Below are 72089 nucleotides of genomic sequence, written 5' to 3'. Positions count from 1 at the left end.
CAATTGTTTTCTGTTTTGAAAACAGAAAACCATTCATACGCTTAAATGAACTTTTCTGCCGACACTAAAAGGAGTAATGCAGGGCTTGGTCCCTGAATTTCCTTTAACTTCTAAAATGGCCTAAAATTTTGAAAACTTCGATTTAATCCTCAAATTTTGCCAAATTACTTAATTAAATTTTTTTTTCTCTAAATTTTATTCCGGGTTGTTACAATTCTCCCCCTCTACAAGAAATTTCGTCCTCGAAATTTACCTTATGAGAATAGTTGAGGAAACTGAGCCTCCATTGACTCCAATGTCTCCCAAGTAGCTTCTGAGGGGCCTCGATTACTCCACTGAACTTTGACCATTGGAATTCGCCTATTCCGAAGAACTCTTTCATCTTTTTCTAAAATCTGAATGGGCTCCTCCTCATATGACAAATCAGGTCTTAGCTCTACTTCTTCAACCTGAATAATGTGACCTGGATCTGGACGGTATCTCCTCAACATTGATACATGAAAAACATCATGAATACGACTTAACTCAGAAGGCAACTCAAGCTGATATGCAACAGGTCCTACCCTCTTCAAGATACGAAATGGTCCAATAATCTTGGACTTAATTTACCCTTACGCCCGAATCTCAATACTTTCTTCCAGGGTGAAACTTTCAAAAGACCCGATCTCCCACTTCAAACTGTATATCCTTCCTTCTTTGATCTGCATAAGATTTCTGCCTATCAAATGCCTCTTTCAGACGGTCACGGATTAATCTGACTGTGTCCTCCATCTCTCGCACTAACTCAGGTCCCAACGTTTTCCTATCACGCAACTCAGTCCAACAGATCGGAGTGCGACATTTACGCCCATAGAGTGCTTCATAGGGTGCCATACGAATACTGGTCTGATAACTGTTATTGTAAGCAAATTCAGCCAACGGCAAAAAGTTCTCCCAACTACCATGAAAATCGATTACGCAACCCCGCAACATATCCTCCAGAATCTGAATTACTCTCTCAGATTGACCATCAGTTTGTGGATGAAAGGATGTACTATAATCCAATCTTGTTCCCAAAGCCGTATGTAACGCCTTCCAAAATCTCGAAGTAAATCTCGATCTCGATCAGAAATAATAGAAAATGGAATACCATGCAATCTGACAATCTCTGAAATATACAATCTTGCCAGCTTATCCAAAGTATAATTTACTCGCACAGAATGAAGTGAGCTGACTTTGTAAGTCTGTCAACAATCACCCAAACTGAATTTTTTTTCAAAGGAGTCATAGGCAAGCCAGTAACAAAATCCATAGTAATACGCTCCCATTTCCATTCAGGAATCTTGATAGGCTGTAACAAACCTGATGGATGTTGATGTTCTGCCTTAACTTGCTGACAAGTCAACACCTAGCCACAAAGTCAGATATGTCTTTCTTCATACCAGTCCAATAATACCTCTCTCTCAAATTCCGGTACATCTTATCTCCTCCGGGGTGCATAGCATATGGACTACTGTGAGCCTCAGTAAGGATAGTCTGCCTCAATTCAGCGTCATCAGGCACACAATATCTACCTTTAAAGCATAAAACTTCATCCTGATCAATTGTGTAATCTGTGTTGTCCCCTGCTCTACTTGCTCAAAGATGGAAAGCAAGGAGCTATCAAGGGGCTGCTTAGCTTTGATCTCATCAACCAAGGTCGGCTTAACTTGCAATTCTGCTAACAAAGTGCCATCGTCATATAAATTCATCTTGGCCATTAAAGACCTCAACTCCGATACCGTCTTTCGACTCAAAGCATCTGCTACAATGTTAGCTTTACCAGGGTGGTAATCAATCACGCATCATAATCCTTTAGAAGCTCTAACCAGCGACGCTGTCTCAAATTAAGTTCCTTCTGGGTCAGAAGATACTTTAAGCTCTTATGATCTGTGAAAATGTAACACTTCTCTCCATAAAGATAGTGTCTCCATATCTTCAAGGCAAAAATTACTGCTGCCAACTCTAAATCGTGAGTAGGATAATTACACTCATGCGGTCGCAGCTGACGGATGCATAAGCCACCACCTTACTTTCCTGCATTAAAACACAACCAAGTCCTGAATGTGAAGCATCACTATACACTGTAAAATCCTTCCCGGACTGTGGTTGAATCAACACCGGTGCTTGAGTCAAACCGCCTTTAATTTCTCAAAGCTCTCCTGTTGTGCCTCGCCCCAGTCAAACGACACATTCTTCCTTAACAACTTTGTCAAAGGAGAAGCAATGATCGAAAAGCCCTCAACAAAACGTCGATAATAACCAGCCAAGCCCAAGAAACTGCGGATTTCAGATACGTTCTTAGGTCGTTTCCAATTCATAATAGCCTCTATCTTGCTGGGATCAACCTGAACACCTCGCGCAGAAATAATATGCCCCAGAAATGACACTTCTTGAAGCCAAAACTCACACTTGCTTAGTTTGGCATATAGACGATGCTCTCTCAAAGTCCGCAGAACGATCTTCAAATGCTCGTCATGCTCTGCCTCCGTACGAGAATAGATCAGAATATCGTCAATGAAGACACCACAAAATTGATCCAAATATGGTCGGAACACCCGATTCATCAAATCCATAAAAGCTGCAGGAGCGTTCGTCAAACCAAAAGGCATCACTAAAAATTCATAATGACCATATCTAGTGCGAATGGCCGTTTTTGCAACATCAGATCCTTTAACTTTCAATTGATAATACCCCGAACGAAGATCAATCTTAGAGAATACAGTAGCTCCTCGCAATTGATCAAATAAGTCATCAATCCTGGGTAATGGGTATTTATTCTTGACCGTCATCTTGTTCAATTTCCGATAGTCAATACATAATCTTAGCGACCCATCCTTCTTTTTCACGAATAGAACTGGAGCTCCCCATGGTGAAGTACTATGTCGGATAAATCCTCGATCGAATAATTCTTGCAATTGGACTTTCAACTCCTTAAGTTCCTTTGGAGCCATACGATAAGGTGCCATAGAAATAGGTGAAGATCCTGGATAAGTCTCAATCTCGAACTCTACCTCTCTATCGGAGGTAACCCAGGCAACTCCTCCGGAAAAACATCAGGAAACTCGCTAACTGTACGAATCTCCTCGATCGTGGACAATGCACCTTTGGTGTTCAAAATACAAGCAATGAAGGTCTCATATCCCTTTCGGATCATACGATCAATTTCCATCGCTGAAACTATATTGGAGAGATAGCCACGCCGTTCCCCAATTAAACAACAGTCCGACCATCTGAAGTCTTCAGAGTAGCCCGCTTGTATTCGCAATCCAGCTTTACCTTGTGTATATTCAACCAATCCATTCCAAGAATTAGATCAAACTCCTCTAGAGGAAGCTCCATAAGATCAGCGAGAAAAATTTCTCCCTGAACCTCGAGAGGGCAACGCCGAAATACTTTATTCACTATACTGCTTGTCCTACTGGACTCGTAACTGTAACAGTATTTTCAGTGTTCTCTATCGGAATCTGAAGATTTCGAGATACTGAGCTCGATACATAGGAATGAGTGGAGCCATTGTCCAGTAATGCAAAGTATGGGATAGAATAAATAGTAAATGTACCTGCAATAACCTCAGGCTCATCTCTGTCATCACGACGTCTAGTTGCATAAACCAAAGCTGGCTGTCTAGCCTCAGAAGCTGTTGGCCCTCTATTTTGCTGAGGTCGGGCTCTACTGTCTGTCCTGGACGCTGATCCTCGAGTCTTTCCTTGACTACGATCTCTAATTGGGGTCTGTACTGTAGTCTGCGAACGCACAGGAGTTTGGGTAGTGGTCTGCTCAAACGAAACTAACTGAGGACAATCTCTCCGATAATGACCACTAGATCCACACTGATAGCAAAGACCCATCTTCTTACGACACTCTCCTGAGTGTTGTTTACCACAATACTCACAAAGGGGCCCATTATAATACGACGAAGAACCGCCTCGACTGACAGCTAAAGGTGAGGATGCTGCAGGCCTGAAACGTGTATTGCTTCTCTGAGGAGCTGAAGTACGAGTCCTCTTTCCGGACTGTGCTGATGACTCCATCGGGCCTGAAAATTTCTTAGATCGATCTTGATCAACACGCTCTCTACCAGAAGCTAAAATCTCCACCTCTTCCGCATCTTTGGCTCTGCCCACCAGCACATCAAATATCATGATGGGTTACAACTTGCCTACGCAGCTCGTATCTGAGTCAAGGGCAAATTACGACATCGATCTCTCTCCGTAGGTACCATACTGAATCCATACTTCAGCAATTTCAGGAACTCGATCTCATATTCAGAAACAGTCATGTTCCCTGAACCAGGTCTTGAAACTGTTGTCGTCTCTGAGCTAAGTAGCGCTCTCCCAGAAAACGGCTCCGAAAGCGATCCTTAAAGAAATTCCAGGTCAAACGATCGGTAGGAACACTACTGGTCACTGACCACCAAGTGTAGGCATTGCCATCTAACATCGCCACAGCACCTGATATCTCTTAATTGAGTCCAAACCCAACTGATCCATGCGTCTCTGTATCCTGGAGCCAATCCTCAGCTTCAGTAGGAGCTCCACCTATCTGTCCCCCAAAAGTTCTAACTCCATTGGCAATCAAAGTCTGCGAAATAGGAACCTCAGATACAACACCAGTAGCTCTGACTGCTCCTGTATTAACTGCAGAAATTGTCTACCAAATTCATCCAAGTAACTCGGTAGACTCTAACTCAATATCGGTCGCTCCTATTATCGGTGTAGTCATGCCAATACCAGCGGCAGGAGGCAGATCGTGGGGTCGTAGGAGCATGATCACCTATCGGAGGTGGGGGATCTACCCGTATCTCATCGATCGGATCTGCGAATCTAGCCACTCGACCTCGTCCACGGCTAGTTCGACGACGTCTAGCACTCATTTTGATGGATCTCAAGTTTACTACAGAAGATAAAACTTAGGGTTAGATAAGCACTTGGAGTCTCAAACATAGTTAAATCTTAATAACTTTGTGACATGGCCTTAGTAATCGTTTTGTAAAATATTTCAAAACCGATTTTCAATGTGGACTCATACACAGTCGAGGGTTAAAAACCAAACCTGTCTCTGATACCAATAAATTAACCCCTAGACCCGGCCTATGCGTTTCGACTAAGTCTAGTGGATCACATTATTATTAAAGACATTTTTCGAAACCGTATTCCTCAATATAAAATCACATTATAAAAACATGAAATTATAAACAATTTATACTATCAAAATCCAACTTGTAAATATAGTACAATAAATAATAATTATTAAAACATGTCTTCAAATTCAAATCACAATAAACGAGCAGTAGTAGCAAAAGTGTTATCATTATAAAATCCGATATTTTAAAATAAGGTCCATGTCACCAAAATAAAGTAAACTTGACAGATAAAAAACATTACAATCTGATTTACTTCAAGAGATATGTTGATCCTCCAAGTGCTCGAACCAAGGTATCTACCCAACAGTATCTGAAAGGGGAAAACATTTTCAAAAGGTGAGCTAGGCTCAGTGGTCCCAACATTTCCATAAAATCACAATAGGTACAAATCATATTCAGTAATCTCACAAATTCGTAAAAGAGTTTAACTTTTTGAAAATCATAGTTTAAACCCTTTTCTGGTACACATCAGTAGTTCCCAAAATTATTTTTCCATAGCTTACTTTATGCACATAGCAAAAAGAAAGCCGACTTAAGGATAGGCTCTGAAGCTTGTATCCTTAAGCCCAAGTCAATAAGTCCATATAGCTTACCCTAAGCACACAGCAAAGGAAAGTCGACCTAATGAAACATTTGGGGCCCTCAAGAGTCACATTAGGCCCAGTTAGCTTGATCAGAGCTATTCCATCGTATTTCAATCCAAAATTCAATTGCACCGTGACATAAACTCCATAAATCCAAAAACATGGTAATCATATACCATTTCAAAACAAAAATTAGTAGCAGCCATATTCCATAAATTGTCATTAAATTGGTGCATCATAAAACAATAGCCAATGAATTCGGTGTACCACGTATTAAAACCAATAAAACAGTTCAATACAAGTAGGGAACACACCTCGACAATAGATTCAAATAACAAATCTACTGATTGCTGGTTTCACCACGCTCTGCTACAGTTTTCGAACGGGTAAATACTGGCACACGTGGTTAACTGATCTAGAAGAGCTGGGTCGAGTGTCGAACGATCCGGAGAGTCTCTTGTACCTTCAAACAATAATATTTATCAGTCTCAAATCCTATTTAATTGTTCAAAGCTAAACTTCTTAAGTATACGCATTTTTTGGGTTTGACTATCAATTTGAGGTATTTCGAGTCTGAATTGGCCAAACGGATTACGGAATCGGGAAGGGCGTCGAAAAAACATAAGTATGACTTTTCGAAAATTCAAATCTTGGTCAAAGTCAAAGTCAACCACTTTGACCGTAGATTTGGAGACCTTCGGATTCGAATTTGACAAAACGGACCACGGAAACGGATTCGGCACGTCGAAAACTATCAGGATAGGTATACTCGGAAAAGATTAACGGTTTAATGCTCGGTCAAAGCCATTTTAAGTTTTGGTCAAAGAAAGTCAACGGTCGGTCAACGGTCGGGTCGGGTCAACGGTCGGGTCGGGTCGGGTCAACGGTCGGGTCGGGTCGGGTCAAAGGTCGGGTCGGGTCGGACCGGTCAAACCGATTAGACCGGTCAAACCGGTTCGAACGGTTGAAACCGGTCAAAACGGTCAGAAACCGGTTTGAAAACGGTTAAACCGGTTTCCAGCAGCCACTCGCCCTGCGGCGGCGCGTGTGGCGGTGAGGCGTCCTCCGGGGCCCTAAAAATCCCGGAAAAATTTCTAAAAATTATTTTGAGCGATTTCAAGATACTTACAACGATCGGTTCAAATTTTTGAACGGCGGAGAGCTCGATTTCAAATCGGCCGAATCTTTGACTGCACCACCTCCTCACGCGCCGCCGTCTACGGCGGACAAGGTTGACACCGGTGAACTCGGAACGGCACAAGGAACACGATGGTGCGGGAGGTGTCGTAAACGGAGCAACGATCAGCGGTGAATTTAAGATTTCCTCGGCGATAGAGCTAACAAAACCGTCGCTACTTTGACTGGAATTCCCGACGTTTGGCCGCGTTTCGCTTCAATTAATTTGAAGGGTTTGTTCCTCGCTGATGTGAACACAACGGTGGTTTCAAAACAACGATCGGAATTCGGACGGAGTCGGAATCGGCTTTGAAGTAGAGTGCTGAGGAGAAATTTCACAATTGTTTTCTGTTTTGAAAACAGAAAACCATTCATACGCTTAATGAACTTTTCTGCCGACACTAAAGGAGTAATGCAGGGCTTGGTCCCTGAATTTCCTTTAACTTCTAAAATGGCCTAAAATTTTGAAAACTTTCGATTTAATCCTCAAATTTTGCCAAATTACTTAATTAAATTTTTTTTTCTCTAAATTTTATTCCGGGTTGTTACAAAACGTGTGTTTTTCCTCCAAAATATCCAGTAATGTACCATGTGAGAGAGTATGAGAGGCTTCTTTCAAAATCTGTTTATTGACCCACTTTTGTACTGAGTTTTCAATTATTAAAAGATTAAAATAAATATGGGATTATGAGGGAGTTTTTTTATTATATGGTTGAATTGGCTGCAGAAGAAAAATGTTTTTCTAAAGTTGGATCTAGTTTAAAGAATCCAATGCTTAAGATTTCTGTTAATATTTACAAATGTTTTTATTTATTAAATATTAGTTTAAGTGGAGAGATTCACTTACATACACAATGTAGTTTTACCTGTTTCTTAAAATAAATAAATAAATAAGTTTTACCCGTTGTATTTTGTCATAACGGTTTTGAGTTGACTTGTGCTTGATGGGAATTTGAAATCTTGGGTAAAGATAAGGGCCGTCTTCATTTTTTTTGGTAATGAAGACATTCGAAAACAATCAGCCTAAACCCGAGGTTATCTGCAGCTAACGTTGCATGGACAGCCATTGAAGCAACCTGAAACGTTCTTCCTTCAAAATCGTCGTGCCGGATCAGTTTGGTTATTTGATTGGCAAGCCAATTTGCCGTTCGATGCATCTGTGAAACACGAATTATCCAATTCCTTGCTAACAACCTCTAGTTGCACAAAAAATCCGAATATCCGATTTTGAGCAAAAAATATCCGAAACCGGATTTGGGAAAAACCGGTTTTTTTTAAACCGGATCGGATATTTTAAAACCGGATAGTATAACCGGTTTGGGAAAAAATTGTACGACCGGATTTTTTACCGGATTAAAAACCAGTTTGAAAAAAATCGGATAAAAAATTGGTTTTTTATCCGGAAAAAATCCGGTCTGGGGTTAAAAATCCGGTCTGAGATTTAAAAAATGGATGACCGGATTTTTTACCGGATTAAAAACCAATTTTTTAAAAAAACCGGTTTTTTTCAAACCGAAACCGGTTACATCGGTTACATCATCCGGCCCTCCAAACCGGTTATGATCCGAACCGGTTTTGACTTAGTAAAAAACGGATCGGTTTTATCCGATCCGGATCGGATTAAATCCGGCTATGTGCATCTCTACTAACAACTCGTAAATGTTGCAAAGAGTGATGAGAAAAACCCCTTCAAATCCTTCCGCTTTAAACAGCTTGTAAACCTCTCCATATCAATCTCAAGATAATCCCCTAGCCCCAATACTCCAAGCATGTCTCAAACCATCAAGCACCCCCCAAATCTCCACCTCCAAGACTGAGCATATGCCCACCGCTCGAGCAAAACCAAGAATCCACTCACCTCTATTATTCTGAACCACCCTCCACATGCTGTATACCCCAACATTTCCCGAGCACATCCGTATTAACCTTCAAAAACGTTCGGTGATGGCTCCCAAGAAACAACCTCATACACCTCGCCTGCAACAAATTCCCCCGATAAAAGCTAGTTGCAATAACACGAACCTTCAGCCTGCATACGTTTGCTCTGCTCAAGAATGGAATAAAGTCTCAATCTAGAATTATCAAACATTTTTAAAATGAGATTAAAACATTTAAAGTCGGATAATTTTAAGAATATTTTGTTATTAAAAATATTGATGTTTTCATTTGCGAATCGGAAATCGAGTTTGGGATTCATTACACATGAGGAAAGATTATTCTCACATCGTCTAGAATTGGTATCTAATCAATCATCCTTATTTTAAAGTATTTTGAGTTTGACGTCTTATTTAATTAATGATCCATAATGTATGCAAAATTAAAGAAATGATATCAATTTGTTAAGACTAATAATACCCACAAGCACAAGCGAAAGTTTTCTTATTAATCTCAACAAACACATTGCTTTAATTATTTAAAATCATGATGTGTGAATTGGAAAGGAGGTTGATTGTTTTTCAGAATTACCAAGTATTAGAGGAAGATACATTACTAAACTTAAAATAAAATAGAGTAAAGTACACAAATGGTCCCCTGACTATAGGGTATTACTTTATTAAGTCCCTTGACTATTGAAAGTTACAAAATGATCCTTCGACTATAGAATGTTGCCTTATTAAGTCCTCGACTATTAAAAGTTACAAAATGGTCATCCGACTATTCATTATGTTCCAACGTCATCATTTTATGTTAAAAATTAGTGATTGTCTAAGATGAAAGTTAGCATGACTGATATATGATAGTCGTTTGAGATTTGGGATCAGATTTTATCATATCACAGTTAGCAAGTTATCGTTCAGCTCATAATACGGTCAATTTTTAACGAAATGGGACGAGTTTGGAACGTAATAAATAGTCGGGTGACCATTTTGTAACTTTTAATAGTCGAGGGACTGAATAAAGCAACACTATATAGTTAGATGACCATTTTGTAACTTTTAATAGTCAAGGGATTTAATGAAGCAGTTCCCTATAATCGAGGGGCCATTTGTGTACTTTACCTAATAAAATAACCTGGCTTTATTTTAAAAATGAATTATGCGGTCAAACAACTAATTAATGGACCTAATTATACAAAGTGAGTCAATTAAGGCTTTACCTAATTAAAGGAGCAAATTATGAATTTTAAAGAACTTAAAGAATAAACCTAAAATGTAGGCTCCAACATTAACCTAACAAGTTTTAGCAATTTATTGAATCGAATAATTAATTTGGAACCCCAACCAATGGCAAGGGCCATTTTAAAAAAATCTAAATTTAAGGACTAAAGTGAAATTAAAACTAAGGCGAAGGCTCTATTATGAAAACTTAACCAATTTTAGAAATTTTATTAAATTGAATAATTAAATTGGAACCTCGAGCATGGTTTTCAGAACCGGACCGGTTAGCGAACCAGCCATGCTACCGGTTCACTGGTTCAACCGGTTGAACCGGTCCGACCGGTCGGAAGAACCTGACGACGTCATAATTATTTAAAAAATTAAATAAAAATATCAAAAATATTGAATAAAAAATAATTTTTTATATCACAAGTCATATTCAAAGCAAATCATAACATATATAAGTTAAAAATCATAAAATCAAGTGAAACAAAATAATTCAAATTAACTACAACATAATATTTAAGGTAAAACATATTAAATAATAAATATAATTATATAACTAAAATTAAAAAAAAATTTGGGGCTAAAAAAATCATAATAAAATGATATTGTTTGGTTTATTTTTTTTTAAAACAATCCCACATGGCTAAGAAACATAGAAGAGCATCCCAACTAACTTCTATAAATAATAGAGGTAATTTGGCATTCAAAATCATGGAGCCTTTTGGTGAGCATTGAGTGAACTATTCTTTCACTTTAATCAAGCTCGAATTTTAGGCTTCAATCGAGCTTCTAAATTTTTTTAGTTCAAGCCTTTTCGAGTTCGAGTTGAACTTGATAATTTTTAGCTCGTGAGTTTGAATCGAGTTGAGCTTACTTTTAAAGTTTTCAAGTTCGAGTCGAGCTCAGCAATACTCGAGTTTGACTTGGCTCGTTTAACAAGCAACGTCATTTGGTTTAAATTTTAAAAAAAAATTGACGGTTTTTTTCGGTTTTCAGCCGGTCCGGTTCAGCGGTTCCGGCCGGTTCACTAGTAGCGGTTCAACCGGTGTAAATTGAACCGGACTAGGCAGCGATTCCCGGTTGAACTGGCCGGTCCGGTTTTCAAAACAATGACCTCGAGCAAAAAATGTCAAGGACTAAATTAAAATTTTACCTAAATTAAAGGACTAAGACGAAATTAAAACCTAAAGTGAAGGCCATAATATAAAAAAGTAACCAATTTTAAAATTTTTATTGAATCAAATAATTAAATTGAAACCTCGAACAAAAAATAGAAGCCCAAATAAAAAATTCACCCAGATTAAAGGACTAAGGTAATATTAACCTAGAGTGAAGGCTCTAATATTAGAACGTAACAAATTTTAGAAATTTTATTGAATCAAATAATTAAATTGTAACCTCGAGTAAAAAGGCAAGGACCAAATTAAAAATTCACTTAAATTAAAGGGCTAAGGTGAAGTTAAACCTAAAGTGAAGGCTCTAATATTAAAACCTAACAAAGTTTAGAAATTTCATTGAATCGAATAATTAAATTGGAACCCCAAGAAAAAGCGGGGACCAAATTAAAAATTCACCTAAATTTAGCTAAGTTTAGGGACTAGATTAAAAGAAACATAAACCTAATGGTTCAATAAAAAGTCTAAATAATTAATTCTAGGACTAAATCATAAAGTAATAGAGGCAGTAGGGATTAAACATGCAATAAATCCATACTATTAATAAACAATGACTAAAATTAGTATTTTTGAAATCAGTAGAAAAAATTGAAATGTCCATGTAAGATAATAGCAATATAAGCAGAGACTAAAATTAAATATGGATAAAATGAAGTGCTCAAAGTAAAAAAGAAAGAAAGTTTGATTTGGTGGCAAAAGTATAAAAGTTACAAACATAAGGACCCCTCGCACAATTAATCCATAAGCTAAACGCATGAAACCCCTACACCTAAATGGCAACGTTTGGGGTCGTGCATATAAGACAAAATTTAGCAACAACAAAAAAATGGCTACATCATTTTTAATAGCAGCAGCCATTGTCACTGGCCATCACCAATGATGGCCTGAGTAACCCTCTTTTAAACTTCTTTTTGAACTCCCAACTCGGGATTCAGAGCGTTACAGTGTTGATGGACCGAGTGCTGAAGCTTCAGCAACTGTAGAGTTTCTTCCATAAGGTGATGGAGCTAAAGATCGACTTCCATTACTGTTTCTTGGATCAATTCCCTCATCAAACATGTATCGTTTTGGATACCTCGAAACTGATGCTTCATCGACTTTGCTCATCAATGAAACTGTAACACCTATAGTCTGTATACGTCTCAAAATACAAGCTAAAGATGTCACATAAACTTCACGAATATTCACTGAACATAAATGCTTAAATTTTTATTTCTTTTTAAAACATTTATATTCCAACTTTAAAATTATTTTATTGACCATATGAAATCATAAATTAATATTTTAATAAAAAAACAATTTGGTTTTAGTCAGCGATTAGACAATTTAGTGTTGTTTCACAAACTATATAAATACTGCCAAAACACTACTATAAAATCATTTTAGACATGATAAATTATTCATTCATAAATATGAATATAGCTAGTCTAGTCAAAATAAAATGATCCTAATTTACTATTACAGACCATTTAAAGTAAAACTGATAAAGCATACTGATAACATAAATATATATGTCACTACTAGTCAAAAGTAATATCGAAGATGTCTTGCTAATAGTAATAGTATAGATTATCTCCAAAAGATACTCGGGAGGCTCCTCACAACACGTCCTACTCTTTATCTGAACCTACGCATGAAAATCATCACGCGCTAAGTATAACTTAGTGAGGTAGTAATAACTCAAGGTGAGAATAAACATATAAAATGTCATTTGCAAATTAAATCATTTAAAAATAAATCAAATAAAATCTCAAAACATTTCAAACCAATTTATTCACTTTATCTCTTCATCATAAACCTGAAAAGAATCATCTTATGATTTTATCAAAAATCATAATAATCAATATCAAATAGAATAATCATATAACATTTCTTTCCAGTCATACACTTTTCAGAACTTTCACAGTCGTTTTCATAGCCCAAAGTATATTTAAAGAATGCAAGGTACGTGAGTCAAACGAGTATACGCAATAAGCACTTCGGTGCTATCATCAAAATCAGACTATGCACTCCAAGTGCAATCATATCATCTGCACCAACGGTGCTATACACAATACACACGGATATACCATATCAAAATCATATTCACTCCACCTCATAGCATGCTAATTATATATAATGGGCTTTTAAATCATATCATAATCATTTTTAAATCATCGCCATAAAACATAAACTTGGGCAGTTCATACCTTCAATTATTCATAAAACTTGATAAAAAAATATTATGGAAACAATTCATAATTAAAAATCATAAATCATACTTTAAAATAATATGAGGTTGAATTATTGCAAGTCGTCCTCAATCAGAATAATTAAATAAATAAACTGCACTCACCGCAAATAATTTAGCAAGGGGTTATAAACGTTTGCTTAAGCATTGAATTACAGTGGTTTTAAGCTTTGCATTCTGATATCTTTTCCGAAACGTTCACCGCAAATGGTTTGGTGCAGGTGAAAAAGCGTGATGTTGATTTAGCAAAAGCCATGGAAGGTGAAGATGGAGTTGCAGGTGCAGTAAATGCTTTTTATAAACGTTCCCCTGTCAAAAATTTAAAGGACAGACCCAAACCCAAACTCGAATCCGATCTGACTCAAACTCAATCGGGATTACTTTTGATAAGGCATTATTTTGGTCATGAATAATTTTTCAAGCTTCATGTATTAATTGTTATTATTTAATTTCTTGTTGGATTTTAATTTTTCAAACTTGTGATATGTACTGATCATGGCGGTCTCCCTTCAATTTTGGCTTTAAAGGGGAGGAAATATTAATAAAGGAAAACTTTTGACTTATTTATTTCATGAGTTATGTCTATATCTATCTATAATTTATCTATTCATATTTATAATTTGTAATCTATATAAAAATATGGGTTGACAAATTTTTTAATCAATCAGAATATTTTTTTTTTATTTTTAACATATTACTAATTTGACATTTAAAAACGTTAAAGATAATTCTTTAGGTAAATAATCTATATCAAAAATTTATTGAAGATTTTAATGATAATTAAATGTGTGTAAGTGAATAAAATTCTTAGGGAAAACACATGAATAAAACTCTTACAACATTACATTTAAAGTGTTGTTGTTATATAGAAGTTAAAAGCAAGGGCAAATGTTTGATCAAGTTGAATCGATTGAAAAAGTTAGTTATTTTATTTTAATAATTTTTTTTAGACAAGTTGAGTATATTTATTCAATTTTATGTGTACATTTAATTGTAATTGTTTATAATATTATAGTGCTGATAGGTTCTAATTTAAATGGATCCTTTTTCATACTTTTTCACACATTTAAGTAGTATTTATAATATTATTTAATAGATCAAACACAATTTAAAATTTTATAATATATGTATAATGCTATTTTTTTTTTAAAAAAAAAGAGATTTTAAGAATAAAAATATTGATGGGAGTATAAAAGAATCAAGTGATTGGAAGAAAGAATTTGTAGAGATTTACAACCGGTTGATCAAATAGAATAAATTAAAAATTTGAGGGACTAAATTATAAAAAGAGAAAATTTGTTGTCAAAAAAATTAAGTTACACATATATTCTACGACAGTTGAGGAACATGTGATTCAAATTTAGTTAAACATGAACTTAAAATAAAAAAAGGAATTAAAGAAAACAAAAAAATCAGAGACTAAATCACAAAACAATCAAATTACTAAAGATAAAATATGGCATAGTTTAATTATCGGTTTTTTATTATTTAAAGTTTTAAAATTTAAAGTTGATTATAACTTGATATCCAAAGCACTAATTTGAGGTTATTTGAATAACTAAAACAACTCAAATAACTCGACTCGAGTAATTCAAAATTAATTTTTTTTGGGTCAAAAAAGTTTTGCTCATTGCTGGTTAAAATTAAGATTAGGACTATAAATAGAATTCATATGTAACGATTCAGATTTTTGATTCAATGTTCGAGTGCTGAGCCGAGTCTTCAGAATTATTTTAATTTGTGTGCTTGGGGTTATTGGACTATGTTTGTGCTCAATTTGGGTATAGTTTGGACCCAGTTAGATTTAGAAAGAAAAGTTTTTATTTAAGAAATGGCCTGGAATATAAATTAACCATTGAAGAAAACTAAGAAAGTTTACCCTTGATGACTCCTCTGTACATAGGCTTGGTAGAGGTAATTAATGGTTGTCATGGGAGGCCATCAACCCCTTTGTTTCTTCTTCTTCGTTCCTCTTCAGTCTTTTTTGCCTATTTCACTTATTTTGCTACCGAAAAACTAAAGAAAATATCTTCCGAAAGAACTATTTTCTTAGGAAAAATATCTTTTCAGATTTTGTAGGGTTTTGGATGAAGGATAGACTAAGGGAATTTTTAATCTTGTTTCTATATCAATGCCTATTTTTCTCCTTCCAAGTTTAATTCATGATTTTTAACTCTCTTTGATACCCGATCATGAGTGGTGCAGGGTAAGTGATCATATATATGTCTCATGCTACATGAGTGGTGTAGGCTACGTAAACCCAACACCATACTGTTCTATTGTCTAATGCTTAATGGACCACATATGATCCTACTACTTTATGGTGTTGTGTGAAGTTTATATTAGTAGTGATCCATGATATATTGTTATCATGAGACATATGTTGAGATGATTCATGTTTGTTGTTACCCATATTTCTATGCCTATACTTGTATCGTATGTTTGTATTATGAATCATATAAACTATCATAGTATAATTGTGTGCCACTGACCATGTCAAGCTCAACGTTGAAATGTTTCTTTTTGCATGTGAAAAGATTTGATAGCATCTGATGAGGTTCATTAGAGAGGTATTCTAGGACCGAACCGTTTTCAGAGTACGGTGCCTTATTATTTTATTTTTTTGAAAAAGGAGTGTGCCTCATTAAAAACTCCTTCTAATCTTACATAATAGGAAAAGAGTGCCCAAATAAATTAACCATTAGAAATATCGTTTTGTACATGCTGTGAAATAATACCAAGACAAACAGAGTCAAAGAAAAGAGAATTACCATGTCTTAGAGCCCACGTGAAAAGTGTATGGGCAACTTTATTACAATACCTTATTTCTTATGTGTTCATAGGACCTTATATGTTTTGTTAATGGTATGTAACTATATTATTTTGATGTACCTTGTTTTAAACTATAGAGCTTTGTAACTTTTTTATAACTTAACTATACTTATTTTATTTGCTACAATGAGATGATTACATTTTAAAGGTTTTTACTCATAAGATTTTTAGGAAAAAAATGATTGATCATTTCGGTGATTTTGTGTGCACCTGGATTCTCCAAATCTAGTTGATCAAGTTTAAGGTGTTGCGTCATAAATTCAATATATATTTTTAATCACATGTCATATAAAGAAAATAATTGAGAGAAAAAGGAATGAAGATTGTTAGCGTAAGGAGAAAGTATCCATGTATACTATAATGACATTTACATAACAGAGAATTATAATTATAACTTTATAAAAAGTATTACTTTATAATGATAAGTTTTCTTAGTTGTTATTATAATTTTATAACTGTTTAGATGATTTACAACTCCAAAGTAATTCGACTACCTAAAATAACCCCCACCCGGTCTGGAAGATATATACAAGTTAATGACATCATATTTGAAAATTTGAGCTAAAATGAGAATAAATTAAAATATTTAATTTCTTTGACACATCTGATTTGACTTGTTGAAATCACATAAAAGTGATATGAAATCATAAAATTATTATGTTACGCTTATGTTGAAAATAATTTTCAGAATTAAAATTGGATAAAATAAGACAGTTATACATATCACTATAACCTTAAATTTGAACGGACTTTTGATCTTCACCGGTATCGTTGTAACTATAGTGATGCAACTTCTTTGATCTCGAATAAACCCTACGTTACGTGTACAACATAAACCACGTGAATACAATCATTGGAAATAAAAAACATGAATATTTTCAATCATGTCTTATGCTATATAATTTCATGGTTGGAGGGGCTCATTCAATAACTATTAATCAACAATGAATTAAGAGTTTGGGTTTGGGGTCATAGAGATATTGATTTGGTGGGTGGAGTAAATATTAAGCTTAGTTATTTTCCTTCTTTCTTATTAGCCGACGAAGGAACCACCTCTAATCCTTCACTTTCCTCCTTGGTTTTTTAGGGCACAAGGTGCATCTAAACCCAAAAGATCTTTAGAGTTTAGGCGTAAACCGTAGTCGCACACTTTTTATATGTGAGGCACACCAATTGTACTATATGATATAAATCAAACTAATATTTTGACAACACACAAATGCTTTATAAGACAAACATAACTACACAAATTTGAATTTCTTATAAAGAATAACGATTATTTAATATTTAAAACCATTATTTTATTTATTTTTAAATGATATAAATTAATTTTATTATCAATTTAAAATCGTCATATAACTCTAAATTATTATAAAAATTAACTTTTATTTTTAATAAAAATTAATAAATAAAAATTATTAAATTTAATATTTTACTATTTTAAAATTAATTTTATATATTATGAACTAAATTAATTAAAGGAACATAAAAGTATTATATAAAAACAATAAACTTTTCAATAAAAGCATGTAAACATGAAAGAAGCTATGAGCTTGTTATGATAAATAAATATTAGAGGGGTGTCACACCCTAATTTAAGGGCTAAAATTTTCTTGATTTTATATCAGGGATTAAATTGGAATTTCGATTAATATTGGGGACCAAAATAAAATTTTAATTAAATTTGGGTCCAAATTAGAAGATAACAAAACATGAAGGATCTATGGCATAATTATTCCATTTTTTTAAGTTGGGTTTAAAACACTCCAAAATCAACAACCTTCCCCACTTGGAAATTTGCATTCTCTCTCCAAACCTTCCCTTTTAGGATTTTCTCTGTAACAACCATCTCCCGTATACCTTTCCGTACACAAGATACATATGTCACAGTACTTTTAAAATATTTTCTAAATTTGAAAACCCGTAAAATTTTGTTTACAGATTTCTTAAAACATAAAATTTGTTTTATCTATGGCAAAACATTAATTGGAGTCTATTACGAGGTTCTACTTAAATACAATTTAGAGCATTTTTCGTACTTTAATTACATGCCAACTAAGTTTTTCAAAATAAACTGGATTCTCCTATTATTACTGACGAGTTAACCTTAATTGATTATAGCTTTTGATACTGCTGCGCTCCTTACTTGGCTAATCACTGCCTTCACCTACACGTGAAATCAACACAAGTTAAATAATTACTTAGTGAGACAGAATATTGTAAAGAAACATTAATGTATACATAAGTATATCATGATTATTTGGTTTCGAAATAAGTCGTGTCATCCATAAGGATTAGATAAGTTCCTATTATCTGACCCATATTTCTTTCATACTATCACTATGACATTCTTAGTATGTTCATCATACCTTTCTTTCTGTACATTTTCCATTATTCTTTAGTAATTATTCATTATTTCCATTTATGGCATCCTTTCATGCTTTTATTGCACCGTTATGCATTTCATTTATGGCATCCTTTCATACCTTTAATGCACCGTTATGCATTTCATTTATGGTATCCTTTCATGACTTTAATGCACCGTTATGCATTTCATTTATGGCATCCTTTCATGCCTTTAATGCACTGTTATGCATTTCATTTATGGCATCATTTCATGCCTTTAATGCGCCGTTATACATTTCATTTATGACATCCTTTCATGCCTTTAATGCACCGTTATGCATTTCATTTATGACATCCTTTCTTGCCTTTAATGCACTATTATGCATTTCATTTATGTAATAAAAACATATTGAATACCATAAAACATTCATTAAATTAAAACATTCTAATTTGAATTGTTGTGAATCTTTTTCATCTCAAATAAATACAATAAATGTACTCACCTGACAATCCTTGCTAATAAAATGTAATGATGTCTTGGTACTCAACAACTTTATCTTTACCCTTATTCTTGCTAGATTCAGGAACTTGGTTATGATCTATACAAGCATCCATTAAAGACACATACCATACCAAATGTTAGTATATGCCCTAACACTTATACTTTAATAATACTAAAAAGTATTATTATATCAATTTATATAACAATTTCAACTACCTTATAATTCCAGGCTCAATAGTATCGGTACCCTTCCATGGTATCGATACTTCTATACTATGGTACCGATACTCCCTTTCAGTATCGATACCATTTTGGCATTCTGTAATCCATGGTATCGATACTTTCCTTTTAGTATTGATATCCCATCAGTGTCGATACTAATTGCATCAGTACCGATATTGTTCATCATATTTCTACCTATTTAAACCTGTAATATCGGTAATGTTCTTCCAGTACTAATACTCCTACCCAGATTTACCATTTTTCAGCCCGATTGTTACTAAAGTTTCCCTTAAATCTCTTACTTTTACCTCCAATAGTACTATTAAACTCTTCTTTACTTAACCCAACTAACTTTCCTTCATTTAGCTTCTTATAACATCTAAAATCTCCAAAGAACATCTCAAACTAAGAATCATGCCACTTTTTCTAACATGCTTTTAATCATATCCAATGCTTCTAATATCTTATTCACTCATTTGACAAGTCAAATATACTAATAAACCTTAATAAAAACTAATATATCAACATATCATTCAAAAACTCATTTCCCTAAATCTCAAATAAAACTTCTACCTCTTAATTTTAATCTTCTTTAACCCATCCTTAGGCTTACATATCACTTAATGTTACAATAATAAACCAGAATCGGAAGGAAGAACTAGCTAAAGGAAATTTACCTTTTCTATGGAGGAGAGCACAACCCACGGGAGGAAGAAGAAGAGAAGTAAGTAACTTAGCTAATCTTTTACTTTCCCCTTTTTCTTAAATCCCTATTCTTTTAAAAATAAGTTTTAATTTCATTTTCATCCAAAGGACCAAAATACCCTTTCAATTATCCTTTTACTTAAATTATTCCTTATACTTTAACATTTATTAAATTAAACCCTCAAATTTTTAAATTCTTTCAAAATAGTCATGACCTACCATTTGGGGTATTACAATTCTCTCCCTTAAGAAAATTCATCCTCGAATTTAAAGAAGTACCTAAAACAAAGAGTGTGGAAATGGCTTCCTCATGTCCTCATCTTTTACCCAAGTAGCTTCTTCTACCTTATGATTATGCCAGAGCACTTTAACTAATGAAATACTTTTGTTGCGTAATTCCTTGTTTTCCTTAGCCAAGATCCGTACTGGCTCCTCCACATAAGTTAAATCTGGTCGGATTTCTATCTCTTCAGGCTTGATGATATGAAATGGATCTGATATGTACCTTCTAAGCATCGATACGTGGAAAACATTATGGGTCTTGTCCATATCCAGATGAAACGCTAATTGATAAGCTACGAGTCCAACCCTTTTCAAGATCTCATAAGGTCCAATGAATCTCATACTCAACTTTCCTTTTTGCCCAAATCGTAATACTTTCTTCCAAGGCAACACTTTCAGAAACACCTTATCTCCCATTCGAAATTCAATTTCTTTTCTTTTCGAATCGACATAAGACTTTTGTCGATCAGAGCCTATCTTTAGATTACCCTAAATAATTTTCACTTTCTCCTCCAATTCTTTAATCAACTATGGGCCAACTAGGTCTCGACCTTTTAGTTTAAACCAATTTAATGGTGTTCGATACTTTCTCCCATACAAAACTTCATACGGGGCCATCCTAATACTCGATTGGTAACTGTTGTTATACACAAATTCTGCTAAAGGAAAATTTCTTTCCCATGATCCTTTAAACTCAATCACACATGCCCTTAGCATATATTCTACTATATGGATAGCTCGTTCTGACTGCCCATCTGTCTACAGATGAAAAGTTGTGCTGAAGTTCAATTGAGTACCCAATGACTCATGTAACGACTTCCAAAATCTTGAAGTAAACCTTGGGTCTCGATCAGACACTATTGATATCGGCGCTCAATGCAGTTTGACTATCTCTTTTATATACAACTCCGTATACTTATCCATCTAGTAATCTACTCGAACTGGAATAAAATGAGCTGTCTTGGTCAATAGATCAACAATTACCAATATGGAGTCTTTTTTACCTGGTGACAAAGGTAGCCCCGAAACAACATCCATTGTAACTCATTTCCATTCAGGAATGGATATCGGTTGTAACAATCCAGATGGAACTTGATGTTCAGCTTTCACCTACTAACATGTCAAACATTTTACCACAAACTCTGATACAACTCTTTTCATTCCAGGCCACCAATAACAACTTTTTAAATCCTGATACATCTTATTCCCACTTGGGTGCATCGTTAAAGAACAACAATGTGCCTCGATAAGAATATCTTTCTTTAATTCCCCATTATCGGGAATGTAAAGTCGTCCCCGATAATATAAACATCTATCATCTCTTATTTCGAAATCTGTGGTTTCTTTTTTTTCTATTTGTGCCATCCTCACCAAGCAATTCTCATATTGACCTTGCAGCTCTTTTACCTAATCCAAAAGTATCGAATTTAACTTAAGTTCAGCAAACAAGGCACTATCTTTCTTTAAAGTCGTATGCGCATCCAAAGCCCGTAGAGCAACAAAAGTTTTTCGGCTAAGTGCAGCTACTACCACATTCGCCTTTCGAGGATGATAATCAATAATTAAATCATAATCCTTTAAAAGCTTGATCCATCTTCTTTGCCTCAAGTTCAATTCTTTATGAATCAACAGATACTTTAGACTCTTGTGATTCATAAAAATATGGCACCGCTTACCATACAGATAATGATGCCAGATTTTCAAGGCAAACACAACTGCTGCCAATTCCAAATCGTGGGCCGGGTAATATTTCTTGTAATTATTCAATTGTCTTGAGGCATAAGCCATAACTCTTCTATCTTGCATCAGCACACACCCCAGTTCATTATAGGATGCATCACTGAAAACTACATAATCTTTACCTGACTCCGATTGTACATGCACAGGGGCCTCTGTTACTATTCTCTTGAGTCTTTCAAAACTTTCTTGGCACTTATCTATCTAAACAAATGACACATCCTTTCGTAACAACTTAGTTAGTGGCAACACTAACATTGAAAAATTTTCACGACCCGTCTATAATAATCAACATGCCCCAAGAAACTCTGAACTTCAGAAATATTCTTTGGGGTTTGCCAATCCACTATAGCTTGAATATTCTTAGGATCTACTCTTATGCCCTCTATGGAGACTATATGACCAAGGAAAGAAATCTCAGCTAACCAAAATTCGCACTTGGACAATTTGGCATACAACTTCTTCTCGCAAAGTGTCTAAAGAACCACTTGAAGATGAGCATTATATTCTTCTCTTGACTTGAAATACACCAAAATATCGTCTATAAATACCACCACAAATTGATCCAAATAAGGTTGGAATACTCGGTTCATCAAGTTCATATATGATGCAGGAGCATTAGTCAATCCAAATGGTATCACTATAAAAACATAGTGCCCATACCGAGTCCGAAAAGATATCTTTGAAATATCATCCTCTTTGATCTTTAATTGATGGTACCCGACCTTAGATCTATCTTAGAAAACACCTCCACACCTTTCAGTTGATCCAACAAATCATCAATTCTCGGAAGAGGATACTTGTTCTTTATTGTTACTTTATTTAACTGGTGGTAATCGATGCATAATCGCATAAACCCATCCTTCTTTTTCACAAATAACACATGTGCTAGAGAAACACTAGGTCTTACAAATTCCTTATCGAGTAACTCTTGTAGTTGGGCTTTTAATTCTCTCAATCCAGTAGGAACCATCCGATATAGAGTCATAAAAATAGGTTCGGTGCCCGGGTAAACCTCAATCCTGAATTCTACTTCACGATCTGAGGGTAATCCCGATAAATCTTTGGGAAAAACATCTGGAAATTCCCTAAATATGGGGATATCATTTACTCTAACTTCCTTTATTTGAGTGTCTATCACATTGGCTAGAAAAGCTATACATCTTTTTGACATCATTTTTCTTGTAGTCATGGCTGATATCACATTTGATAGTGATTTTGCTTTTTTGTAAATCACTGTGATTTCCAAACCTTCTGCATCTTTTAGAAACAATCATTTCTTGCGAAAATCGACCCATCCATAATGTGAAGACAACCAATCCATTCCCAAAATAATTTCAAATTCATCGAAGGGCAACTCCATCAAGTTTGCCAGGAACATAATCCTTTGGATCTTTATAGGGCATTTTCTACATAACCGAGTTACTCTCGCACTGTGACCCATAGGTTTTACCTCTATCATCTCACTAACAATTGGTTCTAAAGGAATTCCTCTAGCTCAAACCAACTTTAAACTAATGTATGAGTGTGTAAAACCCGAGTCAACTAAAACAAATACATGCTTATCAAAAAGATGGAAAGTACCTATTATGATTTTGGGGTCATCCCAATCCTCATTGCTCTTAATGTCGTAAATTCTAGCGACTCCCTAAGTCTCTTATCTCTGCATTGAATCAGATTTTCCCCTGGATCTACCTCTTCCTCTGCTTCTATTAGAAGCTTCCACCGATCTTTCAGATTGAGTCAAATTATCCCAGATTTCTTAGGATAGTTTCGGGCAAAGTGATCAAGCTCACCACATAGGAAACAAGCTCCACGATTCAATTTACCATATGTTTGGCATGGAGTCCTTTCTCTCAATGCTCTACCAAAGCTAATAGCAAAAGACTGGGATTGTTTATTTTTCTGTGAAGTTGTCGCAAAACTATATCTATCAGTATATCTAGAACTCGAGTCATTGCCTCTTTTAACATGATGGGGAGTTGAATGTATTCCCACTTTTCCTATTTAAAAACTCTGTTCCACAGCTAAAGTCTCTTCTTGAGCTTTTTCAATAGCCTTGGCTCGGTTTATGACTTCTTGCAAACTTGGCAAGTTCAAAGCCAACATTATCTCTTTTAACTTTGGCCTCAAACCTTTTATAAACCAATCACGCCGTGTTTTATCATTTGGAATCACTTCAATAACAAAACGATTCAACTTGTTGTACTCAGCCTTGAACTCATATATGGCTCAATCACCTTACTTCAAATTAAGGAACTTTAACAGCATTGCTCGTCTGAACTACTCACCCACATACTTGTTCTTGAATTCTTCCAGGAAGAATTGCCATGTTACTTGCTCCGGTGGTGCATACATCATAGTATTTGACCATCATACTCGAGCTGATCCTCTAAGTAAAGATATAACTCCTCTCAATTTTTTTCAGATCCGAGTATTGAAGACTTTTGAGCATTATTATAACATCATTTAGCCATAAGTCAGCCTTCGTAAGACCCTCACCCTCTTCTCCCCGAAACTCTGGAGCTTCCAAGCTCTTCAGCTCTTTTGGAATCAACATCCTCAGTGCTAGAGGAGTAGGTGAGGTTGAAATTGAGTTAGTATGGCGTCAAGAGCTTGTATAAAGTTCCAAACTTAGGCACTGGAATCCCTTGATGTACAGGCGCACTAGCATCTTCAGATGGGATCGGCTGTTCACTATTAGCCTCATAACTTTTGCTATCAGTTCCTTTTCTCATCTCTTGTTCCCTCGCTCTTCGAGAGTTTGAAGATTATGACATCTAGTAAGATATACACAATAATAATAACATTACAATCAGTAAGGAGTTTCATCAATAATACTCTAATGACACCATATCAGTAAAAATCTCAATGGCATGTAATATATTTTCTATTTTCAAATAAAACTAGTTTCGACCTAGAATCGACTAAACATGTATCTTTGATACCAATAAATGTAACACCCATCTCCCGTATACTTTTCCGTACATGACATACATATGTCACATTACTTTTAAAATATTTCCTAAATTTGAAAACCCGTAAAATTTTGTTTACATATTTCTTAAAACATAACATTTTTTATCTACAGTAAAACATTAATTGGAATCTGTTACGAGGTTCTACTTAAATACAATTCAGAGTATTTTTCGTACTTTAATTACATGCCAACTAATTTTTTCAAAATAAACTGGATTATCCTATTGTTACTGACGAGTCAACCTTAATTGATGATAGCTTCTGATACTGTTGCACTCCTTACTTGGCTAATCTTTGCCTTCACCTACAAGTGAAATCAACAAATGTTAAATAGTTATTTAGTGAGACATAATATTGTAAAGAAACATTAATGTATACATAAGTATATCATGATTATTTGGTTTTGAAATAATTTGTGTCATCCATAAGGATTAGATAAGTTCCTATTATCTGACCCATATTTCTTTCATACTATCACTATAACATTCTTAGTATGTTCATCATACCTTTATTTATATACATTTTCCATTATTCTTTAATAATTATTCATTATTTCATTTATGGCATCCTTTCATGCTTTAATGTACCGTTATGCATTTCATTTATGCATCCTTTCATGCCTTTAATGCACCATTATGCATTTCATTTATGGTGTCCTTTCATGCCTTTAATGCACCGTTATGCATTTCATTTATGGCATCTTTTCATGCCTTTAATGCACCGTTATTCATTTCATTTATGTAACAAAAACATATTAGAAACCATAAAACATACATTAAATTAAAACATTCTAATTTGAATAATTATGAATCTTTTTCATCTCAAATAAATACAATAAATGTACTCACCTGACAATCCTTGCTAAAAAAATGTAATGATGTCTGACTACTCAGCAACTTTATCTTTACCCTTGTTCTTGCTAGATTCAGAAACTTGATTATGATCTACACAAGCATCCATTAAAGACACATATCATACCAAATGTTAGTATATTCCCTAACATTTATACTTTAATAATACTAAAAGTACTATTATTTCAATTTCTATAACAATTTAAGCCTATCTTATAATTCCAGGCTCAATAGTATCGGTACCCTTACATTGGTATCGATACTTCTATACTATGGTACCGATACTCCCTTTCAGTATTGATAATATTTTGGCATTTTGTAATCCATGGTACCAATACTTTCCTTTTAGTATCGATACCCCATCAGTATCAATACTAATTGTATCAGAACCAATATTGTTCATCGCATTTCTACCCATTTAAACCTATAGTATTGATATTGTTCTTCCAATACCGATACTCCTACCTAGATTTACCATTTTTCAGCCCGATTTTTACTAAATTTTCCTTAAACCTCTTACTTTTACCACCAACAGTACTATTAAACTCTTCTTTACTTAACCCAACTAACTTTACTTTTTTAGATTCTTATAAAATCTAAAATCTCCAAAGAACATCTCAAACTAAAAAGCATTCCACTTTTTCTAACATGTTTTAATCATATCCAATGCTTGTAATCTCTTATTCACTCCTTTGACAAGTCAAATATACTAATAAACCTCAATAAAAACTAATATATCAACATATCATTCAAAAACCCATTTCCCTTAATCTCAAATAAAACTTCTATTTCTTAGTTTTAATATTCTTTAACCCATCCTTAGGCTTACATATCACTTAAATAGAAAACCATAGTCGGAAGGAAGAACTAGCTAAACAAAATTTACCTTTTCTATGGAGGAGAGCACAACCCATGGGAGGAAGAAGAAGAGGAGTAAGTAACTTAGCTAATCTTTTACTTTCCCTTTTTTCTTAAATTCGTATTCTTTTAAAAGTTTTAATTTCATTTCCTTCCAAAGGACCAAAATGCCCTTTCAATTATCCTTTTCTTACTAATTGGTCTTACTCAAATCATTCCTTATACTTTAACATTTATTAAATTAAACCCCCAAATTTTTAATTTTTTTTTCAAAATAGTTACTGACCTATCATTTAGGGTATTACATTCTCTGAGTAAACTTCAAGCATTATTTCGTCGCCGATCATTTCTCCAGTTGCTACACCTATTGTACCATTAGATTTCTTACTTCGTCCCAAGTGTAATAGTGTTTGTCTTGTTGTAATAGTCAACAACGTATGAAGGGATGAGGTGAAATGAATTCCCGACGTTATCGAATCGAGCTCTCCGCTGTTCACCGTTGTGAACCGAGCTAGGTATGTGTCTTAAAACGCTTAAAAATATTTTTATAATTTTTTTCATCACCAAACGACACCTCACGAGCCGCTAACTTGTGTTCGACCTGTCTGATCCGATTTGTACCCGCATCCGACTCGACCCGTAAACCCTTCAGCCTAAACCCAAACTCAAACAGGTCGAACCCAAATCAGTCCAGTCGAGCCGCTTTCAGTAACTGTCGCCATTGATCGCTGACGTTGAATGTTGATTGGAGTTGACTTTTTAGAAAACCTTTCTCTTGAATTTTTTGTCGTCCTAAGTTTGATTTTGCTATCTGTTTTGCCAAATTCTCACCCAAAAGCCCCAAATCAAGCCCATTAATCTAAAAAGGCTTAGTATTTTTAGCATTTTTACTTATTTATTTGGGATTTGATTATGGAATTAATATGGGATTCTATTTTCTTGAAGGTACTAATAATGTTAAATATTCAAACTGCATGATATATGTATTACCTCATGCTTTGACTTATGATATATGATACCCGTATATTTCTGACATGATATCTAGTTACTGTTTTGTATCTGATTCAAAAAAATGCCATGTTTTAATATTTTATTAAGTTAAACCACTATCTTCACTCAAATTCATGCATATTTACTATCACTGGGGAGATATGATTGGAGGAAGTATCTCGGACCTAGTCTATGACTTGTAAGACCTTACGTAGGCTCATATGTTTTGTGCATAGGCTAAGACCTTACCGTAGGACCTTATGCTATCAGTATAAGATCTTTACAGGGTGTTCAGTGGGTGTATGGTTCAGGGAAACTACACATTATGGTGTTTGGATGGGTAATATTCATGTTTAGAAATCATATTTTATAAATAAACTTATACCGAAATATTTTATATTTATGTTTTTATACACCGCAAGGAGCACACTGAACTTTTTAGCTTATTCTTTAATTTTTAACTTTTCAAATATTATCCAACAATAGGCTAGTAGACTTGACATAAGAAGGATCGACTAATTCCGTTTGTTTTACTATATATTTTATTACGCCTATCTTTGTTATAGTTTGGTGACACGTGCTTTTACTTTCATCTGTATGTATTTGTATTATCGATATTTTGTTTTGAACTTGTTTTCATATAGATTTTGAATGATATGTATATATATATTTACAATTATGTATTTTGTATTTTACCATTATTCGTATTCATTTACTGAAATGGACTTAAAGTGCATTTTGAATATGAAAATGATCTCTGAATACGCTATATGACCGCCTAGATTTGGGCGTACCATCTAGGTTGAGTCTACGGGGTTATAAGTGGGCTATATATTTGGGTCGATTTATTAGTAATTTTATATATGTTAGGGTTAGGGTTGGAATGATAAAAGGGTAATAAATGAGAGTTTTCTGCCGCTTTCTCATGTCCTGTCGTTCTTCTACTTTTCCTGTTCTCACTGTCTCTCTTCCTCTTCTTCCTATTTAATATGGTTTTCTGCTAAAGTGCAAAGGCTCTGCGCCCGACACCTAAAACCCACAGGCACGCGCCTCCGGTAAATCGCCTCGTCCCAATATAGGTGGGTGCTACCTTCATTGTCCGGCTGCACCTTGCGCCTAGGCGCACTCGAGGCGCGCCTTTTAAAACCCATCTTTCCTCTCTTCTGGCTCTACTATCCCAACCACTAATCACTTGTTACAAGGATTTACATTATGGTTGCAATCGGATTTCCAATCGTGCAACGTTTATTATAGTTGTGAACATAACATTTGTTACTACAATCATTACAAGTATCACAATCGTGAATATTTTTTAAAGGAGTTAATTTTTTTAATCTCCATCACAGCATTTCTTCAATTAAAGGAGTACACAAAATGATTGCCATAATAAAATAATTTTAAGGTTATAAATAGCCAAATCGATTTTAATTAACTTTGACTTGGGATTTTGAATAATATTCAAAGATTTTCCAGAATCATGAGGCCAAAATAAAAACAATTTGGGTTATACCTTTTTCTTTGTTTTGGATTTCATACGGTTTGGTTAGCTTTCGGACCAAATTAATAAGATTTGTGAATTTAAAGGATTAAATTTATCAAATTATTTATAATTAAGGTTGAATTTATAAATATAAAAGACTAAATGTAGAACTTTACAAATTTTAAATCTATCAAATTAGCAATTTGTTTGACTAAATTCAAGAGTTAAATTAATATTTTATCTAAAGTTTATAGGTTAAATTAATCTTTTATCTAAAATTTAGCACCAAATTAGTATTATGTCTAAAATTCAAAGGTTAAATAAAATTTAAATATTTCTAGTATCGTATTAAATCATCAAACCAACAATACTTAACAGTCCAATTAGGTGTGTATTCGGTTCGGTTCGGTTCGGTTTTTTACCAAAAACTGAACCGAACCGAAATAAACGATTTTTCAATATTTAAACCGAAACCGAAACCGAATAGTTAAAAAACCAAAAAAAACCGAAACCGGTTTTTTCGGTTCGGTTCGGGTTTTTTAACGGTTCGGGTTTTTCGGTTCGGTTCGGTTTTTCGGTTTTTCAATTAAAAATCACTTGAAACTATAATTTTTTTTACAAAAATTGCCTATTCGGTTCAATATGGAACAAATGGGTTCCATATGGAAAACCCGAACCGAACCGAATCAAAAAAATGAAGCATTTAAACCGAACCGAAAACCGAACCGTTTAAAGCCAAACCGAACCGAACCGAACCGTTTTACTCGGTTCGTGTCGGTTTTTCGGTTTTCTCGGTTTCGTTGCTCACCCCTAAGTCCAATACCAAAATAAGACAAATCGAAAACAAAAGTGACTATAATATAACTTTTTAAAAACAAGTGACCAAAATAAGACATAATGAATACTAAAAGGACAAGCACTGTAGTTTACCTCTTAATATTTTATATCAATTTCATATATTTAATTTTTATTTAGTTTTTTAATAAAAGCAAATATTTTAGCAGATGCTGCTCGCTTGGTTTGAATGTGTATTGGGTAGCAATATTCAAATAACAAACATATAAAAAATGAATTCAAATATAATAAGAAATAGGGCAAACTACTAAAATGACAACTTAACTATAAGGTTGGTGTCGATATAACCTTCATACTTCTAATTTTGGTAATATGATCACATAACTATTTAAGTGGTTACGATATAGCCACTTGCCGTTACAAAACAAACGACGTAACTGATGTGGACCTCTGACTCGCCGTTAGTCAATAACAACCACATCAGCTGCGCCAATGGTTTTGTAACTATAAGTGGCTACATTGAAACCACTTAAATAGTTATGTGGTCAAATTGCTAAAACTGAAATTATGGATGTCATATCGACACCACCCGCATAATTAAGTGGTCATTTGAGTAGTTTACCCTAAGAAATATTAAACAAAAACTCATATTCTTCATTCAGCCTGCAATGGATATCTTCACTACCTTTCTATTGACCATTATAGAAAGACAATGAGCTCAAGCTATATTATCCGAGCTCTTTAATTTCTTAAAATATTAGTGTCCAACATATTCAAACATGACTATCAAACATATTCCTCTAATATATAATACACACTTGGAATAATTTAAGCATGCTCGTTTCCAAAACTAATCCGAATCTGACTTAGAATTACGAATCTGAACTTATTCTGATAGAGCCTACTCTTTAGAATACCGGTATGGTCTGGAAGTTACCTCATTTTAAGCAAAGCTAGGAAGCTAGATTATGGTAAGCAAAGGTGGCCGACGAATAAAAACTAAACTTGAAAAAAAAAAACAAGCAAAAATCGTCCCACGTTTTTTGTATTTATCACACAGTTCAGGTAGGGAAAACATTAGTAAATTTTGAATTTACCGTAAAGCGATACTGCAGATGCATTTGCGAATTTGATGACATCCCCCATTCACTTAGTAATCCTTGTTTCCACGGATCCTAGCTCTCATGTCAACCTGGAGCGGAGCAAAAACGAAAAAGACGTATAACACGTTAGTAGTATATTGCAGAGCCATCAACTCTGAACATACTCGAGATTACTTATTCACCAAGATACCTAGTATTTATAATATAGTGTGTGTTAACGAACATAGAGTTTTAACAATGGAAGCTCTGATATCATTTGAAAGTAGCTTCTTCTTTTGTTTGTTGAAAACAATACAAGTATAAACATGTATTAATCTTCTTTGAAATGATAATCATTTTCTATTGATCATGGAACCGTTAAGCAAATATAGCAAAAACAGCACAGATATGTTGCAACAAGGATGGATCAACACTAGACCTGAGAATTTGTGTATTCCTATTGCGAATTTGTGACCGTATAACTTTGTGTCTTAACCATGTGTAAGATGTATTTTCAGACCTGCCATTTTTTCTCATTTTACTGTTAATAAAAACATATTACATTACGAAAGAACAATCTTAAAGGGTCGATCGCTCCAAGTATAAATTTGAAAGGACTAGTTCGGGCATAGATAGTTTAAAGGGCCCGTGAATATATGGCAGTAACTATGCAAAACAGCATTTTGCAGCTCCACAAAGGAAGTATCAACCGAATAAATTGCATCCAAAAGGGAAATGCATTACTTTATTGGCCTTTTCTCAACAATTTGTTTGCCTCCCTTTGTTCAAAAAGAGATTCGGATTAAAATGGTATCTGAAATTTTTATTCCTACCCAACAAATAATATTTTTACAAAAAGAAGCATTTTACACATACAACATATACTCTTTTGAGCCAAAATGAAATTGAAACCTGAATATATTGAATAGCTAAGGTAGAGTTATTACTAATTATTCCTTACATCAGCCCAGAAAGAGGCTTTAACTGTACTTCAATCAATCTTATTCTACATATTGGTCCATTTGGCCTATAACTTATCATGTACAAGTAACAGAAGAAATGATACAACACAAAATATTAACATAGGCACTGCATAAATACATGAACATGTCAAAATCTATGCAAAACAAATTGATTAACACGCCAAAAATTGAAGAGATATAACACCTTAAACACGATTGTGACATGAAGAAAAACACGACAAACCATGTCCATATGGATGTGAACATTACTAGGTCTAGTCCTTACCCACACTGTATGCAACTTTGATCTAATCAATATCAGCATCAAGCATATTCCCCATTCATTCCATCCAAAATAAATAAGGGATAGCCCTCCCTAAATCAATTAGAATTACCAAGTCTGGAACAGGATTGCAAATGAAATACCTCTATGTACTCGCAAGTTATTTGGGTTCAGACTTGAAAAAACTCAAATTTGGTTCGGAGTTTATCGAGCCAAGCCCAAGTTACTCAAAGTTATTGAGTGAACCAAGTATCTTAACTTCCATGTCTTGTAAATTGCTAGCCTAATTAAGAGTATATTTTATGTTTAATATATACCTTTATTATTCTTAATTAATAGGGTAAAGTGCACAAATAGTCCCTTGATTATAGGGTGTTGCTTTGTTGAGTCCACGACTATTAAAAGTTACAAAATAATCTCTCAACTATTCATATTTTTCAAACCCGTCTTTTTTATTAAAAAATTAACAGTCATCTAAGTTGGACATTAATCTGCTAATTAAGATATGATAAAATCATATTTTAATGATTTCTACTAGCATCGTTATTGCTTTCAAGTACTAGTTCGACGATATAATATTTTAAACACTACTCGAAAAAGGAAACCATTTTTTAACGAAAAATGAAGAGTTTAGAACATATGAATAGTCGAGTGATCATTTTATAACTTTTCATAGTTGAGAGACTCGACAAAGCAGTGCCTATAGTCAGAGACCATTTTTTGGGGTGGCAATGGGGTGGGGCGGGGATAGTTTTGCATTAACCATTCCGTCCCCAATACTTGTGGGTATGGTTTTAGAGAATCCGCATTATCTGTTTCGGGGATATTTTTTGCCCCTATACCCATCCCTTACGGATCCCTGCGGGTTTCGGTTAATCCCCGCCCCCAAAAAATAAACAAACATTTTTTAAATCAATACAACACCTAAAACTTGTAAGATATATCAGACTGGCTCAAATTGGTCTCTATCTATAATATGAAAGTTTCAATCATTAATATATATCTAACACCCAATGTATATGTAGGGATGGGCATGGGTCTGGTTTCGGCCAACCGACCCGACCCGAAAAATATATACCCTCCACCCGACCCATTTTGTTTAGATAAAATCCAAAACCCATCCGACCCAACCCAAAATAATAATAAAATATTATTTTTATTCAATAAAAATAGTGATTTAATTGAAAAAAAATAAATATAGAGGGATATTATTATAATTATTCCTAAATATATAAGGTAAATTATATTTTTTTTGTGGGGTCTGGTTGGGTCCAGTATTTTTCACCCTAAACTTGAATCCGACCCGACCCGAACCCATTAAAAAACCTAACCCGTCGGGTTCGAGTTTCATGCCCATCCCTATGTATATGTACAATCTTAACGATTTTCAATCTCAACAAATCAATGTATATTAAATGAAAAAACATCTAAACTTCAATTTTAGTTCCTTTGAGATGTAACAGTGGCAACACATAATCTCATATATATTTTTTGAGGATCCCCACGATTATTTTTGTAAAATATCGGGGATCCCTATGATTATTTTTCGGGGATCCCTACGGTTATTCACACGTGTATGGTTCGATTATCCCCACAGTTTGGATATAGCAATCCCCATCCCCATTTGAACTTCGAGGATAAAACTTCCCCATCCCCATCCCCGTGAGTAAAGATTTCGATTATTCCCCATCCCCGTCGGTTCGGATTCCCACAATTTTCGGTTTTCCCCCACCCACTTGTCACCCCTAACCATTTTGTAATTATAATAATCATTATACTAAAAAAATGATCTATGGTCGAGAGACCATTTGTGTACTTTACCCTTATTAATATTGAAAAAACTCAATTTGAGCTCATTACAAATAAGGGTAACTTACACGTTTAGTACCTAAACTATCAATATTGGTTTGTTTTAGTATCTAAACTTTCAATATCAAAATCATACCTAAAGTTTAATTTTTGTTTCATTTTAGTATCCCGTCGTTAAAAACTTTAGTTTTTGTTTCATTTTAGTACCTCGTCATTAAGTCTTAAAAAATTAAAAGTTTAGGTGCTAAAACGGACAAAAATTGATAGTTTAGTAACTAAAAGCATTAAGTTTTTAATAGTAGATACTAAAATGAAATGAAAACTAAACGTTTGGCATGTTTAAAAAAAATAAAAGTTAAGGTATTAAAACGGACAAAAACTAGTAATTTAGGTACTAAATGTATAATTTGTCCAACAAACTAAGTTTGAAGACTAATGAATATCGATACCAAAGCAGTCAATTCATTTCCATCCATCCTTCCCCAAACGAATGGAAAATAAAAAAGGGGGCGAGGAATAGACTTCCCTGAACCAATTAGAATTATAACCTCCACCATTAACAAGTCTATAACTGAACCCTAAAACCATGATAATAAAGATAAAAATCTTCAGCAATAAAATGGACATGAAAAAGAAAGAAGCAGAATCAGATTGCCTGTCCTCTTTTGCAATTGAAATAAGTTTCTCCGAGTCCAACACATTCGCTTGGTATAGAAGGGCTTTTTTCTCCAGCACATTCCCTGAATGAACGCTTCTCAACCTAATTAATCCCCAAATTCGAAAATTAAGTGATATTCTACGATTTCATGTCTGGGCATTAAATCTGAAAATCAAGGGAAAAAACAAAGAGTGCAGATGAGAAAGGGAAAATAATACCTTAACACAAACTGATTCACTTAGACACTTTACCAATTCCATGGCCAAACCCTTGCAAGATTTGACATTTTTCAATTTCGCATCAATTCTTTTTTTTAAAGTATTGATGTCTTCAAATCGAACCAAGATGAAGAATGCGATCAGGTTTATCTGATTGATTACAGGGCTTTACTTTCTATCTTTTTAATTTGTTTAATATTGGTTTAATACAAAAATAAGTTCCTGAATTTGCCTAAAAAAGTTTTAGTGCCTAAAGAAATTTTCGTTAAAAATAGGTGTTTAATGTTTTTAAAGTTATATATTTAGATTTACACCGTTAAAAATCACTTTAAATGATCGTTAAGTGACACGTATCATGTTCTGGTAATTTTAAGAATTTATTTTTAAAAAAAGGAGCAATGCCCCCTGCGTGCTCCCTCTCCCTATTCTCCTTTCCCCTTCCCCCTACCCATGTGATATCGACCGGCCGACTGTGACCATTACCGCCACTATCATTAGCACCGACGTCGACCTCCAATCACTGACCTTTCGCCGTAAGCTCCCGTCGCTTGTTGTGGAGAAGCATTCGAAGTTTCATCGGATTTTAAGCCACTGTTACCATTTTTCGTCGATTCTAGCCGATCTCAACGTCCATATGCCGCGCCGTCACCATCATTCGAACCACCGTGCAATTCCGCTCAAAACCCATCATCCCCGTCGCTCCGTCGGTGCTCCTCTTGTGTTCCACCATGGTAACGGGGTTGAAATTATATATTTTAGTTTTTTCAAGTTTTTATAATTTCATTAAAAAGTTTGGGGTTCTTTTGTAAATAAATTAAGTTTTTTTTATTATTAAAAATAATATTTTTATTATTAAAAAATAAAAAAATATAATGGTGGGCACCTAAAAGTATAATTGAGAAAACTTTAGGAACCAATTTTTAATGATAAATTCTTAGGCACCAAATCATTTTTCGAGATAAAATTAAGACACTTATTTTATTATTAAGTCTTTATTTCGTTACCCTGTAATATAGCTTAATTCTATAATTCTATTTGTGTCCCTATATCTAAAAAATTACATTGTTTATTTAGTCACTCAACTACTATTTTAGTTCTGTTTTGGTAATTTAGTTAATTTTCTTAAATCACACTTAATGATGTTCTTCTTAATGATTCTTCGACGAATAAATTCAAGATTTCTATAAAATTAAGACAACGGTGTTCGCTCTCGCCGCTCTTTAAATATTATTCGTAAGTCTCTTAACTTGATGCTAAGGCTCGTTCTGCTGGCCCATTCTCTAAGGTGAAAACCGGTCCCACTAACAATTTCATTTTCATTTATCATTATCAATACGCTGATGACTTAATTATCTCTTGTGAGGCTACAAAAAATCAAGTTTGTGGCATCAAGCGAGTGTTAAGGGTCTTCGAAATTACTTCAAGGCTGAAAGTGAATATTAAGAAAAGTAGATTGTATGGTATTAATGTTAATGACTCGACCCTTGGTAGTTGGGTTGCTTCGGTGGGTTGTCAGTTTTCCTTCAAAATATATGGGGTTACCACTTGGGGCCAAAAGAAACTCTCTCGCTTTTTGGGAACCAATTATTGATTAATTTAATCACAGGCTAGCAAGCTAGAAGTCAACTTCTGTGTCTTTTGTTGGACTCTGATTAAGTCTATCCTAGCCAGCCTCTCGACTTATTTCCTCTTTGTATCCAAGTTGCCTTCCTCCATCCTTAATTGTCTCAACTCTCTAATGGTATATTTTTTGTGGGATAACGTCGTCGATAAGAAGAAAATCCATTGGGTCAAATGGTCAGCTGTTTGCTCCCCTTTAAACCTTGCTGGCCTGGGGTAATTGATTTGGACTTAAAAAATAGTTCTCTCCTTGGAAAATGGTTGTGGCATTTCCGGAATAAAGTGAGGAGTCTGTGTAAATAAGTTATATTTTGCAAGAATAATCTCTCCCTCTCTGTTATTCTCCCACCCCAAGAGATGTCAAGGGCCTTCTTGTGGCTATGGAAAGGTATAATGAACTCCTTATTTTCTTCGAACGCTGTTGGATTATGTCTAAGAAATCTATATTGGTGGTTCGTTTCTGGTCCGATGTTTGAATTGGTGACCTTCCCCTAAATGATGCATTTATGCAGATTTTTGCTTTGGCGATGAACAAAACGGGATTTATTGTTGAATTTGGAGTGAAAAGTGGCTAATATTGGCAGTGGGACATAAAACTTAGACGCAGACTACTTAATTGGGAAAGATGTCAATGGGCGATCTTATTTCTCTAATTTTAGGTTTCATTGGTTCCAAATCTGATAAAGATTGGGTGGTTTTGAAAGGCGCTAGTAATGGGTCCTCAGTGAAATCAATTTCTAAATTTCTAGCTCCCACACTAACTCAAGTTTTAATTGGAAAAGGATGATATGGCTTGGGTTAGGCCCTCCAAGAGTTGAAACATTTGTTTGGAGGGTGCTTCTTTGACGAGTCCTGGTTAAAGTCGAGCTTGAGAAAAGAGGTGTTTCGAATATTTTTAATATGTGTACTTTGCGCTTTTAATTTTCAGAATCGGTTGAACATTTATTTTTCTCGTGTTGTATCCGTGGCAGGTATTATCATACTTCTTTGCTTTGTGGAATATCTCCATTGATTTGCCTAATGATCCAATATATTTGTTCCTTTGATTTGAGGCCATACCTCGTGAACAACATGTGATTTGGAAATCTCTTTCCTTTGCTATTTTATGGACTCTTTGGCTTTTAGATATGATATAGTCTTTAAGGGGAAGTAGATCGACTTAGCTCGATCAATCTTTCTAGTTAAAATTTGCATTGTCGATGGTGTTTACTTAAATTATCAAAGTCTCTTCTATCCATGGATGACTTTACAGTAGGTCTAGTGAGGGCTAAATCAAACTTAGAAACCTCGTATATCCCATTACAGATCTTGTGTAATGCCCCCTTCAATTGGTTAAAACCTAATGTAAATGGGGCGTTTAAGGATGCTGGTAATATTGGAGGGGTCGGTGGTATCATTCGCATTGATCTATGTTAGAATATTTTCTCTTTTTCTTATTGTGTTGGTGTTGGGTATTTTTATGACTAAACTGTTGGCCATCAAATACGTCATTAATAACTCCGCAAAAAGGCTATATTTAGGACATCTTCACTTAAGTTATTGGTTGTTTCAAGGCACATGTAGGATCATTTAGATGCATTTAGGAGCGTATAGCTATTTTTGGTGGTTTGACTTTGTCATGGCATATTACTGTGTAAATGGTGTTATTTTACAGGGAAGGTTTGTGCTTTGTTGGTGATGTGCACGTCAATGAAGCAAGGGGTGAACATGGAGGAATGTTGCGGCATCTTCAGATGGAAAGCAAGGAAGAATTGTAATTGGGACAACTCCTATACGCAGAAAAAAACATGAAAAAGATATTTTCACGGAAGCTGCCAGCTGTACACACTCACGTGTTTTCTGCCACCAACCGCCTAGGGGGACCACAACCATCTTTGTAACCATTTTCACGTGAGTGGAATGTACCTTAGGTACTAAGGTAATTTTTGCACTAAAACCTAGTGCATTCCCTTAGTATAAATAGAAAAGGTGGCCACAAAATGAAAGGGAGTATTCTTTGAGGGAAATAGTGAGCTAAGCACGGCAGCTAGAAAGCTTCCAACTTTCTTTCCACTTTCATCTTTTCAAGGGTCTCCTCCATAGTCAAGCTCAAGGGAGTGGCATGCTAGGTGTTCGAGAGGAGCTAGCTTGCTAAGGTACCGATCGTGGTGGTTCGAGGAGCAACCGACAGCGCGAGTTGGGAGTGTCCTCCACCCTTATGCTTTATTTCCTTTTGATTTATTGGGTTGTATGGTTGGAATAATGTCATACAGATTTCAAACCCCACCATGAACTAATCCTTATATGGTGTGGGTTTTTATGGGTGATTAAGTACTTGTTTAATGAATGTATTGAGTTTTATGTCCATCTATTTGTTTTTCTCATTGTGCTTAATTACTTGAGATTGTAGGAGGCATGAGAGTGTCATTTTTTTTAAGTATATTGCTTAGTTTTCGAGAGAAACTAGGTTATAGATCCTTAGTGTTTGAGAGAAACTAAAGAAGGATCTACACGAGCAACGGGTTTTAGCTGCCAACTAGAACCTAATCCACCTTAGAGACAAGGCTATGATTTCAGCAACTAAAAGGAGTAGTGCATATTCGATAGGTTCGATGTTACTGTTCATGCCAGAGGTATTGCCATGGCATTTGGTCTGTCAAGTTCCCTTGGTCGAGAGAGCGTAGGGACACTCTTAGTAAAATTTTTCGAAAATAGGCCATAAAAGCTTGAATCATTTTGAGAGGCAAGACTTAGGATGCCTTAGAAATCCCACCATTCATTTCCATAGTAGCTTGTCCTATGAGGATTATTAAGTCTGCCTAATTATTTCCAAATTCTCAACTCATTTTGCACTGTCATTTTCAGTTATTACATTTTCAATTGTCATAACATTCATCTTGATATACTACTACATTGCCATCATATTTCCATACGACCATTGAACACCAATCCCCATCCATTCCATTTTTGACACTACATATTCACTTGTGAATATCACCACACTAACTATACTTAGATAATTTAGTATTTGTGCTTTAACTTAACTTGCAATTTCCTCCAATCCTCGTGGGAAGGATACTCACTCACTCTTATTACTTGTGTGACTGTGTATACATGCACATAATTTGCATCCAATTTATAGTACTTACACACACAACAATATTTTAGTGTCGTTGCCGGGAATTGACAATCGGAAGTTTAACAATTTTGTTATAGCTTTTTTATCTTACTCCTATTTTCTAGTATAATTTTACTTGTTTTTCTTTATTTTTCTTTTTCAGGGTTTTCCATTACATGATCAGAAGAACTATTGAGGAATCTTTATATATTCTTGTACCTAAAATTGAACATTTGTATCGTAGAAGACGACGTGCTCAAAATGTTAATAGAGCTATGAACAACAATCAAAACCAAGGAATTTAGCTGATACAAGATCCAATAGATCCAAATATTGTGACAAATCGGAATGTTGGAATTGTACCCCGACCTACAGCTATTCGAGATCATTTAATTCCTATCTTGGATGATCTCAACCCTGGAATTATAGCACCCGAGATTCAGGCAGCCCACTTTGAGCTTAAAAAGTCATGTTCAACATGTTGAACTCCATAGTACAGTTTGGGGGTATGCCTCAGGAAGATGCTACGCAACACATTCGTGCTTTCTTGGAGGTGTGTAATTCTTTCATGTAACAAGGAGTGCATGAGGATGTGTTGAAGCTTAAATTATTTCCATATTCTTTGTGTGACCGAGAAAGGGCTTGTTGAGTGGAATTTGTCCAACTCGATGGAGTCATGGGTTGATATGTGTAAAAGTTTTTGTTGCAGTATAATTCGCCGAATATGTACACTCAACTCAGAAATGACATATCATCTTTCCATCAAGCTGATGACGAGTTTATGTATGAGTATTGGGAACGATAGAAGGGATTGCTTCGAAAATGTACTAATAATGGATTTCAAGATTGGACTCAAGTTGTAATGTTTTACAATGGAGTCAATGCACCCACCAGTATGATGTTAGATGCCTCGACAAATTGCACTTTGATATACGAATCACCTAAGGAGCCATTTGACATTCTTGATAGAATTGCAAACAATAACTACCAGTTCCTTCTTCAAGGCTTGGAACGTGGAGGAAGCCACCAGGGACATTTGAGTTAGATGCTAAGGATTAGGTGTCTGCCCAACTCTCCACTATTAAAAATATGTTGAAGAATATGCAATATTCCAATGAGGTGAAATAAGTGAAGGTGGCCAACTCAACATGTTTACTATGCCATGACAATCATCATGAGATTGAATGCCTATGAAATCAAGAATCTATCAATTATATGGGGAACTTTAACCGAAGCAAAAATAACAATCCCTACTCCAACACTTATAACCCAGGCTGGTGTCAGCATCCAAATTTCTAGTGGGGAAATCAAGGAGCCACTAATGCTAGTCATCAAGCATGACAACATAATGTAAACGAGCCCCAAGGTTTTCATTCGAATATGCCTTGGCAAAATTCTAATAAGGTAGCAACATCTTTATCTAATACTAGCTCACTGGAGGCCACCATGCAAGAATTTATAGCAAGCACATGGACTATGCTGCAAGAGCATTCTTCAACTATAAAAAATCAAGGAACATTGTTGCAAAGTCACAGTGCATCTTTGTAAGCTTTGGAGGGTCAAATTGGCCAAATTGCCACAGCATTACAAGAATGTCAGCCATGACATTTTCCAAGTGACACTGAGGTCACTAAACTGCATGACAATGAGCAATGTAGTGCACTGACACTAAGGAGTGACACCCAAATTAATCACCAAGACAAGTTTAGGGGAATGAAGCTTGACAATTCCACCCCTATAAATGTGCAACCAGAACCGAAATTGCCAAAAGAGACACTTGAGGAGAAGGACAATATGAGGGTTCTTTTGTTAGCCTGTTGATGGGGCAAACCAAAATGCCACAGAAAAAGAAGTTCCCACACCATTAGTAGAAGAAGTCATAACCCTACCACCATTCCTGCAAAGGCTAAAGAAGCACAATGATGATATGTAGCTCAAGAAGTTTGTTGACATTCTTGACTAGCTTTATATCAATGTCCCACTCCTGAAGGCCATTAATCAAATGCCCACATATTCCAAATTTCTCAAGGAAATTGTTACAAAGAAAAGAAAAGTTGAGAAGTTTGACACAAGTGCCACAACAAAAGTGTATTGTTCTGCCTTGAACAAGCTGGCACTGAAGCAAAAGGATTCGTGCAGTTTCATCATTATATGCTCTATAGGAGACAACTATGTTGGGAAGGCACTGTGTGACCTTGGATCAAGCATGAATTTTATGCCCAAATCAATATTTATAAATATTGGGACGGGAGATGCAAGATCTACCTCTGTTATTTTGTAATTAGACGATCGATCGAATGTTCGTCTCGAGGGAAGGATCAAAGATGTCATAATGAGGGTGGATAAATTTGTGTTTATAGCCGAATTTCTTATACTTGATTGTGAGGTTAATGCCAATGCACCCTAATTTTAGGGAGACCTTCTTAGCCACGGGTCCCATTCTTATTGATTGTGAGAAGGGTGAACTCACTATGCGAGTGGTCGATCAAAGTGTGACCATAAATGTCTTTCATTCTCTCAAGTATGCGAATGATTCTGAATAATTCCAGATCATTCTCAAAACAGACTCAACAATAGAAAGGGAAGTAGACATCTTTGGCACGACAATTTCATATAGCTGAACGATTATGAGAAACTTTTGATGAAGATAACAAAGGAGTCAAAGGACTTTACATTGGAGGTACATCAGTCTAGTTACTCTCAGCTAGATCAGATATGTGCTTTGAACGTCTTTATTTCAATGAATTTATCCTTCTATGCCTTTATTACAACATGCACCTTCCTTAGAATTAAAGCCTTTGCTATTGCATCTTAAATATGCTTACCTGGGATATAATGAGAATTTACCTAAAAACCAAGTATATGCCCATCTTTCTAGGCTTGAAATTATAAAGAACCTAAGGAATGAATTAGAAATTAATGAGGAATTTCCTAATGAGAAAAATATATTTGCCATGGTAATTTCGAGGTACGCTGATATTGTTAGTTTTCTTGTTAGTTGAATTTGCCTCATAATTTGAATAGCCAGGAAAAGAAGAAATTCAGGAACGATGCAAGATTCTATTTTTGGGATGAGCCATACTTGTTCAAGTGGTGTGCTGTCAAGATGATCCAGGGTTGTGTCCCGAGGAGGAGCAAAGACAAATCCTACATCACTATAACACGAGTCCGTGTGAAGGCCACTTTTGAAGTTGCAAGGACTACTGCAAAGGTCCTTCAATCAGGCTTCTATTGGCCTACTCTTTTTAAAGATGCCCAAGCATTTTAAAAGGCCGTGATAGATGCCAACGCAAAGAAAATATCTCTAGACGACATAAAATGCCACTAACAAATATCTTGGAGATAATTTTTGACGTGTGGGGCATAGATTTTCTTGGACCATTCATCTTCATTTGGAGACTTATATATCTTGCTAGCAGTGGACTAGGTGTCCAAGTGGGTGAAGCAATTGCTATGCAAGTAACGATTCAAAAATGTACTTAAGTTTCTTCATAAGTACATCTTCATGAGATTTGGCACACCTAGAGCTATCATTAGTGATTAAGGTACCACTTTGATAATAAATTGATTCCCGGCATTGCAAAAAACTGCCACAAACGACTTGAAGAAGGAGATATTAACAGAGGCTCATTGCAGTCCGTTAACGATGCACCCGGGTGGAACCAAGATGTATATGGATTTGAAGGATCGATTTTGGTGGTCAGGGATGAAGCGAAGCATCACAGAATTTGTGTCTAAATGTTTGATATGTCAACAAGTCAAAGCCGAGCATCAAGTTCCATCAGGATTATTGCACCGCTTTTCATTCCTCAATGGAAGTGGGAAAATGTTAAGAGGATTTTGTTTCGGGGTTACCCTTGACTCCGAACAAAGAGAATCAATCTGGGTAATTGTTGATCGATTAACTAAGTCAGCGCATTTCCCTCCTGTTAGAACGGATTTTTCTATGGAAAAGTATGCAGAGCTGTATATTAGAGAAGTTATTAGATGCATGGAGTACCTGTTTCCATAGTCTCTGATCGGACCCTCGATTCACTTCTAGATTCTGGAAATCTTTGCATGGAGGTTGGGGACTCGTTTAAACTTTAGTACGGCTTTTCATCCTCAGACTGATGGGCAATCAGAGAGAATATTCAGATATTGGAAGATATGTTGAGAGCGTGCGTAATGGAATTTAAAGGATCTGGGAAAAGTATTTACGCTGGCAGAGTTCGCTTACAACAATAGTTATCAGTCTAGTATAAAGATGGCCCCCTATGAAGCATTATATGGAAGAAAATGTCGTACTCCATTAATTGTATGAACTCAAAGACCGAAGTGTTCTTGGTCCGGATTTAATTCAAGATGTAGAACAGAAAGTTCGAGAAATTCAGCATAACCTCAAAGTGGCCTCTGATCGGCAAAAGTCCTATTCTGATCTTAAGAGGAAAGAAATGAATTTCAAGTTGGAGATAAGGTGTTTTAAAGTGTCTCCAATGGAAGAAGGTGTTGAGATTTGGTCGGAAAGGAAAATTGAGTCCTCGGTTTATGGACCATATGAGATTGTAAAGAGAGTAAGACCAGTAGCATATCAGCTAATTTTACCACCTGAGATGGAAAAGATACATGATGTTTTTCACGTTCAATGCTTCGAAGAATATAGATCTGACCCCTTCTCATATCGTGACCCCAGAAGAGATTGAGGTTCGTCCTGACTTGACATATGAGGAAGAACCGATTCAAATCTTAGCACATGAAGTTAAGCAATTGAGGAACAAGACCATTCCTTTGGTCAAAGTGTTGTGGAGAAATCACAAAGTAGAAGAAGCAACATGAGAGCGTGAGAAGATATGCGACATCAATACCCTCTTGTTCGTGCAATGAAAATTCGAGGACGAATTTTCTTAAGGGGGAGAGATTGAACATCTCCGTGTCGGGTGAGTGATTGATTTGCAAAGTTTCAACATTGGGGATTAAAGTAGAATGATTATATAGTTTAAAATAAAGGTTAGTAAATATGAAATGAAGGTAGGGACCAATGGTCATTGGTAAGGAAATTAATTAAATAAAATGTTATGGGGTATATGAGAACCACGTGGAGTATTAGGTTCCAGAATACTCTCATTCCTTCTTTCTCATTTTCTTCTTCCTTCTCTCAGCGTGTGGCTTGCAATTAAGGTAAGAATCTGAACTTGGTAGTTTCTTTGATGTTTTAAGATTGGAAATGAAAGCTTGGATGTTATATAAGCTAAAGGAAAGCTTTATGGACATTAAAACAACAAGATAAGTGATTTAGAGAATGATTTGGAAAATGAGTTTTTAGAGAATCTTGATAGGAATGAGTTTTTGATGTTTGAATCAGATTTTGACTTGTCAATAAGCTAATTAAGAAGTATGAAGTAATAGAATTGAAATTAGAACAAGTTGAAATTGGCAGTAAGATTCTTCAATTCTATATGGATGAGGAGTTTTCTTAGTTTTAGAGGTATTGAATGGTTTAATAATTAGTTTAAGTAAGTGTATGAGAGCTAAGAGTGTTAAAGGGATTGAAATAAGTATGTTTGAGCTGAAATTAGATGATTCCGGACTCAAAATAGGATTTCTGGGTAGGGGAATCGGTACCCATTCAAGGGGAACCGATACCCCTTCAACGAAATGAATTTCCAGAATGCAAGAGGGGAATCGATACCCCAGGGGGGGGGGGAAACGATACCCCTCATCGTATATGAAATTCCAGATTGCTTGAGGGAACCGATACCCCCAGGGGGGAACCGATTCCCCATGAGAAAAGAAGAAGAAAGAAAAGAAAGCAAGACTAAGCTATAAATTCTTTAAATTAGTAAGCTATTAAAGCTTAATTGCAAGACATAGACATCTGATGATCATTAAAAATTATGTTTTGATACCGAGCCTACTCGAGTTCGGGAACAATCTACAAGTAGGATCGATCGAGGAAAAGGCAAAGAAGTAGGTGAGTGCATATGCATAGCATGAATATAGTAGTATTCAGTTCTAGACTTGTGATAAGTCTAGATTCCATATTTTGACATATGATACATTCCATTATGATACATGACATGAATTTGTATTAAATGTATTACATGACATGAATTCATATTAGATCTTTGCAAGAGTTTCTTATTGTGGTAACCCATCGAACATGAACACTCAACTAAGGAATGACATAGCATCCTTTCTCCAGGGCGACAATGATCTATGTATGAGTGTGGGATCGTTACAAGAGTTTGCTTCAAAAGTGTTCAAATCATAGTTTTCACGATTGACTCAAGTAGTTATGTTTTATAATAGAGTCAATGCACCCACGAGGATGATGTTGGATGCCTTGGCAAATGGGATATTGTTGGATAAATCACCTACTGAGGCGTTTGCTATTTTGGTGACAGCATAGTGCACAACCTCACATTACAAATACCTTAGGTTCTCATATGCTATCATGGGCCAATAAACTTATTAATACTGAATAATGAATGTTACAGTCATACGCTTACAGGTATGGATATTGATGAAGTATACTACATTGATTAGTTACATGTTTGCATCTCATCTCATATGATCCTGACATTTTCATTACATTACATTGCCTTATATTGTTGCCTCACTAAGTCGATGACTTAGCGTGTGAGTGTTTCACATGTAGGATCCGAGGAAAATAGGAACAGGTGAAGCAGCTGACAGTATTCCTGCAACCATCAGATCAGAAGCAACTATCAGTAGGTATTTTGTTATGAAATAGCAGTTGGCATGTAATTAAAGAGTTAGTTGTGTATGCTCTGAATATTTTTTTTTAAACTTATATTACAGTATGATATTATTGTATTTTCTTAATACAAGTCCAATATTTTACTATTATTTATTAAGAGTTGTGTTTTAAAGTCAATGTAGTATCTCTGACTCATATCCGGGTCGGGTATGGTTGGGGGTGTTACAAAGTTGGTCAGATTGATGTGGCATTGCAAGAACGTCGGCAAGGACATTTGCCAAGTGACACTAAAGTCACTAAAACTCATGGAAAAAAACATTGTAACGTGTTAATTATTAGGAGTGGAACACAAATTAACCAACAAGTCAAGATTAGTGGGACACAACATGATGATTCTACCCACAATACTAAAAAGGGTAAAGTTGAATTACACGATGATATCATTTTTGAGAAGGACAAGGAGGAGAGTTCTACTAGTGAGCCTTCCAAAGCATAAAATTCTGATGCCAAGGCAAAAGTAATTCCTACTCCTGCAGTTAAGGAAACTAGACCCCCACCACCCTTCCCACAAAGATTAAAAACATACCGAAGAAGTTCAGTTTAAGAAGTTTGTGGACATTCTTGATCAGCTCCATATTAACGTATATCTCTTGGAAGCTATTGAATAGATGCCGACATATGTCAAATTTCTTATGGAAATTTGCACCAAGAAGAGTAAAGTAGAGACATATGAGACACTTGCCACGACAGCATAATCTTGTTCTTCATTGAGTAAGTTACCACCAAAGCAAAATGATCTTGGCAGTTTCATTATTCCCTGTTCCGTAGAAATTAATTTCGTTGGATAGGCACTATGTGATCTTAGTTCAAGTGTGAATTTAATGCCAAAATCTATATTCTTGAAGCTTGGCATAGGAGATACAAGACCCACATCGGTTATTTTATAACTTGTCGACAGATCCCATGTTAAACCTGAAGGGAGAGTCGAGGATGTCATAGTATGGGTGGATAAATTTGTGTTTCCAGTCGACTTCCTAATTCTGGATTGTGAACTTTATGCCAAGGCACATGTAATACCCCGAATATCGGGTTGGTGATCATAATGAAAGGATTTAAAATTTTGTGGGTTAAAGTGAATAAATTGAAAAGTATAAGAAATGAATTAAGAAATTTTGTTTAAGACTAATTATTAAGAATGGAAGAATGGAAGAATGGAAGGGAAATTTAGTATTTTAGAATGAATAAATTTAATATTCATTTAAATGAGGATATTTAATAAGGTTGGAAAGGGGAATGGTAAAAAGCTAGCAAACTTGGTTTTCTTCTCTTTCTTCCCATTGTCCCATTCTCCCCATAGCTAAAGGTAAGATTTCTACAAGTTGGGTTTTCCTTTAGTTTGTGGGTTGGTTTTGAAGCCTTAAGTGATATAGAAGCTTAAGGAAAGCTTAAGAGTAAATAAAACTAAGTGATTAGTAATTTATTTGAGATTAAAGAAAATGGGTTTTTGAGTGATATGATGAAATATGGTTCTTTATTGAAGTTTAAAAGTATATTTGACTTGTCAAAGAAGTAAATAAGAGATTAGGAACCTTGGAAGTGATTAAAAACGTGTTTGAAATTTGGGTGTGATTTTAGTTTTAAAGGATTCTTTGGAGTTATTGGATGTTATAGGGAGATTTATGGATGTAAGAGAGTTGGTTTGAGTAATGATGAGTTTAAGGTTATGGTTAGTGATGAAATTAAGAGATTTAGGTGAAACTGTGGTAAAAATCAAAGTAAAATATGTAAATCTGGGTAAGGGTATCAGTACTGGAAGAACAATACCAATACTATAGGGTTAAATTTGAGGAAAAATGATGAAAACAATGAACAATGTCGATACTGATGCAAGTAGTATCGATACTGCTATGGGGTATCGATACTAAGAAGAAGGTATTGATACTATGGATTCCAGAATGCAAAAATGGTATCGATACTGAAGGGAGTATCAGTACCATTGTATATAAGTATCGATACCATAGTAGGGGTACCAATACCAGTCAGTCTGAAATTTTAATATAGGATGAAATTAAATAAAATTTGAAAATAATAGTACTTTTGAGTATTATTAGATATATAAATGTTATAAAGTATACTAACATTTGCATTGAATGTGTAATTATAGATGCTTGTGTAGATCGTAATCATACTCCCGAGTCAAGCAAACAGAAAGGTAATGATAAAGTAGAAGACTAGTCGGACTACATCAGTGCATAATAGTGAGGCAAATCAGGTGAGTGCATTTATTATGTACATTGAGAGTTAAAGTTGCATGTTGGTTAATACATATGTTACAATTTTTTTATGTATCGGCACTAAGTGTGCAACCCACATAATTCATAATAAGTTTATTAACGACCGTATCGGCACTAAGTGTGCAACCCACAGAATTCATAATACGTTTATGAACAACCGTATCGACACTAAGTGTACAAACCACGAAATTCATAATAAGTTTATGAACAACCGTATCGACACTAAGTGTACAAACCACAAAATTCATAATAAGTTTATGAACGACCGTATCGACACTAAATGTACAACCCATGGAATTCATAATAAGTTTATGAATGACCGTATCAGCACTGAGTGTGCAACCCACGAAATTCATAACGAGTTATGAATAACCGTATCGGCACTACGTGTGCACCCTACGGAACTTATAATGAGTTGTAATAATTAATTCGTATTTTGATAACTATGATATACTTATGTATTGATTTCATCTCATTATTGGTATTACCTCACTAAGTAAATACTTAACGTGTGTTGATTTCATGTGTAGGTTTTAGTGAGGGAAGTAAGGAGTACAAATGACATCGCCAATCAAGGGACACCTCATCAGTAATTGTACGACAACTATGTCTACTTTTGATGTTATTAGCTGACATGTACTAGACATATGATAATGCTCTGATAAGTATTTGACTTATGATGATGTAAAAATATAATTTGTTTGAACTTTAAGAATTGTTTACATACTAAAAGTTAATGAATGTTTTATTATTAAATTAAAATGTTTTATGATTAGAAACAAAAAATTATTGGCTTTTCAAAAGCGAAAAGTTTTAAAAGTTATGTGGTAGCTGTGACTAGTGTATGAAAACGTATACGAGAAATAAGAGTTTTAACACCCATCATTCTGGGTAGACCTTTTCTAGTCATATTTTGATAAATTGTGAAAAAGGTGAATTCACTATGAGAGTGGCTGATCAGTGTGTGACTGTCAATGTGTTTCGCACTCTCAAGTATGTTGATGCCACTGAAGAATGCTAAGGCATTTCTGAATTGAACTCAGTAATTGAATAAGAAACTGAACAACTTTGCTAGAACAATTTTACTCAGCTAGCAGACAATGAATATTGGATGGATGATGAAAGCTTAGAGGAGAATGACAACTTCTCAATTTTGGAGGAGCAATCTAGCTTACTACTAGCTAGATCAGGTATGAATTTTGAACCTTTGAATTTTGATGAATTTATTCCTCCTAAGCCATCATTATTGCATGCACCTACCCTAGAGCTTAAGACTTTGCCAGGGCATCTTAAATATGTTTACTCGGGTAACGAAAAAACTTTACCAAAGATTTCCGCTAACCTTACTGTTAACCAAGAGCAAATTTTGTTAAGTGTTTTGATGCAGCATAAGACAACAGTTGGTTGGACTATGGCTGACTTGAAAGGAATTAGTCCCACTATTTGCATGCATAAGATTCTGCTAGAGGAATGCCACAATAACTCGATAGAACCACAAAGAAGACTCAACCCTATTATAAAGAAAGTGGTGACGAAAGAAATTCTAAAATGGCTTAATGCTGGAGTGATTTACCCTATATCAAATAGCTCATGATGAGCCCTGTACAATGTGTGCCGAAGAAAGGAGGCACGACTGTGTTACTAATGAGGGTAATGAGTTATTACCCACTCGCACTATTACTGGATGGATGATATGTACGGATTACCATAAGCTCAATAAAGCTACAAAGAATGACCATTTTCCTTTACCTTTAATTGACCAAATATTGGATCGATTGGCTGGCAAAGCATTCTATTGCTTTTTAGATGGGTATTCAGGAAATAATCAATTGACATCACACCAGAGGACCAGGAGAAGACTACAATTATTGTCCCTATGGAACTTTTGCCTTTAGGAGGATGCCTTTTGTACTCTGTAATGCCCCGACAACATTTCAGCGTTGCATGTAAGTTATATTTTCTGACATGGTTGAGGATTTCCTTAGGATATTCATGGACGACTTCTCTGTTTCTGAAGACGATTTTGAACTATGCCTCGGCAATTTGAAAAGTTCTCAAAAGAAGTGAGGAAGCTTATTTGGTTTTAAATTGGGAAAAATGTCACTTCATGGTGACTAAAGGCATTGTATTATGCCAAAATATCTCACAAGGGCATTGAGGTAGATAAAACAAAAATTGAAGTAATTGAAAAATTGCCACCACCAACTTCAGTCAAGGGTATAAGGAGTTTTCTTGGAAATGCTGATTTTATAGAAGATTTATCAAGGATTTCTCCAAGATTTCTAAGACCTTGTGCACATTGCTTCAATAAAACCAGTCCTTTGTGTTCGATGAGTTATGCCTCAGCGCATTCACTGAGTTGAAACAACGATTGATCTCAGCACCTATTGTCATCCTCCTGATTGGACATCACCATTTGAGCTGATGTGTGATGCAAGCGATTATGTGGTAGGAGCTGTTTTGGGACAACGCTGAGGTAAACACTTTAATGTTATATTACTCTAACCGTATATTGAATTAAGTACAATTGAACTACACCACCACTGAGAAAGAATTACTTGCCGTGGTATTTTCTTTTGATAAATTCAGACCATACCTAATAGGCACTAAAGTTATTATTCACACTGATCACTCGGCTATAAAATATTTAGTGAATAAAAAGGATGCAAAGCCTAGACTTATTAGGTGGATCTTACTTTTGCAAGAATTTAACTTATAAGTTGTAGATAGAAAAGGTACTAAAAACCAATTTGCTTGTCATTTATCTAGGCTAGAGAACAATTTTGAATGTCATGACACTGTAGACATTCAAGAGGAATTTCCTCATGAGAAAATATATATGCCACGATAATCCCGTGGTACACTGACCTTGTTAATTTTCTTGTTAGTGGAATGGTGCCTTTTGATTTGAACAGCCAGAGTAAAAAGAAATTCAAGCACGATGTAAGGTACTATTTTGGGACAAGCCATATTTGTTTAACCATTGTCATTCGACCCTAAGTGGAGGCCATTTTAGAGGAGCAAGGACTGATTCCAAGTCCTGTAATCAGGCTTTTATTACCCAACTCTATTCAGAGATGCTCATGCATTTTACAAATCTTATGATCAATGACAACGCATGGAAATATATCCAGGCGTCACGAAATGCCACTGTAAGGTATTTTGGAAATCGAGTTGTTTGAGTTTGGCGCATCAATTTCATGGGACTATTCCCATCTTCCGGAGGAGATTTATACATTTTGCTTGCTGTGGATTATGTATCAAAGTGAGTAGAAGCAATATCAACATCAAAGAATGACTCTAAAATCGTATTCAAGTTTTTGCACAATAATATTTTCACTCTGTTCGGAGTACCTAAAGCTATCATTATTGATGAAGGAACCCACATCTATAACAAGTTGATTCCAAGGCACTAAGGAGATATGGAGTTCTTCATAAGAATACCACGACATATCATCCACAGATAAATGGTCAAACTGAGACATCCAATCGTGAGATCAAGCAGATTTTAGAAAAAATGGTGAATCCAAGGCGGAAGGATTGGTCACCAAAATTAGATGAAGCACTCTGGCGTATAGAACAGCGTTCAAAACTCCTCTGGGCAAGTCACCACTCAAGCTGGGGTATGGGAAGGCCTGTCATATCCTGGTCAAACTCAAACATAAGGCTAAGCGATTGAATTTTGATGCTCAGTTAGCTGGGGAGAAGAGATTAAACTTAACGAAATATAAGAGTTTAGGACACAAGCATATGAAAATTCACGAATATACAAGGAAAAAACCAAGAAGTGGCATGACCATAAACCGATACCACGACATTTTTATGTTGGCCAACAAGTATTACTTTACAATTCCAGACTTAAACTTTTTCCTGGGAAGCTTAAATCTCGATGGTCAAAACCATTTGAGGTGAATTATGTTTATCCCCATGGAGCTGTTGATATCAAGAACATAGCTGATGTGAAGATCTTCAAAGTCAATGGCCAGCGTCTGAAACTTATAATGGAGTTCTACCTCTGTACGACAAGGCAGCGTTCTACCTTCACGATGTTGAAGTGTGCCCACCTGAAAACTAAATTTCAATGCCACGACATTGAATTTCGTTGAATGTGCATAAATAATAAATTTATTATTTCCTTTTTTTTATTTTTTATTCTTATTTTGTTTTATGTATAATTGTGGTTTGTTTTGTAGGGGACCCATAGTACTACATCCGTGCATGGAGTGGTTATCAAGGGAGGAAAGGACAAATAAATTAAAAGGAGAATATTATTTTTAATTTATTCATTTCTTTTATTTTATTTCCTTATTTTTCCTTTTCTCTCTCCATTGTCTTATTACATCACATTTAATTTTACAGTTTACTTTTTCTTTTTCCCACCTACCCATTTACCCATCCACTCATTTCTTTTCAAATGTCCACTCACTCCTTATTTTCTCACTATTTCCTTTAATTTTTACTTACATCTCCTTCTTCCTTCATTTTTCTCCATACCCGAAATTCTTCAAGCTTTTCAAACACCCAAAGCTCATTCCTTTTTCATTTTTCTTTCTTAAAAACACTGCAAGAATGGTGTATAAGAGACCTACCGAAGAAGAAGCTCCTATTACTCAGCAGTTCAAAAACGATGAAGAAAAAGTAAGGTTTCAAAATTTCAAAAGTAGAAAGCTCTTCTTTGAGTTAGGATTCATCTTTACAGATGAAGAGGATGGCGGATTTGGACCAGACGTAATGGATATTGTCATTCCACACAAGTGGCACAAGTTTCCAAGGCACCCTGGTTCAGTGAATGCATCATTGGTGAAAGAATTTTATGCTAATATTTCCAAACCGAACCAGCATGCTATTTTTGTGAGAGGTAAGTACATTCGATTTACACCAACTACCATTAATCGTTACTTTCATTTGTAGGGTGTGGAAGACTAACATGCAAAGTTTTAGAAGGATGTCGATAATGCAACTTAGGATGGGGTTTTGGAGGATTTTTTTTTCAATACCTCTTAGAATGGCTGCCAAACAAATCGTTACTCGGTTAACCGCAAACACCTACAACAGTGTGCCAAACTGTGAAGCCATTTTATGAAGCACAAGTTAATGCCAACAGCCCAGAATACGACGGTATCTCTCCCTAAATTAATGCTCTTACATTCTATTATGGTAACTAGTTCTATTGATTTGGGTAGGATTATTGTTCAAAAGTACATGAATGCTTATGTAAAAAGGCTAGTGCTTTAGTTTTTCCAAATCTGATTACTGCTTTGTGTCGCAAGAAAAAGGTATGCGAGAATTCTTTTGATGAAATTTTATTAGGAGGCAAATGAGAAGTCTGTAAATGATTCACAATCTAATGTCGAGGCAAGAATGCTTGCCCTTGAAGAATCTGTCATGCAAACTCAGACTCAGTTACAAGCTTTGCACGGTGACATAAAAAATTTCTTTGGTTATGTGAAACAAAGAGATACTATGGTGGAAATTATATTTCAGGAAATATTTCCCCATGTGCTAGAATTTCCTAGGTTTTCCATATGAAATTCTGACGACATTCAATTTCGAGACATCTCTAGAACCAGATGACGTCGATCCTCCGCTGATGAACCGACTCTAGACCCTTAATGATCCCATACCCCAAACTCACCTATTATTCCAGCTAACAAAACCATAGTCCAGTTCCTGTACATAAACCCTCTCATGTACGATGCAACAACCAACATACAAAGACATCAACTGGATGCATCAACATCTCTCATTACTATTCTATATCTTCATATTCCAGTCCTGCACCACTTCGCAAGCGTACAAGACGAGGAGCTGCCAGCACCTCCACGGTAACACCACCACAGAAAACATGAGGTACCTCCATTTACATAAATTTTCATTCATTTTGCATTTCATTGCATGGTATATAGTTTGATTTTTTTAGTTAGCTCTCTTTAAGCATTAAGGACAATGCTTCCCTTAAGTTTGGGGGGAGTGTTCTTTGTAAAACATGTGCATGATAGTATTAGCATAACATTATGCCATGGCATCGGTAATTGGTAGGACAGTTAGATGAAATGTCTTGATGATACCTGATGATGATAAACTTGTTAGGCTATAAATTGAATATAAATGACTATTGAGAATGATAGAACTGACTCTAGGGCTTGATGCTTTATGAATTATTCTTACACGGTTTGTATGTTCACTATACTTAGGAAATTTAGACAAATTTTATGAAGGAACTCTGGTTAGTCTTAGCATCGAAATTTAGTATTGTGATTAAAGGATAAATCAATGATAATTCCCTTACATCTGAGATTGTGAATAAATTCTTAGGCATAGCTATAGAGGGACACTCCTTTTTGTCGTGACATTGCCTGGAACTCTCTTTAATAAATGGCAGTCACACACTATGAGTGAATGAAAGTAGTCACGGGATGACTCTACCTAACTAGCTTGGGGGTGAAATATATACTCCCTTTCACCTATAGTGTGGGATAGTACGTGTGTTGAGCTGACTCCCTTCGTAACATCATATAACTTTTGCAAAAAAAATGTGTAGTAAATGAAAAGGGAGTATAAATGTGCTTACTGAATAAGTAAATGTTGTGGAGAAACTAGGGAACTCAATTAGAAATTGCCTAAATTTGTTAAGTATAGATTATATACAATCACGCACACACACAACCATAAAGAATCTTGACCTAGGGAAAAGTACTTGAATTCTTGATATGTCTAGCATTGAAGCCAATTTTTCTGAGGGTTGAAATTTAATTTGTGTCTTGCTGTCCTATTGTTGAAAATTGTCATGACATTTTGATTGTGTTAATTACTATCCATTGCTTGAGGACAAGCAATAACTTAAGTTTGGGGGTGTGGTAACTTCCTAAAAAGGCTACTTTTAAGGCCTTTTTCACTTAAGTTATTGTTTCTTTAAAAGTTCATTTTTGTCATTTTAGCATCATGTTGTTGCATATAGTTGCACTAGTGGTGATATTGTTATTTTATCTTATAAAGGTGTTATATGAGGGAAAGGTGTGGTTGTTTTTGTTGTGCAGGAAATAGCAATTAAAAGGTTACACTGGGGAGGAATGTCGTGACATCACACGTTGCTGAAGTAGATTGAAATGCCTTGGCATTTCTGGCGCAGAAAAGTACAAAAATATATATTTATAAAATGACAGATGGCAAGGCACGTGTCTAATGGTTATAACCACCTACTGGGGACCACTGCCACCTGGGAGGATAAGATTCATTCCCAAGGAGTGATTCTAAGAGTATGATTGGTAATTTGAAAGTTAAAGCCCATTATTACCCTTGGATATTATATTTTTATATACACCGCATATGAGAGAAAAAGATAGAGGAGAATCAAACATCTTCTGATAGATTTTCTCACATTCTTTGATGTATCCTTTTTTTCATTCTCTAGTAGTATTCCTCTATTTACGAGCACCAAGGAGTGGCGATCTAGGCGTCCGAGAAGAGCTACCAAGCTAAGGCGAGTTGTGGTGGTTGAGAAGAGCTCTGGCTGCGTGCGTCGAAGGCTTCTTCTCCCTTCCCCTTTGCTGTTATTTTCCATTTAATATTAGGTTGTTGGAACGGATGAATTTCATGTTTTGTTTTCATGGATGATTCGAACCCCACCATGAACTAACCTTATTTGGTGGGGTTGATTTTATGGATGTTTGATACTATTTTAATGGTAGATTTACATTTATCTTTTGCATTTACTTGTTTTGCTTATGAAAGCTTCATCGTCTAAGTTTGTAGGAGGCATGAAGGTGTCCATTACTTAGATTAAGGCTAGGTGTTCGAGAGAAACTTAGCTAGTAATACTTGTAGTATTTGAGAGAAATGCAAGTAAGATCCACATTAGCAATAGGGTGTAGTGTTTTCTTAAGCTTATAAATGGCATAGTAATTTTATATCCTAATCCGTTAGTACTTGAGAGATACTAAGATAGGATTTTAACTAAGAGGGGTAGTTTTTATCAATAGTATAGGCTTCCATAGTTGAGACTGAGAGGAGATGACGTGACATTCTATTCTATTAAGTTCCTTTGACTATAGATAGCGGGAATATTTTCAGCAAACCCTGTTAAGAAAGTAGAGCTTAGATAAATCGAATCTTCTTGAGGAATAAGTTTTAGCATCCTTAAATAAATCTCTACCATTCATTCTCGTGGAAGCTTGTTGTGTGAGGATTATCAAAATATCATTTATTTATGTTTTTACTGTTTTCACTGCCTTGACATTTCTACCATTTTCAACATTATAATATGCTCTTGCCATAACATTTCCATTTGCTACGCCATCAAACTATCAATCCATATCAACCAACATACACTTTTCATTGCCGTGACATTCTACATTAGTACATATATCACTAACTATACTTAGATAGAGTAGTGCTTTGCTTTGGTTAAACTTTTTAATTTCCACCAATCGATGTGGAGACGATACTCACTCATCACTTTATTACTTGAGCGATTGTCTATACTTGCACATTATTTGTGTATAATTTTATAGTACTCACAACACGCAACAACTGGAGCTCAATAAGATGGAGGAGTTCAGGTCACAAGCTTATGAAAATGCCAAGCTCTACAAGGAAAAGACTAAGAAGTGGCATGATTAAAGCTTTTGGCCACGACATTTTCAAATCAGGCAGCAGTTTTTCCTGTACAATTCACGATTGACACTCTTCCCGGGAAAGCTCAAGTCAAGATGGTCAAGACCGTTCGAGGTGCACAATGTCTATCCCCATGGAGCTGTAGACATAAAAAAATTTAGATGATGGGACAATTTTCAAAGTAAATGGCCAACACTTGAAGGCATATACTGGAGCCCCCATCGTGCAAGACAAGCCAATGTTCTACTTGCAAGATGTATGAGTTTGCAATTATTGTGACAATTTACCTTTACTCATGTTCATAAATAGCTCTTTTATCTTTATTTTTATGCTTCATTTATTTTAATTATTTTCCTTGTTTAATTTTAGGTTAATATTTTATTCAACCCATCCGAGGTAGTAGTTGAAGGGATGAAAGGACAAAGCAAGGACAAAAACCAATTATATTGGTTTTGGGTGGCAAAAAAGACAAAAGGAGAGAGATTTTTTTTAATTTTCAAAAAACATACCTTTTTAACTTTTTCATTAATTTTTCTCTCTCCATCTTTTTACATATTCATCATTGCTTTTATCCCCCTCCATACATTTTCTTCATTAAAACCCCCATATTACCATTTTTTATTTTTAGTTTTACTCTTTCTCTCTCTTTTCCTTTGTTATCTTTTAACTCTTTAGCTTTTTCACTTTTCTTCATAGCCCGAAACTGCCATAACCAAAGCTCCAAGCTTTTTTCTTTCTTCTTTGTTCATTCACACCCCATGGTGCGTTCTCGTCCCCCAGCTCCGCCCCACCTTTTACTCATCTATTCAAAGATGATGAGGCCAAAGAAAGGTTCCAAAGCATAAATAATCGTAAGTTTTTCTTTGAGAAAGGGTTTATCTTCTCTACCGATGACCTAGGGTCAGATGTCATAGAGCTTATTAACTGGCATAAATGAAAAAAGTTTTCTTGACATCCCGATAACATTAATGCTTTCATTGTTCAAGAATTCTATGCCAACATCTCTAACCCAAATCAATGATCAGTTTATGTACGAGGTAAATACGCTCATTTTTCCTCTATTGCCATTAACCGTTACTTTAAAATTCCAGAGGTTCTTGATCATTATACAATATTTGAGGAGGATGCCAATTTTTTAAACTAATATTGGGTTTAAGTACGATTTATGTGGCACTCAAGCCAATCGTCAGTCGATGAATCGTGAGAGGCTCCAGCCAAAAGAAAAATTATGGAACCATTTTATGAAACACAAGCTGATTCCAACAGCCACAACACCAATGTCTCCCTATCACATATGATGTTGCTCCATTCAATACTTATGGGATCGTCGATGGATGTGGGAAAGATCATCGTAGAGAAAACCCATGCATATTTGAAGTGACAGGCTAGTGCTCTTCTTTTTCCAAGTCTTATCACGACATTATACCGAAAGAAAAAGGTCATAGAGGATGACTATGATGAAATCCTCTCAAGGTTGAAAGGCATTACTGCAGACAAGCTATCGGCATTGATGGGGTTCAATGAAGATAAGCCTGAGGCAGTGCTAAAGACTAGATGCGTTATCCAATTATCTTTACATTTTCTTTTCTTATGTAAAGTAAAGTGATGATTTCATTTAGTCTTACTTCAAGGAATCATTCCCCCTGTTGGTCCAAGATATACCCGCTTTCCCTGAGTCCCAGAAGATGAAAATGATTTAGTATTTCCTAATGCCCCAATATCTGAAACGCAAGATGCTGATTGGACTAACATGGAGCATGAGGAGGGGGAGCTAGAACGAAAACATTAGTAGTCAACTCAAGAAGAAACATAGAAACCCCTGCCAAAACTTACTACCATCGAGGAACCTCATGAGGAGACACATGAATAGCCAGAAATACCACATCAATCACCCCGTACGCATGACCAAACCTCACCTGAAGAAGTCTGCAAGTGATTCGATAGCTCACCTACTAAGGAACCTACGCAAGTTCAAATCCCACCCACTGAGCATACTTCAGACTCAGAACCTAGCCCAACCCCATTGAAGAGGCACACCACAGGCAACATAGCCACCACAACACCATCTTGAAAGCCAAGGTACCTTGCATTACATTCATAGCATGTAGTTTAGTTTTTCACTTAGTTTATTTTTTACATTGAGGATAATACATCCCTCAAGTTTGGGGGAGGTATTGTTCTTATTAGGTCATTTGCATGATAGGGTTAGCTGGATTAATTTGACATGGCATTAGTAGGATTTAGGACAGTTTGTTGGAATAAGTTGATGATGATATTTTTCTTTATGACTAATATGAATTGAATGTACATGACTGTGAAGTTGGATAGGATTTACTTTAGGACTTGGTTGTTTGTGCTCTTAATTGTTACATGACTGTATGTTCTCTATACTTAGGAATTTTAGAATTTTTTTATGGAATGAAAGCTTAAATGTCTTAGTGTGTATTAATGTGATTGAACTTAATTTCTTAAATAAAAAACCCTTATATATTTTGAATTGTGGTTAATTATGAATAAATGTTTGGGCATAACTGTAGATTGACACTCATCTTTGTCATGGCATTGCCTTAACACTGCATTTTAATAAATGGCAGCCTTAGGCATACAAGTGAATGAAAGTAGTCACGGGGTGACTCTGCCTGACTAGCTCGGGAATGGAAGGAAATGAGAGTAATGAATTGGTGCTTAAATGTGAAAACATGATATGGAAGAATAATGGACTTTCTTTAGAATTTTTCTAATGTGACTAAGCATAGATTGGATATAGTCATGCACACACTCACAAAAGACTTTGACCGAGGGCAATATTCTTGAAATCTCTACTTGTCTAACTTGTTGATGCCAAGAAATTTTTGAGGGCTGAAACTTTAAATCACCTGACTGTCCTAAAACTAAACTTTGCCATGACTTTTTTTTCTTTTGCTAACCACTATCCATTGCTCGAGGACAAGCAACAACTTAAGTTTGGGGGTGTGATAAATCGTAAAAAGGCTATATTTAGTGCTATTTTCACTTAAGTTATTGGTTGTTTCAAGGCACATGTATGATCATTTAGATGCATTTAGGAGCATATAGTTGTATTTGTCGTTTGGCTTTGCCGTGGCATATTACTTTGTAAATGGTGCTATTTTACGGGGAAGGTTTGTGCTTTGCTGGTGATGTGCAGTCAATAAAGCAAGGGGTGAACATTAAGATAAACATTAAGAAGATATTTTCATGGGAGCTTCCAGCTATACGCACTCATGTGTTTTCTGCTACCAACCACCTAGGAGGGGACCACAACCACCTTTGCAACCATTTTCACTTGAGGGGAATGTACCTTAGGTTACTAAGGGAATTTTTCCACTAAAACCTAGGACATTCCCTTAGTATAAATAGAAAAGGTGGCCATAAAATGAAAGTGAGGATTCTTTAAGGGATATAGTGAACTAAGTAAGGCGGCTAGAAAGCTTCTAACTTTCTTTCCTCTTTCATATTTTCAAGGGTCTCCTCTATAGTCAAGCTCAAGTGAATGACTTGCTAGGCGTCTAAGAGGAGCTAACTCGCTAAGGTGCCATTCGTGGTGGTCCGAGAAGCAATCGACAACGCGCGTTGGGAGTGTCATCCACCCTTATTCTTTATTTCCTTTTGATTTATTAGGTTTTATGGTTTGGAATACTTTCATGGAAGTTTCAAACCCCACCATGAACTAATCCTTATGTAGTGTGGGTTTTTATGGATGATTAAGTGCTTGTTTTTAATTAATGTATTGAGTTTTATATTCATCTATTTGTTTTCCTCATTGTGCTTAATTACTTGGGATTGTATGAGGCATGAGAGTGTCTTTTTTTTTAATTATATTGCTTAGTGTTCGATATAAACTAGGTTATAGAACCTTAGTGTTTGAGAGAAACTAAGGGAGGATCTACGTAAGCAACAAGTTTTATCTGCCAACTAGAACATAATCCACCTTTGCTGTGTGTAAGGGTAAGTCTTACAGTTCCCCCAGGTCCTTTTGCTGTGTGCAAGGGTATGCCTTACAGTTCCCCCAAGTCCCTTTGATGTGTGCAAGGGTAAGCCTTATAGTTCCCCCAGGTTCCTTTGCTGTGTGTAAGGGTAAGCCTTACAGTTTTCCAGGTTCCTTTGCTGTGTGCAAGGGTAAGCCTTACAGCTTCCCCAAGCTCTTTTGCTATGTGCAAGTATAAGACCTTATCGTTTTTGCATGCTCCTCTGCTTTGAGCACAGGGTAAATATGTTTTAAACTGCTACTGTTTTAAAATATATGTATATTTTCACTGATTTTACGGGAACACACTAGATAACCTATTCTGATCTCCTTAAATCAGTAATTCGAAATATTTATCTGAACTGAAAGCTCATTATCCGTTACCATCTGAAATATCAGTAGGATCTTCGATTAGCATAAAAATCTGTAGATGTTCGAAAAACATATGTTTATCTGTATTTTCACGTTCTTCAGCATCATCTGGTAGTTCTGTATTACTGAGATTTCTGAAGCTCACTCTATTACTCAACATTGTAGGTTAAAAGAATTGTACCAGTGCAGCTATTGACATCAGTAAGGGAATTTTTCCGGGTTGTTTGCATAGTACGGTACATGTGATTAGGGGGCATGTAATTGTATGTTGTTTTATATACAATTCCAAAAAATATGTTTTATTTATACATACTGATAAATCATTTTATAAGTTACATGTTTTGTTAAAAGTTTTAAATTTTCCACTATTTTTACAGTGGGTTGCTCCGGTGGCCCTAATGTGAAACTCCAGATCGGATCGGGTTACCTGTATCGGTCTGAGGGGGTTACATTTAGTGGTATCAGAGCTTTGGTTTGAGTCAAAATTTTTCAAGATAGACCGGCCGGTCGAATTTCAAAATATGTCTGATCAGTACATGCCCCTAGACTACAATCGTACCTCTCTCAGCCGGAACTCCAGGGCTGAGTCCCTATCTGTAGCGAGTAAACCAAAGTTTCTATCTGTTAAGGCTATACTTGTAGAAAAAGGAATACCAGTAACATATGTTTAATCGCTGTGAAGTACCTCACGATCAATGTGAGAGTTATTTATCTGAAAAATTCTGACTTGACTCCGGAAATGAAATTGGGATATGCTACTGCTCTATGAGCCTATTCTCATGACAAAGACTGAATTGATTACTCAAGGAAATTTTCGTTCGGATTCTTTTATTGAAATCAGGAAAAGTTATGATAAGAATATATGCTCAGCTGGTTAAGGATAAGTGGAGGATCCGTACTTTTGTAAAAGCTACTTAAAGATATGAGAGAACTGATGAAAGTTTTATTTCTGCAATTATGTGACATGAATGAATTTCAAGGACGAAATTCTTTTTAAGGAGGGGAGAATTGTAACACCCTAATTTAGGGGCTAAAATTAAGAAATTATAAAGTGGTGGATTTAATTTGGTATTTTGAAAGAAACAGTGAGTTAAATTGCAAAATTTTAAAGTTGGCAGACCATTTTATGAAGTGTAGGAAGTTCAGTGGCTAAACTCTTGGTTTAACCATTTTTAATTATGAGATGATATAACCCCACAATTTCTCGTATGTTTCTGGAAATTTTTCCAGTTTTCCCTCTCCCGTCAACCGCTCTTTCAACTCTGATCTACTCGTCGTCCGACCTCCGATCGACGAGCCAAAACCACCATCGTGTTCGTTGTCGAGCGAGGAACAAAACCCCTCAAAGCTTTTTTCGTGAATCGTCGTCGTTCGTCGTTAATTTCAGTTGGAAGTATCATCGGTAATAATTCAATTTCAATTAGTTTTTCGTCGATTCACGACGATCCGAGCATCCGTTTACGACACCTCCTGCACCATCGTGTTCCTTGTATCGTTCCGAGTCTGTCGGTGTCATCCTTGGTCTCCGTCGACGGCGGCGTGTGAGGAGGTGAAGCGGCCAAAGTTTCCGATTTATTGAAATCGAGCTCTCCGCCGTTTAAAATTGTGAACCGAGCTTTGTAAGTATCTCGAAATCGCTCAAAATAATTTTTAGGATTTTTTCAGGGAATTTATCACTGTTCACGCGCCGCTACTGCGCGTGGGGAAGGAAAAAGTGACCAGTTTGACCAGTTTTGGAATTGTTTTGAACGGTTGGACCGGTCACAACTCGACCTGACCCGTTGACCCGACCCATTGACCCGACCTGATCCGTTGACCCGACCCATTGACCGTTGACCGGCGTTGACCACAGTTGACCAAAACTTTAACTAGCTTTGACTGGGCATTAAACGACCTTTGACTTCGACCGAGTATACCTAATCTAACATTTTTTCGACATTCCAAATCCGATTTCGTAGTCCGTTTCTTGAAATTCAGACCCGAAGGCCTCAAAATTACCAGTCAAACCCGTTAACTTTGATTTTGACCAAAAATTCCAAATTTCTGAAAAGTCATATTTTATACTTTTGACGTCCTGAATCCGAATCCGAAGTCCGTTTCGTCAAATTCGAAACCGGTAAGCTATTTTTCATTAATTTATCACCCGATTCGATCCGTTTATCGTAATTAAGCTCCATTTTTTATGTAATTTCTATTGATATGCATCCGAGGAAAATATTGGAAATTGAATTAAAGATCAAAGGCGTTCGAATCGAATTTATATGGTCGATCAGTATGGAATGAAAATCGAGGTAATACTTTACTACCTCTTTATGCTTTATGGAACATGTGAATATTGGTAAATGCATGATTAAGATAATGTTAGTCTCATTTGTTAAGATCTTGACTTAGTGCAGGAAAATTCCTGATATTCCGTTTGTAAAATCTGAGAAGGCACTTGACCCGGAAATATCCGAGTTATGAGTAAATACCTGAAGAACAATTTTTCGGGGGTGTTCTGTTATCAGAAATGTTCGAAAGGATTGAAATAAATGATATGATTGAATTTAATAGTAAGATCAGACGGAAGGAAATAATTAAAGTACATTGAATCTGTACAATGACCAAAATACCCTTGTATGGAAATGACCCAAGAATATCACCAAGCTCAGGAATGATTGGATATCCTTGAGCTCTAAAATGAATGGAATAAAACTGAACACCAAAATTACCAAAATACCCTTATAGCCTATATTATGTAAATGTCTTGGATTAATTAAGGAATCCAAATAAGCATAGGTATTGGACTACCTTTAAAAGTTATGGAACACAACTTAAGTGAGCCAATAAACCCTAAAGCTATGTCAATACCAGAACGACATAGATATTACTTGAATGCATGTTCGTCTACTCAAGTTTAGCTTAATGATAATTTTGGAAGTATTCAGCTCAGCTCAACTCTAGCTCGTATTCAATAGTAAGAATTTGATATTTTTTAGACAAATCAACCACGAAGACCAAATTGAATTGAACGAAAGTACAATATGTATCCGAAATTCATAAACGTATGGATTACCTTAGAAAACCCTGAAATAACTAGAATGGACTTGACTGCTAAATGAATCAAGTAACCTCAAGGACTAAGGATTAAGTGACTGATTTGGATGAGTCTGGAATCATTAATGAATATACATGATGTAATTTTCTTATGGATCATGAACTACAAATCAAGCACGTCAGCATTTCATGATATAGTGAAAGCGTGAACATGAAATAAAGACATCGGAAGATTTATTTAGCGATGATTCCGAAGATGATATATGGACTAGAAATTATGGTATTAAAGAGTAAATATCATGGAAGAACAATGAATTGACCAATCGATAAACATTAGTTCTAGGAACTATTCATCTAAGAGTTGTTCGATAATCAGATCAAACGACATATTTTGTATAAAGATTTCTGAACACTTTCCTAATGCACATGAATCATATCAGAATTCTAAAGTATCAACCTTAAATGTCGGATTATATTGGTTAGCAATCGATTCCCTTCAATAGGACCTCATTTTTAGAATCTGATCAAATTACATCAGTTTCATGTTATTCATTCTGATAACTACTAAGTGTCTCTGAGAAATACTTGGATATCCTAGTGTGTTCCACATGTACCATATGACGATTTTATATGTTTTTAAATGAGTTTCACCGAAACTATTCATTTACTGGTTTATGAACCATGAAACATGTTATATGTTTTCCGTTTTCGGGTTTTACCGAAAAATATGAATTATTCCTGATTTATGACATCATGGAATCTACTGGTTTTATAAACTATGTTTACTTGAAATATGTTATCGATTTTCCTATTTTCATTGAAAAATATGATCTTGATAAATCACATGCTAAATATTTTTATGAGATAATACCCGATGTTCTAAATACAGTATATTTTGATATGGTTTCTAGTTACAGTATTTTTGTACATAATTTCTAGATATGGATTAATTACCGTTATAGTTCCCCTAGGTCCCTTTGCTGTGTGCAAGGGTAAGCCTTACAGTTCCCCCAAGTCCCTTTGTTGTGTGCAAGGGTAAGCCTTACAGTTCCCCAGGTTCCTTTGTTGTGTGTAAGGGTAAGCCTTACAGTTTCCCAGGTTCCTTTGTTCTGTGCAAGGGTAAGCCTTACAGTTTCCCCAAGCTGTTTTACTATGTGCAAGTATAAGACCTTATCATTTTTGCATGCTCCTCTGCTTTGTGCACAGGGTAAATATGTTTTAAACTGCTACTGTTTTAAAATATTGTATATTTTCACCAGTTTTACGGGAACACACTAGATAACCTATTCTGATCTCCTGAACTCAGTAATTCAAATATTTATCTGAACTGAAAGCTCATTATCTGTTACCATCTGAAATATCAGTAGGATCTTCGATCAGCATAAAAATCTGTAGATGTTCGGAAACAATAAGAAAACATATGTTTATCTATATTTGCACATTCTTCAGCATCATCTGGTAGTTCTGTATTAATGAGCTTTCCAAAGCTCACTCTATTACTCAACATTGCAGGTTAAAAGAATTGTACCAGTGCAGCTATTGACATCAGTAAGGGAATTTTTCCGGCGTTGTTTACAGAGTACAGTACATGTGATTAGGGGGCATGTAATTGTATTTTGTTTTATATACGAGTCCAAAAAATCTGTTTTATTTATACATACTGATAAATCATTTTATAAGTTACATGTTTTGTTAAAAGTTTTAAATTTTCTGCTATTTTTACAGTGGGTCGCTCCGGTAGCCCTAATGATACTCCAGATCAGATCGGGTTACCCGTATCGGTCTGAGGGGGTTACAACTACTTTATGAAATGGAGTTAAATATGAGAGATAATGTTAGTGCCATCAGGCTCTGAAGTGGAACAGTCATCTCACCCGAAGCTCCAGGAAAAAAAATGCTCATTAGGAAGAACAATAAGAAATGCCACCTCTAGAAATTCAAGGTACGTCTGCAGCAAATCCTCCTTCTTCTTCTCATGAAATCGCACCAACCTACCCATCAAGATTGTTAAAGCGTTATAAAATAGCTGAAGAAAGGGAGATATTAGAGGTGCTCCAAAAAGTTCAAGTTAACATACCTCTTCCTGAAGTAATTCGACAAGTACTGAGGTATGCTCGATTTTTAAAGGAAATTTTCACTACAAAGAGGAAATTAATGGGGCACGAAAAGGTAAATTTGGAAGAACACGTGTTCATAATATTTCAACAAAAGCTCCCACCAAATATGAAGGATCAAGGTATGTTCTCAATACCTTCTAAAATAGGTAATTTTAAAATTAAACGTGCAACGTGTGACTTAGGAGCTTCAATTAACGTTATGCCATTTTCTATTTATAAAATGATTACTAACTAGGCAATGAAGAAAACGGGAGTAACCATACAGTTGGTTGATCGGTCTGTGATCTATCTAGTGGGAATGATCGAAAATGTCTTAGTGAAGGTATATGTATTATTTTTTGCTGCAGATTTCTATGTCATTGATACGGAACATGATAGATCGGATACTTATTCCAAAGTCCTCTTATGTCCCTTCCTAAGCACCGCACATACACAGATTGATGTTAGAAGTGGTATACTGACAATGGAATTTGATGCTGAGATCATTGAATTTGATGTTTACAAATCAATGAAATACCCAGATCGAGTTGAAAGAATTAATTATGTTGATATTTTGGATCCTTTAATTGATGAATCTATTGATTCTAATTCTTCTTATAATTTTTCCAAGTATCTTGAACTTCTCCACAAAGAGGAAAAAAGGAGTTTGAAATATTTATTCAATCAATTTTGATCTATTTTTACCTTCCTCTAAAACTAAAATTTTACCTTTTGTTTTGTAGGCACTTGAGGTATAATTAAAGCAGTTACTGGAAAACTTGAAGTATGCATTTTTAGGCGAAAATAGAACCTTACCAGTGATCATCTCAAATAAATTATCAAAATGAGAGGAGGAAGCTTTGGTAACGGTGTTGCGTTCACACAAAGAAGCTATAGGATAGACCATTGCCGATATTAAAGGATTAAGTCCCTCAAATTTCATGCACAAGATCAAAATTGAAGAGGGAGCAAAGCCATCACGAGAAGGAAAATGCCGATTGAATCCACCAATGATGGAAGTAGAGAAGAAGGAAATTTAGAAACTCCTTGATGTTGACGTAAACTATCTGATATCAGATAGTAATTAGGTAAGTCTGATTCATGTGGTTCCCAAGAAAACGAGAGTCATAGTGGTTAAAAATCAAGAAGGGGAATTAGTGCCAGCAAGAGTTAAAAATTGATGGTGAGTCTACATTCATTACAGGAAGTTGAACTCTCTTACTCAAAAAGATCATTTTTCTTCTTCCATTTATAGACCAAATGATTGAAAGATTAGCTGGGAAAACTAATTACTGTTGCCTTGATGGTTTTTAAGGTTTTTTCCAAATCTAGTAGCACCAGAAGATCAACAAAAACCACTTTTACTTGTCCCTTCGGTACATTTTCATATAGACAAATACCTTTTGTTTATAAAGATGCATGCTGAGTATATTTTCTGACTATGTGGAGAAAGGCATCGAAGTCATTATGGATGACTTCAAGGTTTATGATAATTCTTTAGTGAATGTCTTGATAATTTAACTAATGTGCTTAAAAGATGCTTAGAATATAACATTGTTTTAAACTATGAAAAATGTCATTTTATGGTTGATAAAGGGTTAATTTTAGGCTATATTGTTTCCTCAAAAGGGTTTGCGGTTGATAAAGCTAAAACAGATATTATACGCTCACTTCCTTACCCCACAACTGTGAGGGAATCTGTTCTTTTCTTGGCCATGCAGATTTTACCGCATGTTTATTAAAGACTTTTCAAAGATATCTCAACCTTTATGCAATCTTCTCCAAAAGGATCAAGAATTTGATTTTGATTCAAAATGCAATGCGTCTTTCGTTTCATTAAAGGAAAGGCTTATTACAGCCCCAATAGTTTAGCAACCATATTGGAATAACCCCTTTGAACTTATGTGTGACACATCGAATACTAGCATTGGAGCCGTTCTCGGCCAAAAATAGGGAAAGAGCCACATTATAGCCTATGCGTCCCGAACTTTGGACTCGGCTTAGAAAAATTATTCAACTACAGAAAAAGAACTTTTTGCTATAATTTTTTCTCTAGAAAAATTTAGATCTTATTTGTTTAGCACTAAAATTACTGTTTTTTTTATCGTGCAAAAAATTAGATCTTATTTGCTTGGCAGTAAAATTTTTTCTTGGCAGATTTAAGGTATTTGATTAGCAAAAACGAAACAAAACCTAGGCTTATTGATGGTCCTGCTTTTACAGGAGTTTAACTTGGAAATCAAAGACAAAAAGGGATGTGAAAATCTGGTAGCAGGTCACTTGAGTCGAATTCCCCTTTCCACATCTGACCACCACTTAGAGAAGAATTTCCTGAAGAAAATCTTATGGTGGCGTAAAGCATAACTCCATGGTTTGCGGATATGGTTAATTATTTAGCCATAGGTAAGTTACCATTAGATTTGTCGAGAGCTGAAATCAATCGAATTAAGCGAGAATCTCGATATTATATTTGGGACGATTCTTTTTTATGGAAACACTGCTCGAATCAAGTAATTCGATGATGTATTGCCGAAAATGAGGTAAATTCAATTTTACAATTTTGTCACTCTTACTCTTGTGACAGTCACTTTAAGCCAAAACGTACATGTAATTTAAGCCGTAGAAATGAGATGCCACTAAATCTGATACAAGTTTGTGAAATTTTTTATGTTTGGGGAATTGATTATATGAGTCCTTTTATTTCTTCATTTGGAAATACTTATATTATTTTAGTTGTAGATATGTTTCTAAATGGGTGGAAGCTAAGGCCACTCAGAATTTTGACGCTAAAACTACAGTTAATTTTTTGAATTTTTTCTTTTTTATAGGTTTGGCACGCCACAGCTATAATAAGCGATAGAGGAACTCACTTCATTGACCGAGTAATCGAGTCGCTAATGAAAAACTTGGAGTAACTCAAAGAATTGCTACCGCTTATCATCCAAAAAAATAGACAGGCATAATTATCAAATCGGAAAATTAAAATAATTCTTGAAAAAATTGTTAAACCGAACCAAAAGAATTAGAGTTTAAAATTAACTAATGCACTTTGGGCATATCGAACCGTTTATAAAGGTCCCATTAGGATGTCACCATACCGACTTGTTTTCGGCAAAACTTATCATTTACCGATTGAGTTAGAACATCAGGCTTATTGGGTTGTTAAACAGTGTAACATGGACATGGATACGGTTGGTGAAGCTCAAAATTACATATTTAAGAACTTGAGGAAATCCGAAAAATGCCTATGATAGTGCTCGAATATTTAAAGAAAAACAAAATAATTTCATGATAATCGAATTTCTTTTAAAACAATTTCTTTCGATCAAAAGGTTATGTTATTTAACTTTAAATTTAAACTTTTTTCAGGAAAATTCAAATCAAAATGGCTCGGACCATTTACAGTGACTCAAGTATTTCCTCACGGGTTGTTGAAGTAGAAAATAACTCAGGAGCTCGATTTAATGTTAATGGTCTAAGATTGAAGCCATAATGTGAAAATGCTTCTATTGGTCTAATCGTAGAAATCAATTTAGAGGAACACGGATTCTAAAAAAAATCAGGTCATCGAGCTAACGACGTTAAACAAAGGTGCTTGATTAGAGGCAACTCATTTCGTATTATTTTCGTTTTATTTTTTGCAAAATTATTTCATTTTAATTTATTTCATTCCAATTATTTTATTTTATTTTATTAGATGCTTAATTTTATTTTATTTTTCTCTGAACATATTCGAATTCCGGTCAAATATATAATGAAGGAACAGTGTCCGACGTTTGGAGACAAGAAGCGGGCGCATGTTAGCATAGCCCCCCACTTGGCGTATGATAGCAACTCCCAAAGCCAATTTTGTTCTCTTCTGCCGCCAACTCAAATTATGGTGGAGTTAATCTTTTGTTTCAAAATTTTTGGCGGGACCCACCTTATCTTCTTACCTATCATTATCCCCACTTTTATAATTTTGAACCAATCCCAATACCTAATCCCTTTTCACCAGCCAAACTTATCCATCCACCCAACTTCTTCTTATTTTCTTTTATTAAATTATTCTAACCTTCCATGGACCCCACCAAATAAAACCTTTTAACCTTAAACCCCATGTGCCATTTAAATCCCCTAAATCTTTCTTCTTCTTTATTTCTTTTTCTTTTAGATTTGCTTTTAGCCTTGCGCCACTTTCACCAATTTCACGAGACCAAGCAAGCCTTCACTGACTCACCTCCTCTGCTGCTTAATTACCATCGCAATTTACAGCCGCACTCGCCACTAGATCGGTGAGTATTCCTTTTCCCTCTCTTTCTTTATAAATTTGATATACGTTTTGGGACAAAATGGATTAAGTGAGGGGGAAGGATAAGTATGTCAAATTTTACCTTGACTTGTTTGATTGTTTGAAATTGAGTTATTCTGATATTGATGTGTTGGGATCGTTGGTTGCTATTCTTGAACTTCATTTTATACTCTTGCTTCCTTTTAGATTGTGACCATGTTTTGATCGAGTTTAATTTACATGATGGTGATTCGTATATCCGGTAAATATTTGTTGAGTATAGTTGTTCCATTCTTTTATTAATAGAGATGAACTTAACTCAGTGGATATAAACTTTTCTTGTGAGATTCGAGCCTAACGAGCATATATTTTCTTTCTTACTCATTGTTTGATTTGAGTGTGCCATACTAATTAGGATATTTTAGAACTTGTAATCACAATGCATATCGAGACTACATGTTGAACGTAATGTTTTAATGTGATATGGGAACCTAGGATAAACCCACTTTTTTAAAAAGCCTTCCTATTTATATATCAACTAGGGAACCACATTTGAGATTATTTCTCTTTCTTTATTTTACACCTCATAATTAAACCCGAAGCCTTTCTTTTTATTTTTACTCTCTTTTCATACCCTTGCTGAGACTTGAGATCTTGTATCACTCTTGTTCCACGAAAAAAAGAAATAAAAAAGAGTCAAAAAAATTGTTCACTATTTCGAACAGCGAAAAAAAAGAGAAAAAGGCACTTTGTTCGAATGAAAAGAAAAAGAATAAGCAAAAATCAATCATTTTAATTTCCTTTCATCTATTCTTTTTCCTTGTTTTATTTTTCACTGTGCTTCATGTTAGTTCATGGATTGTTCCTAATTATTTTGATCTCTTATTTTAGCACTTTAAACCTATCTTTTCGGCCTTTTCCCCCACCCATACCTTAGCCACGTTACAACCCAGATTAAAGACCCTTGATTATTTCATTATGT

At 35.2% G+C, this 72089-nt stretch overlaps 1 protein-coding gene across 1 annotated transcript; it reads right to left on the bottom strand.

Annotated features, from left to right (window-relative positions):
* Positions 1-31151: 31151 nt before the first annotated feature.
* LOC120151692 (cytochrome c oxidase assembly factor 5-like) lies at positions 31152-35601 on the bottom strand. The gene is made up of 4 exons (XM_039164076.1): positions 35550-35601; positions 35025-35134; positions 34804-34908; positions 31152-31204 (listed from the first exon to the last, which is right to left on the bottom strand). The coding sequence occupies exons 1-4, from the start codon at positions 35599-35601 to the stop codon at positions 31163-31165; spliced, it is 309 nt and encodes a 102-aa protein (XP_039020007.1). The 3' UTR covers positions 31152-31162.
* Between the last annotated feature and the right edge of the window lie 36488 nt (positions 35602-72089).

Source organism: Hibiscus syriacus, unplaced genomic scaffold (genome assembly GCF_006381635.1).
Source record: "Hibiscus syriacus cultivar Baekdansim isolate YM2019G1 unplaced genomic scaffold, ASM638163v2 tig00111067_pilon, whole genome shotgun sequence".
Taxonomy (NCBI): Eukaryota; Viridiplantae; Streptophyta; class Magnoliopsida; order Malvales; family Malvaceae; genus Hibiscus; species Hibiscus syriacus.
The sequence above is the reverse complement of the archived record's forward strand: the minus strand, read 5'-3'. Positions and strand labels throughout refer to the sequence as shown.

Bases quoted from the DNA above. Each gene is read 5' to 3' on its own strand.
- LOC120151692 (XM_039164076.1), bottom strand. From the start codon at position 35,601: ATGAAACTTCGAATGCTTCTCCACAACAAGCGACGGGAGCTTACGGCG. The intron at 35,135-35,549 runs GTCAGTGATTGG...TTCGATTTGAAG, and splicing joins ACGGGAGCTTACGGCGAAAG to ACATCAATACTTTAAAAAAA. The intron at 31,205-34,803 runs GCAATCTGATTC...GCTCCGCTCCAG, and splicing joins TCAATTGCAAAAGAGGACAG to GTTGACATGAGAGCTAGGAT.